Below are 61145 nucleotides of genomic sequence, written 5' to 3'. Positions count from 1 at the left end.
AATCATGTGAAATGGGAACAATCCTCAGGAGTCGTCTACCTAAGCATGCATTTCATGAGGATAAAGATAATAAACACCCATAAAATAAAATGAAAGATGTGTTGCCTAAGCATAGCTAGGTTATGAGTGACATGCCTAAAGGGTGTCTAAGTTCTGATGTGCAAACACATGCAAGCTATAGCTAAAGGTATAGGATCAAAATAAGAAAGTAAGAAAACATATCAAAAGAAATACAATAATTACACAACAAATCCTAAGACTCTAAATGATTAGCCCGAGTCCTCGGATGGTCTGATGTTCATCCAAAGAAGCCTACGTATCCCCGCCTCCACAAGAATCAAGGCAACGTAGTTATTCGCGCCTATTTTAAGCTATGATGCCTAAGACACCTAGACATCTACCTTAGACTCGATCTAAAAGACCGGACTAGTTATTAAAGCTTCTTTAACGATTATTTAAATTCCAGTTGATTGTAGATTTTAGGACACCCTATATGCCCTAACTAAATGCAGGTTAGCCCTAAGCTAATGCATATGGTTCCTACAACCTATGTGTAACTAGGCTGTGTGCCCTAAGAAAAATAATAGGATTGCTAACGCATCCTAGACCTAGTCATCAGTCGGCGATGTGAATCGCCAACTGACCGGACGGAGGCGCTCCTATAACTCTAGGACAAACCCCTAACTCTAAAACAAACACAAACAAGCACACAACAAATCCAAGACAAACTCCTAACTCTAAAACTCTCTATCTAGGACAAACTCCTAACTCTAGAGGAAGATCTTGTTGAAAATAAGGTTTTGAAGAAGAAAAAAAAAAGGTTAAAGCATTTATTTACAAAGTTTGGCTGGACTTGGGATATGTATCCCAAGCTGCACTACGTACCTCGTGGAAGAGGATCAAGCCAACGTAGTTCGAAAATCGAACTCGCCTAATACGCTTCTAAAAGAAACACTCACACTTCAGATTTTTTAAGATTTTTTATATTTTCAAATGTTTTTGATATTTTTAAAGTTTTCAAATGTTTTTGAGTTTTAAATTTCTAATGTTTTTGAATTTTAAAGCTTTTCCAATGCTTAGGACCTTTAAATGTTTTCAATCTTAAAGGGAACACGCAAGTAATACCACAAACTAGGGCAAAGCCTTAAATCTAAAGGGGAAACCCCGAACAAGCAACTAGCGTCTCAAAAAGACGAACCACAACACGTAAAGAAGTGCCCCAAGAACAGAGAAAACGGTCCAAGATCCCAAGCAAGCAAAGCTCTAACAAGACTGAGTTAGTCTCTAATCAAAGTGAAGAAAAAAGTTATCAAGTAAACTCATATTTCCATTCAATTATTATAAAAATAAATCAAGTGTTAAGCAAAGAAGAATTTTCAATTAAAAAATACACAACCTATAGCAATCATAAAATGATAAGCAACATAAATTAGTCCAGACCAGCCGCTGGATAGCCTAATAAAGCAAAAACAATATCAAACACTTCTATGCCCAACCACAAACACCACCCCAATATGAGGATGAAATCAGATGATGCTACAGTAATCATCTGATATCATAATACACATGATAATATTTCTAATCCTGCCTTGAAATCAAACAGTACTCATGTCGATAATATCGAATAGAGTAGTCATCTGATCTCCTTCTTTCCTAAAACAATTTATTTAAATAAAATTAAACAAATATGATAAGCTTCAAGATAATCTCACCTGAACAGTCCATTCATTATTGTCTTCACAACCTAACTCAATGCTTAAGATAAGAAGAGTATTAGAAATATCAAAAGATTATGATAATTCCAATTAGTAAAAATTTCAGTGCATACAGGGGACGTCAACTTGTGCAGATCCAAGTGCGAAGCGGTGAGCCACAAAACATAAAGACGGGCTCCAAGTAATCTTATCATTGCCCTCCGAAATGAAGGCCCAAAACATATTCAGCTACGAATACAGGTGAATGTCTCAAGGAAATGACATCCTCGCAATGATCAGGTATTAGAACCAATCCAAAAGGGATCAGATAACAAAGCCAGTCATGCCGGAAACATCATCTACTTAACACATGCTATTTTCAAATCAAAATATAGAAACCAAGGGTTAACTCAACCAAAGCCAGGTTCAGGAAATATATGAAAATGTCAAACTCCAGGAATCTACAAATGCTCCAGAAATAATTGAAAACAAATCCTTCCAGTAATACCCACAACATAGGGTAAAGAAATAAACATCAAGTGATACACACAAACAAACCCTCGACATGGGGTCTCCTGTGAAATCAGATAGTACTCATACCCATGACATGGAGTAGAGTAACAACCTGATTTCTTACATCAGTTAAACATACATCCGAGAGGAGAGTAATTAACGAAAATCAAGGAGAATTAGCCAATCCCAAAATCAGAGAAAATAGCAATTTAAAGAACCCAAAAGAAATCATCCTTATTAAAGCTAATTTTCTTTTAGAATATTAGCCACTGATGCAAAATCCAAGCGACACAAGCAAGAGATAGGATCTGGATAACTTTATAAAGAAGAAACGAGAAGAGTTTTACCTCCTTATCTTTGTCCTTCTTCTCCTGCTATGATTTCTCCGAGATCCGAATCGCGGGTCCACGAAATCAACTCCTTCTCCCCTTCTTGAGATCAGACCCCTAAGACCTTCAAGTATAGCTCAGACTCTAACTCAATCTCTCTTCAAACCCTGGTGGTGGTGGTGGGGGAAGAGGGAGGATGCGGCCGCCGGCAAGGAGCCTGGTGGCTGGTGGCGACAAGGGTGCTCAGAGAAGATGGGGTGAGGGCGGCTAGCCGGAGTTGGCGCTGGGGAAGACAAGCCGAGGCCGAGCCTCCCTCTCTCCCCTTTTTTCCTCCTCCCCTCGGTGGTTTCTGGCGATTTTCTCCTCCTCTCTGCAAGGATGCAGCTCCCTCTCCTCAGAGAAAAAAAATGAAGCCCTCTTCTAGCCCTAATTCGTTGGGTTATATAGGTAGGCGAAAAATTCGTGCCTTTGTTTTCCTTGGGACAACCCCCTATGCAGTTAATTAACCCCCCCTACAAAAAGAAAATGACATACTGGCCCTATTTCTCACACGAACAAACCCCTCTCAGATAATTAGCCCCTTCTTTTTATAGGGAATGATATACTTGTACCCCCTTATTCTTCCTTGGGCACTCCAACTCATTTCTAAATCATCGCCTTCCCCTAATTCGGGACAGCCCCTGCTTAACATCTTGTGACCACTCTTTTTACTTTACAAGGGCGACTCGGGCAGAACAAGGGGATAGCACTTGAGCCTTGCCTTTTGCTGCACACGAGGGTTGGTAATGGCACACCCTCCTTTCTTTAAGGAAATTACACACTTATTTGGCCTATCTTTCAAAGTAAAATTTCATCAAATTCTTCTAAAATTTTACGGACACCTACTTAGGACCTTAACCTACCCTAAAGCTGATTTAGGGACACTATTTTACTGGTTCAAAGGGATTTTTATTCAAAATCAAGGGTTTAGGTTCGATCAAAATGGGGTGTCTACATGCCCTTATGAGGCTGATGAGATACCTTTTGTGTACTCAAGAGTATGCTCAAAACTATGGTGGCCATCTACTTATCGTGGAAGAATATTATGATGAATCATGGGCTCAGAATTAAGAGACAGTAAGTCTACCAGTGGTTATGTGTTTACCCTGGGTGGAGCTGCTGCTGCGGGGAAGTCGAAGAGGTAGACTTGCCTTGCTCTGTCATCCATGGAATCAGAACTTTATGCTCTAGCTTCTGCAGGTGATGAAGCATAATGGATAAAGACTCTGATTATGAACATTCCACTGACTCGGTTAAGAATTAATTCCTTAAGTGTGTTTTGTGATAATCACGTTACAATTATGATTATGAAAAACTCACTCTTTAATGGTAAGAGGAGACATCGTAGGCTGAAACATGCCATGCTGAATTATCTCATTGAACACAGGATTATCACTTTGATTGATGTGAGATCGAAGGATAATATGGCCGATGCTCTCACAAAGAGACTGACCAAAGATCGAATCTTCAAAACTGTGGGGGAGATGTGGTTAAAGTCTGTATAGATAGGACTTAACCTACATCCATGTTATTTTGAATCTTTTAATCTCCATTTTGGCCAAGATAGGCACTTGATATGTTTCAATGATGTTTACAATTGTTGTGTGTCATTCCACATTTGATGACATGTCATTTTTGGGAAAGGTTGTACATTCCAAACTTGATGATGCAACTTAACTCAAATATGGATAAGATGACTGTAACATTCCAAAAAGAAACATGAAATGATTCTTTGCAAAAGAAACTATTTGGTCTTGTTCTTTATTGGAACTTGACAATTAGGAATGGTTCTTTGCAGAAGAAGCTATTTAGGTCTTGTTCTTTATTGAAACTTGACAATGGTGCTTATGGTGAGAGTGATACTGATATTTTTTCAGTCATTTTTTGAATTGTACTAAGTTCTTCTTCAGGTAAAACTATATACTTTCGTGAATTATGGAATTGTACTAAGTTCTTCTTCAGGTAGAACTAGATACTTTAGTGTTTTACACAAATTATTGGATTCATTTTCATGAAATTCATATTTGGTAATTCACAGGAATTGGCGAAAAATGAGGAGCTTGTCCTGATTTGGATTTTGATGAAGATGACTTACTTGATGAGTAAATATTCTAAAGTCATAAAGGCTATGCTTTCATTTCAGTATGTATAGAGTTCACTTTTTTGTGGAACTTTATTTTGGATCTCGATGAGAATCATACCTCATGAATGAATTCATCTAAGATCGGTGGGGTTCACTTATATGTGAAACTACCTTTCGTTTGAGTTTAGATTATTTCTAAAACTCTTGGTTAATCTTAAAAGTATTATTGTTTTCAGTTGGATTACAGATCTTTTTTGATATGGTGTTATGGATGATTCAATATTTGTTTGGACATCACACTATCTATCTATTGGGTTGTGCTATATGTAGAACATAGGAGGAGATTGTTGGGTATAAGATATAACCCATGTATGTTCGAATATAAGCCCAATAAGATAATGGACCGGTGTAGTGGGCCTACATGGGCTAGAGTCTATTAACCAGTCTTTAACCCTAGTGTATCTCTATATATAGGGGCTGGGGGCAACACACTTGGTATTCTAAATTAGATACCTTGGGTGTAATGCTTCAAGCAACCTCTTGCTTGACCTAATTATCTCTAACAACTCCACATGTCCCTGGCTCGATCCCAACTTTTCCTTATTCCTCTCTTTTTTTTCTTCTTCTTTTTTTGGCGTCTTCCATTTTTTTCCACCATCGATTATTTATTTTTCTTTCTTCTTCGTTTTCTTCTCTATTTTTCCATTGCATTCAACTTTTTCATCGCCACTCTTCTTTGTCTTCCTCTCTCCCTCTTTCTTCATCTTTTTCTTCTTCTTCCTCTTTCATGTTTGCAGTGTGTTGGTGCAAGGTGGATGCGAAATCAAATAAAACTCTATTCAACATGTCAATTTCAGAAATATAACGCAATTTCTTTATAAATTACCCTAAACTCTATAGAAAAAGGGTCTACATTTACTAGTACGGTACTATAAATTAGTTTAGAACTAGAGTGTAACTCTGTACAAGTGCATTTACTCGTACGGTACTATAAATTAGTTTAGAACTATAATATAACTCTGTACAAGTGGAAATTGAGGATAATACGACGCCGGTTTATATACCATGTCTTTTCAAACATGGAAGCTGAGGTTTATACCATTTTAGGCACATTTCCACTTTTTAGGCGCTTCACTTTACAAAAAATCCACCAATAGGGGCGTCCTAGGAGCTGATTTTTGCAAGGGCGCCCTTCAATCTAGCATTCCGCTCTTCTCGACGAGCTTCATATTTGCATGTCTAAACATCAACAACAATCATATTAAATCGGACAACAAGACTCTTCTACAGAGAATAGAATTATTGGTTTCTCACCATTAGGCTTATTCGCTTGAGCTTTTTTTATTGTTGTGGTCCAACCGTCCAACAAATAAACCCTTTGTATTCACGGTTTCTTTTTCTCGTTGCTCCCCCCCCCCCCCCCCCCCCAAATCTCCAATTCTTGCAATGCTTGCTAGAATCCTGAAAGTATGAAAATTTGCTAGAATTCGTAGGTGGACTAAAGGAGAGCAATAAACCACTTTGCAGGTGTGCACAAGGTTCCACCAAACATTAGAACATGGTTTGATCGAATACCCTCAAATGAAAATTCTCTACACAAAGCATGAAATGAAAGTGTAGACCCTCTTCTTCCAACTGCTTGTAGCAATCCTTATATGAAGATCAGTACCAGCAATACATTATTACAGCATATATATAACTCCCCATCATTAGTAGTATTTTTCATGTGTAAAAACAAATGATCTTCACCTTTTGTCATGAAGGCCATGTTTGCCAACCATGTTTTTTTTTCCATGGAATATTAGTTTACCATAAGTTGTGAGAGAGTAGTGGTAAGGAAGTAACAGAGGGAGATAATTAAGAGGGCATGAGTGAGGAAATGGTGCATAGTGGTTGAAAAACAGGGAAAGAAAACTCTATCTTGAGTAGAGTTTTTTCTTTTTCCTGTTTTCAGCCACTACCCACCATCTCCACACTCATACACATGCACTCTCAATTCTCTGCCTGTCTCACCTTCCATTTCCCACCACTGGACAAACTAATATTCCATGGAAAAAAAATTCTCATGTTAAGCAAATAAGCAGCTCCCAGCAAGTGTTCATTCTTGTAAACATCATGAAGACATATACAATTAAACAGTGGAAATGATATTAGCACGACCAAGTTTTGATATCTGCACTAACTCATCTTGCCTTTTTATTATTTAAAGATCTGTCTAACGTCACTACATTACCCAAAAAGCTATCACAACCCAATTAAAAAGAGAAAAGACAAACTGGGTTTGTGCAATTATTAAAAATGGCTGTGCTGATATCATTCCAATTCAAAAAACAAGAAACTGAAGCCCTCAAAAGACTGAAAAATTCCTCAAAACAAAGAACCAGAACAAGAATCTTCAATTCATCAAAGAAAGACTAAAAAATTCCTCAAGACAAAGAACAGAAACAAGAATGTTCAATTCATCAAAGAAAGACTGAAAAATTCCTCAGAACAAAGAACAGAAACAAGAATTATCATTTCATTAATGAAAACTGAAAAATTCCTCCAAACAAAGAACAGGAACAACCGTAAAAGAATCTTCAATTCATCAATGAAAGACTAAAAAATCCCTGAAAACAAAGAACATGACCAAGAATTTTCAATTCATCAATGAACACAATACAACAACAGAAGTATCAAAGCAAAACCCACTCACACTCACAAAAGAATCTTCACTGAAAAACCATTCTCACATAACAAAAAAAAAAAAAAAAAAACTCACAACCCATCATCTTTCACCATCTGTCCCACCACCGTGGGCCTCATCGCACAATCCTCCGGTGAGGCACACATCTTTCCCATCTCCACATACTTCTTAGAAGGAATCTGAAAAACCTCACCATCCATCGCAGAAGAGGAACTAAACTGCGTTGGACTCAGATGCGGGAAAGGCAAAAAGATAGTATGAACAACAATCTTCAAATTAAACATCGCATCAGGAACCTTCAAAGGCACGTAGTTAATCCGCAGCGACGGACCAGGGTTCGTCACGACTAGACTCTGACCGTGGACCAGAGTCGGAAAAGTGGTCCCCACCGGTAACTTAATCAAATCCTCATGCATCAAGAACCGATTAGGAACAATATGGAAGCGTACGTTGCTAACGTACGCATGCCCTCCAGCAAAAATAGACGCATCATCCAAAACAAAAACAGTCATGTTTTGAAGACTCAAAAGCTCAGAGGATTTCACCTTCATGGCTAAAGAGAGGACACTGTACCCCGTGTCGTGTAATTTCACCATGGCGTCTCTTAGCATCAGGCGCATGATAGCCGATGAGGAGGATAGAGATGGGTCGTTGCTAACGTACGCATGAGGTGGAGATGCGAGGATAGGGTTTTGTAATGGGGTTTTGCAGGAGGAAGAGGAGAGAGGGCCGATGAAACCCTGAAGACCGTGGATGATGACGTGGCCGTCGTCGAAGACATCAGGACGGATGATTTCTACGCCGTTGATGAAGATCTTGGTGGAGTTATCAACGGTGGGAGATGAAGATGTGATTGTGATACAATGGTTAGGGTTTAGGGTTTCGAGTTTTGTACCGAAAGAGAGGTTTTGAAGGTAAGAGAGAGAGAAATTACCGGGCACGATGTGTTCGGATAGGAGACGAGGGAGAGAACAAGATGGGCAGGTTCTGATTGAGTCATCTGAAGGGGCAAAGACTGTGGTGGGGCCAGTAAAGATTAGGGATGATGATGTGGAAGAGAGAGATGGGATGGCCATGGCTAGTTCTTGGAAGCCTAAGCTTGTTAAGATTGGGGCGAGAGGGGTTTGGTCTGAGGAAGGGGAAATGGAAACTGGGTTTTCTTGATTAGGGTTTTGTGAGTGGGGCGGATGGTAAAAAAGAGGGGGTTGGGTTTCAGTGGGTTGCGGGAGAATGGTGAAAGGGTAGGAGATTGTCTTCGAGGGGAAGACGAAGGTGAGGAGATAGATGGTGAGGAGGAAAGGAAAAAGCTCCATGGATTCAAGAAACAGAGGAGATTTGCAGAGAGAGAGAGAGAGAGAGAGAGAGAGAGAGATGAAGAGGAAATGGTTTGGAATGAAACTGAGAAGGGTTTTGGGTTTTTATTGATTGGGATTTGAAGAGGTTTAAGGCGGTTAGAGATTTTCTTGATGAAATTTGTACTTTCTTGGTTTAATATGACGAAATTGACCCTTGCTTTTTTTGTAAAGGACGGATGTGTCCATTTTCAGTTGGATGTTGAAACTGACTAACTGTACTATCTTTGTTTAATATGACTCAATTAACCCTCTTATTTCTTAAAGGACGGATGTGTCTACTTACCGTTGGGATGTGGTTCAATCCTACTGACTGAAATACCCCTAGAAAGTGCAAACAAGCAAGTGAAATTGGATTTTAAATGGGACAGAGGCCTGAGTCCTTTTAAGTCATTTCACACATCATTCCCCCTAATCTAATCCACGGGAAGAATTTGACACATGGGCTGGAGATTTTATATGACGGTTGTGTCCATTTCCCGTTGGCTGTTGAAACTGTACTTTCTTTGTTGACTATGACGAAATTAGCCCTGTTAATTCTTAAAGGACAGATGTGTCCATTTTCCGTTGAGAACTTTTACGATGGGTGGCCGTGAAAACACGTGGAGTCTAAGAAAATAGGTACGGCCCACTTTTTTTTAATGATCCAAACCGTTCATCTGTTTATACACAACGTAAATAGGTTGTGCCTCAAAAATCATTTCCACACGATAATCCTAACCCTCCGATCTGTAGAATATTTCATAAATGATTTTTGAAAATCTCCATTTTCAGATCAGTTCAGATCGGAGGGTTAGGATCATCCTATGGAAATGATTTTTGGGGTGCAACCTATTTACGTTGTGCCCAAACAGATGAACGGTTTGGATCATCAAAAAGAGTGGGCCGTACCTACATTTTTAGACTTCACGTGTTTTCACGGCCACCCATCATATAAATTCTCACTTACTTCAATCTGACTAACTGAAACACTCATAGAAAGAAGAAATAAGCAAATGAAATTGGATTTTAAAAGGAATAGGGGCCTGAGTCCTTTTAAGTCATTTTACATATTCCCCCCCTCAATGTAATAATGCAATGAAGAATTTCACACATGGACTGGAGATTTTATATGATGTAAGCCCGAATAAAAGGTGCTGTATAGGATGATCCATACCATCCATCTGATTGGCCACAATGTAGATGGGTGATCCTAACCCTGAGATGATCCTAACCCACAATGTAGATGGGTGATCCTAACCCTAAGTGCCCAAAAAAATCATTTCGATTGGATGATCCTAACCCGAAGATCTATTGAGGAGCTGCATATTATGGAAACCTCTATAGATCTAAGGGTTGAGATCATCCTATGAGAATGATTTTAGAAATGATCGTTTGGATCATCCTATGGTGTGAGTCATACAGTACTTTTTGAAAAATAATGAACCAGTGGAGCCACTCCCATTCTATCTATTCACCAAAAAAACTAATAACTCCATCACTGTAAAAGTTCAAGTTATCCTATCTTCCACAAACCCATGAACATGTAACCCATCTTAATTCAAGCTGAATCTGATCTACATTACCGGACCAAATTCCACCCACGTGAGAACCAAACGAAAATTTGCAAACATGGGTTCTATTTAAAGAGATTTTTATATGATGTGTGCGTCTGGAGTCTATTATTTTTCAAAAAGTAGTGGGGCCCATTTCATAGGATGATCCAAACTGTTCATTTGTTAGGCCACAATGTAAATAGGCTGTACCTCACAGATCATCTCCATAAGATGATCCTAACCCTCCGATTTGTACAGGGACCTCTACAAATTGGAGAGTCAGCATTTCCCTGGAGAAAATTACAAATTATAAATAAATACACAAACACAAAAATATTTCACAAGTAAACTCTTCATATCTTACATTTTTCACACACATATATATATATATATATATATATATATATATATATATATATATATATATATATATATATATATATGAGGAAACTGTTGGTGAGCTTAAGCTCACCAAACTTATGGTGAGCTTAAGCGCCCAATCACATGGGGGCCCACTTTGTTAGGATGATCCAAAGCATTCATTTTAAAGTCCCTTACATAGATAGGGGGTGTACCAAAAATCAGCTCCATAGGATCATCCTAACCCCTCCATTTGTGGAGGACAAAAATGGACAGACACAAATCTGCCCATTTTTTGTCCTCCACAAATGGAGGGGTTAGGATGATCCTATGGAGCTGATTTTTGGTACACCCCCTATCTATCATAAGGCCTTGCAAATGAATGGTTTGGATCACCACATGTGATTGGGGAGCCATGTGATTGGGGAGCTTAAGCTCACCATAAGTTTGGTGAGCTTAAGCTCACCAACAGTTTCCTCTCTCTCTCTCTCTCTCTCTCTCTCTCTCTCTCTATATATATATATATATATATATATATATATATATATATATATATACACGGTGTCAAAGGCACATATTTTTAAATAGAGTAGAGCCCCCATCATTCGATGATCCAAACCATCCATAATAATCCGATTATCCAATAGAGATGATTTTCCAGACAACATATTTTGGTTGGCCACAAGAAGTAGATCATTGAATAATATGGCCCCCACTATTTTATTTTTTTGCAAATTACCATTCAATTTTTTGGGCAATAAAATATGAATAGGTCCATCCTCGAAAATCACTGCTCTGTTTGGTTGCCAGTAAAAGTTTTATCCTAGGGAGTTTTTAATCCAAACAGTGAAGTTAATGGGATTTGCTAGGTTTTTTTTTCCTGCAATTCCTAAAATTCCCGCCAAAAGTTAGGAGTGTCATTATCAAATATGGGAAGGGAGGAGAGAGATGGAAGAGAGAGAAAGAGAGAGGACATCATTCCCTACGAAAGAAAAAGAGGGGACGAGGAGTCAATGTCACCACAGAAGCAATCATTTCCGTGCATGTAAGTAGTGACAATGGTGGATTGGTGGCTTAGTAAACTTCGTTTGAGAAAATAAATAATCTCTCTACGGGGCTCTGGTATCATTCAACATCACATTCATCTCCACCGTACACATGGCTTGTAGTGGGACTTTTATGATCCAGATTGGACACCAGTGATCCCCATTTGTTCTATGAACGATAATGGGCTCCACTAGATGTATGGTTTAAGATCATTGAATCCAGATTTCCCACTAGCGGGCCCCATTTGCTACTTTTAATCAAAGTCCAATACATGAAATGCAAACAAATCTACAACAAATGTGGCCCCACTAATGGCCAATCTGGATCCAATGATGGTAAACCATACATCTAGTGGGGCCCATTATGAATCAAAATCCAAACCAATCTACAACCGAATCCCACAAAAAAACCACCATAAAAATAAAAACACACTACCCTCGCCACCCCACGACAAAGGTGCGTAATGCGCACCCACTAGTGCCCAAGACACACTCCCCACGCATTGAGCACTCCGTCTGTATTCCTGTACACCTACTAATAAAGCCGTTTAAGGGAGATAATAAACTCGCACCCCACGTAGGATAATTCGCACCACTGCAACGCTTTCCAACGTCCATATTACAGGGGTGCGAATTATCCTACAGTGGTGCGAATTTATCATTGCTCCCTTTTTAAGTGGCGCTTTTTTACTTACCAACCTCTGATTTGATTTAAAAAGCCCTAAAAATTGGTTTTTTTTCTCAGATCAGATTCAGAGGTAGATTAAAACTAGAAAAATTTACAGATCTCTCATCTTCCAAAGGAGAGAGTGGGAGATGGGAAAAAAGATGGCTTTTTTGGTTGCAATAGCGATTTTTGTTTTGTGTTGGGGAATTGGAGTAAAATCAGATGGATCCGATCACAGATACAAGGAGGGAGATCTTGTCACTCTCTATGCAAACAAGGTTGGACCATTTCATAACCCTAGGTAATCTATTTTTCTTCTCTCTTTCCTTTTTTTTTAGGGTTTCAGAGTAGATCTTTTGTTGGATTGTTGTTTGGCCCTTTTTAATGAAAATTTGTTTGTTTTGGATTGGATCTACTGTCTCTCTGAGTGAATTTTTGCGATTTAGGACCTGTTTGGATTGCAAGAAAAACCTTTCTGGAGGAAAAAGTTTTTCTTTCCATGGTTTGGATTGAAATTATCTGAAATTGAAGGTCTTTAGGACAGGTTTAAGTTTATATCTTTTCATATGTAATAAAAAGTAGGATTTTTTTTTTAGAAATATTTTTCCTTTCCAATGTTTTCCAGAAAATTCATGGAATCCAAAATGGGCTTGAGTTCTTTTGCTGATTCGCGGGGCAGGGTACCTGTTTGGGGCTGCTAGGGTTTTATGATTTTGTTATTTTTCTCAGCGTTTTTGCAGGTTTGGGCTGAGAATTCGGATTTGTTGAGTGGTGATAGGGCTTAAGATGTTTTGAAAGTGCTTGGGAAGTACATTACGTGTTTGATACCAATTCCAATCTCATTCTGATGAGGATTACGATTGATATTTGGATTTTCTTCATCTTTAGAGTAAATTTAGTCATAATTTGAGACTCACGGGCTTTCTTTCATTTTCATTGGGTGGATTCAGGTGGTGTTTTTATTTGATGAATAGTTATTTCTATTTTTTTTTCTTCTTTAATGAGAATCTAGAGTTTACAAGATCCTTAAAATTGTGACATGGTTGGTGAAGAAGTGGGATTTTTTTTTTAAAATTGTGTAGTTAGATATTACTCGTTTGCTTTGATGTGAATAACACACTAATTTGGAAAAGTTTTGTAATTTTGGATTGTTTGGTTAGTTATGCCTTTGATTTGTGCTGGTCTGTGAAAGTTTTCATTTCTTTAAGGCTTCCTGATTCGGTGTTTGTATATGATTGCAGTGAGACATATCGGTATTTTGATCTTCCATTCTGCTCACCAGGTTCATATTGGGCATCTCATCTTTTGGGCTTCTTTAATCTTTCATTTGTTTCCCTTTTTCACGGGGTCCTCTCTCTGAAATAAAACTGCAGGTCAAATAACTGAGAAAAAAGAAGCTCTCGGCGAAGTCTTGAATGGTGATCGTTTGGTTGATGCCCCCTACAAACTCAATTTCCTAACCAAGAAAGAGTCCAAAGTTGTTTGTAAAAAGAGGTTGTCTAAGGATGAGGTAGCCCAGTTCCGGAATGCAGTCATCAAGGACTACTACTTCCAGATGTACTATGATGATTTGCCGTTATGGGGATTTTTGGGGAAGATCGATAAGGAAGGCAAAACTGATCCCATCGACTACAATTACTTTCTTTACATGCATATCCAATTTGAGATTTTTTACAATAAGGACCGTGTCATTGAGATTAATGTTCGCACTGATCCAAAATCCTTGGTGGATGTCACTGAGGACAAGGAGGTTGATGTCGAATTCATGTACAGTGTGAAATGGAAAGAAACTGATACGCCTTTTGATAAAAGGATGGAGAAGTACTCACAGTCTTCAATGATGCCGCATCACTTGGAGATCCATTGGTTCTCAATAATAAACTCGTGTGTTACGGTTCTCCTCCTGACTGGATTTCTTGCCACTATTCTCATGAGAGTGCTTAAGAATGATTTTCTAAAGTAAGGAGTATCTCCATTCTACAATTTCCTACTTTTCATATTTCCAAGTTGCTGAATCAACTTGTGCTTCATCTGTGTGAAAAACCTTTTTTTGAGTATTCATTATTTAATATTTTATACTTTAACAACCCCCATGCCCCCCCCGCCTCGCCCCATCCCCCCCCAACACACACACACACACACACACACACGTGTGGCCCCTCTTTTTAGGGTTGGCTTACACATGGCACATGTGGCCCTTCTTTTGGGTTGGTCATTACATGTGGATTTTTTAATATCAAGGAGTTTTGAACTCAGGACGTTTGCTCTGATACCGTGTGAAAACAACCAGTTGCTCCGAAAACTTAAGCTGTTGGAGAAGGCATTATTTAATCTTTTATACTTTAACAATTTGTTGTGCTTTTTTTGTGTAAAAGGTATGCCCACGACGAGGAGTCAGCTGACGACGAAGAAGAAACTGGATGGAAGTATATCCATGGTGATGTCTTTAGGTACCCAAAGCACAAGTCTTTGTTTGCCGCTGCACTTGGTTCGGGCACTCAGCTATTCACTCTGTAAGTATCTAGCCTCTTTTGTTTGATCCAATCACTCCGAAAGTACGATTACAGAAACTTCCATATATCAATATATTCATTTAATTGTTGAAATAATCAACCATTGTGTAAGTTGCATGTCATCTTTTTTGGATTCATCTAATATCTGGTTCAATGCATGTATTCAGTACAATTTTCATTTTTATACTCGCGCTAGTTGGGGTATTCTATCCATACAACCGAGGAGCTCTATTCACTGCACTGGTAGTCATTTATGCCTTAACATCTGGTATTGCGGGCTATACTGCAACATCTTTCTATTGCCAGCTTGAAGGAACAAATTGGGTATTTATTCGTCCATTAAACCTGCAAGGATTTTAATGCTGAATATATATTTGTATCTTTTTCTTCTTAAAATTGCCATTATAAAATTTCCTACTTTTTTGACAGGTAAGGAATCTGTTGTTGGCTGGTTGCCTTTTCTGTGGTCCTCTATTCCTGACCTTCTGCTTCCTCAACACCGTTGCTATAGTGTATAGTGCTACAGCAGCCTTGCCATTTGGCACAATTGTGGTGATTGTTCTCATATGGGCATTAGTCACATCACCGTTGCTCGTTTTGGGTGGGATTGCTGGGAAGAATAGCAAGGCTGAGTTCCAAGCTCCTTGTCGTACCACTAAGTATCCGAGAGAGATTCCACCATTGCCTTGGTACCGTGGGACTATTCCGCAGATGGCGATGGCTGGGTTTTTACCTTTCAGTGCCATCTACATTGAACTCTATTACATATTTGCCAGTGTCTGGGGCCATAGAACTTATACCATTTACAGCATTCTCTTCATAGTCTTCATTATTCTCCTTGTCGTCACGGCTTTCATTACTGTGGCACTGACATACTTTCAGCTTGCTGCCGAAGACCATGAATGGTGGTGGAGGTATGCTGCATCTTTTGATTCAGATATGCTTTGCACAAAGTTTCTCTTCTCAGTTTAGGCAGTTTATCTTCCCTCTGTTGTTTTTTGTGTGTTTTATTTTCAAAGGAAAAGGATCCCACCCTTCAAAGGAACATGGTTCCTCCATATAATATGAATATGCGTATCTTTAATATATCATCTTCTTAATCTATGTTTTAACATTTATATTGTTAATAACAAATGAAATAGTTATACACTTACTATAGGCAAGTATTGCAATTTATGTGGCATAATTTTTTATCAGAAAAATAATCATATGCATATAATATAGGGAGATACTGTTTGCGCTTTTCTTGTTATGGTGTCGGGCCTGTTGGCACTGTGGATTTTAAACTTCTTATTGGCTGTTGGTGGCTTGTTAGGAATTGTATAGCCAAGGGTAAAAGCATAAAATAATGAGAGGATCGACTATTTCAAAATGCGGATGTCATATTTGAAATTAATTTGCTGCTAGTAAAAATGAGCATAACCTATGAAATAATTAGTTATTTAGTCCAATATTTATATCTCTTTTTCTTACATGGCAGTCTTTGATGTGCTTGATTGAATTTTTTTTTTTTGAAAGTTTCCCCGAGTCCAAGAGAAGTTTGAAATCTTCAGAACTTTTTGAATAAAGGATATGCTAGCTTGAGCTAACAGCGGAAAGTTTTGAAAAGCTCTGCTTACATAGTTTGACTCCTGATGTGCTTGATTGAATTGAAAGTTACTTTTTTACTATGTTTTTTCACATGAATACTAATAATTAGTTATAAACATGTTTTAGAGCATAATATATACATATAGAGGAAAAGGATTGTGAGCTTGAGCTTTCAAACCTTATGGTGCGCTTGAGCTCTCAAACCCATGTGGCCCACATTGTTAGGATGATCCAAAGCATTCATTTGAAAGGCCCTTACATAGATAGGGTGTGTACAAAAAATCAGCTCCATAGGATCATCCTAACCCATCCATTTGTGGAGGTCAAAATGGACAGACCACAAATCTGCCCATTTTTGCGCTCCACTTTTGGAGGGGTTAGGATGATTCAATGGAGCTGATTTTTGGTACACACCCTATCTATGATAGGGCCTTGCAAATGAATGGTTTGTTGGATCCTCACATAAATTGTGGGACCCATGTGATTGGTGCACTCAAGCGCACCATTTGATTCCAGCGCTCAAGCGCACCAACACATTCCTCATATATATATATATATATATATATATATATATATATATATATGAGGAAACTGTTGGTGAGCTTAAGCGCACCAAACTTATGGTGCGCTTAAGCTCCCCAATCACATGGGTACCACATGTTCTGTGGTGATCCAAACCATTCATTTGCAAGGCCTTATCATAGATAGGGGGTGTACCAAAAATCAGCTCCATAGGATCATCTTAACCCCTCCATTTGTGGAGGACAAAAATGGGGCAGATTTGTGTCTGTCCATTTTTGTCCTCCACAAATGGAGGGGTTAGGATGATCCTATGGAGCTGATTTTTGGTACACCTCCCATCTATGTAAGGGACTTTCAAATGAATGCTTTGGATCATCCTAACAAAGTGGCCCCCCATGTGATTGGGCGCTTAAGCTCACCATAAGTTTGGTGAGCTTAAGCGCACCAACAGTTTCCTCTATATATATATATATATATATATATATATAGAGAGAGAGAGAGAGAGAGAGAGAGAGAGAGAGAGAGAGAGAGAGAGAGAGAGAGAGAGAACGGTTTGTACACTCAAGTGTAGATAAGTTATCTACACACTAGCTTAAAATACAGTGGAGGGCATATTGTTTGGGTAATCCAAACCATTCATTTGATGGGCCCTCACATAGATAGGGTGTGCCCAAAAATTCAGCTTCATAGGCTCATCCTAACCCTTCGAACCGTGGAGGCAAAAAATGGACAGATTTGTGAAGGTTTATACACGTCCATTTTACCTCCACAAATCGTAGGGTTGGGATGATCCTATGGAGCTGATTTTTTGTGGACACCCTATCTATGTGAGGGCCCATCAAATGAATGGTTTGGATCACCCAAACAATATGCCCTCCACTGTATTTTAAGCTAGTGTGTAGATAACTTATCTACACTAGTGTGTAGAAACCGTTCTCTCTCTCTCTCTCTATATATATGTGTGTGTGTGTGTGTGTGTGTGTGAGAGAGAGAGAGAGAGAGAGAGAGAGAGAGAGAGAGAGAGAGAGAGAGAGAGAGAGAGAGAGAGATCTACTAAAAAATATATATCATGTGTGAGACTACATTTCAAATCCACTAGTCACTGAAAACTGACTAGGTGTTTGCTTTCCTCCTCGAATTCTAAGGCATTATTTCATGCTATTTTTTATCTACTAGAAGTATTCTTAGCTCTTCAAGTATCTCATGCGAGATTTCTACATGCTGCTACAATATATCCTCTAAGAACTTAAATTTGTTCCAATTTTTTTCTTGGATTTCCATTTCCACTCAGTAGTTTATTTCTAAGGAAATCTGATACACTTAGCCTTGACCCCTCATCTTCTTGATCTGATTAGATAGATGCCCAATGTGGTTGGTTGACATCGTATCTTGTCTATGTTGCAACTTACAGAGTGCATTGAATTTACGAGGAAATATAAGTTCGAAGGTTAAAATCCTAGTGTACGGTAACATTTGTAACCTTGATTTCATCTCATGGTCAAACATTGTTTCGTAATTTGCTGTCAATATGGAAAGAATAAAAAATGCTGTATATGGTAAAAATGCTTTGGTTTGAGGTCTTGTAGTTATTGCTAATGCTAGTGTGTGGTTAGTGGCTCATCATGTCCATAGTTTTTTTGCAAGCATGTCATATATTTTCTATGATAAGGTGAATGTGTATATGCTATGTTGCATCTTGCATGGGTATACGTGTACAAGTGTGGGATTTCAACATGTGTACCGATTGTCAAATTCAGCAACCTTAGGGAAACAGATATGTGGATTTGCATACGTCCATGGGAGGAGAGTTTCACTATTTCGATAATAGGGTTACAAACCTCTTACACCCGAACCCTAATACGTGGCTCCTATATTGATGCCAATACATCAAGAATTACCGAAATACCCTTATAGCACAAAGCGGAAATTAAATTTTCCTCCCAGAGTGTTGCTCTGGAAATCCCGACTGGGGCACGTTGTGTTGCGTAGATTAGTCCTCCGGGGTGATGAATCAATACCAGAATACAAGACATCCGTACAACAAATCGTGATCAATCTTGGCTATGCATAATCATGGTTGAACAGAAAGAAGCTAGTTATATTTTTTGTTTAGGCTTTTAGGTAAAAAAAAATTGGTTGTGTCAACATTAGTTTTTCATTATACCACATTGGGCAAACAAAAATCTTCTTAAGAAGGCCTTGCATGAATCGTGGTCAATCTGGGCATTGTATGCAACTATGCATAATCACGGTTCAACAGAAAGTGACTGTTCTTTACTAGATATATTCCTTGTTCAAGCCTTTAATGTTCCAAGTGATAATCTTGCCTGGGGTAAAAGAATTGATGGTGATGAATTTTGAGTCTCTCATACCTTATTTCAATGAAGTCACTTGATTTGCGTGATCGATATGAGTTGATGCACCAAGGATTCTCAACTTCTTTTTTGTGCATTTGGAAGGTGATGGTGGTGGTGCTGTAGTATTTTTTTGGGGCGTCAAAACTGGCCTATTTAGCTTGATTTTGGTGTTTTAGAAAGGTTTTTCGATTACCTATCTAAAGAGCCTAAGATTACGCGAGTTGAACCTGATTTGGCTAAGTTATAGGCAGTGTTAGGATATGGTAAGTGTCTATTACGGGATTACTATTTTAGGATTATCTTAGTCGTATCTCTTGCTTTTATTTTGTTGCTTCAGATAGGAGATGACGAATAATTGTTAGGCAAGTATTTAGGGTTGCTATTCTTAGATTTTGACTCTCTATATTATGTAATGGCACGAGGAAAGAAAGATAGATTGAATAAGGTTTATTTTTGAGACATCTCTTGTGAAGAGAGCATTGGCTCTTTAACGCAGGTGAAGGAGCATGGCTCCTTTCACTTGTTATATTGGAGTTTTCTCCAAAGCGTGGGTACTACAAATCCATTTACAAATGGATAATACTTCGGTGGTAGTGTACACGAGGCGTTGAAGGAGCAATACCCAATTTCTTGCTCCGGATCCATTATTCATTCAATGGAACCCATTGTTGGATATTCTCTAGATAAGAGTCAGAACGTGGTTCTTATGGGTGGTTTAAGAAAATATTTACCAATTACCATCGTGAGTTATTGTTGTTCGACCAGGCTCTGAACCCTCATGAGAGACAGATAGATGGCTATCTCCTTTTCCCACCCTTGCTGAAGCTGCTCCTGAAGAAGTGAGAGAACGAGGGGAATCAGAAGAAAGTGGAATGGGTTTTCAAACCCTCACGAGATTATTTTAGTTGGTGCTTGTGTCTATCTTCATATTGGTGTTGCTACTCCACGCTCCCTGCGTGTGGGGGTGGGGGGGGGAGACAATTGTTGGAATTGCACTGTCAAAGGACTTGGCACTGAAATGTTTGGGAAGTATTGGTTGCCACCATTCCATCACTAAGAACAGTGGAGTCAGATATGAGTGACTTGTTCTATTTGGAAAATATGATTTTCCAGAGCATGATGATATGGAAAGTGGGTGATTTCTGTTATTATGGGGTTTGGGACTGAAATGATTGGGAAGTATGGATATGCCTCCAATTGATCGCTAAGGGCACTGCATGTATCCATATTGACTTATTTAGCTCAACTTGCACCATTTTGGTACCATGCAGATTTGGCTCTAAGTCGTTTTGTCCATCTTCTTTGGTGGTTGTGGCGAATAATTTATTTTCCTAGCATGCTACTTGTGGGACAATTTGTCTATCATGGCAGGGGTATTGATTCTAGATGACTTTGAAGAGAGATATTTTCTCATTCTAGCTTGAAAAGAGAACCTCCCCGCGTGTCAAAAATCAATGTGATTTGTAGAAGATATCTCACACATGGGAAGTTGCCCGTTCAGAGGACTTCACGCATGAAAGTAACTAGGGTATTTGAGTACTCAAAAACATTACATTGGTATGCATATTTCCTCCTATTATTAATCGGTAATCTGCGATTGTACGTGCCATTTCAAGGTTTTAGATACATAATTTTGCTCATCAACAAAGCATTAACTGAAGTGGAATGTGCTAAATGATCCTATAGGGAGTGGAGGCTACTTAAAGGCACTAACGAAAGGGCTCATCCTTAAATCAAAGCTTGGGCCCACCCTAACATTGAGTCATCGTGCCACGTGACTTTTTATTTTTTGGGTTTACATTTAGGTATATTATAACATTTTAACTGGTAATTGCATCAGTATGCTATTTCTGATGCTTGCCATTCCAAAAAACAAAAAAAAATTGCATCAGTATGCTGTTCAGAATCTCGCAATCATTATGTGATTTTGTTACTTTTCTAGGAAACTTGAGAATGCTCCTGTAATTATATTTTTCCCTTTAAATAGGTGCTTACCCTCATATCAGATGTCGGGTTAGTTTAATAGATCTTTTCTCAAACCATTAATATTCTGCTTGTTTAATGCAGGTCCTTTCTCTGTGGAGGATCAACTGGCATATTTATCTACACCTACTGTTTGTACTATTACCATGCTCGGTCGGATATGTCTGGGTTCATGCAAACCACATTCTTTTTCGGTTATATGGCTTGCATTTGCTACGGTTTCTTCCTCATGCTCGGCGCTGTTGGTTTCCGTGCCTCCTTACTGTTTGTCCGTCACATATACCGCTCTATCAAGTGTGAGTAGCCTATCTATTGGTCGCTTTCAAGTTTCAAGTAAGGTATTTTTCTTCCTTTTTGATTTAAAAGTTTCTTTAAAGAGAAGGGTTCAAGATGTCAGTTTGAGGTAGTTGAAAAATAGCTCTGCACTCAAAGCAGCAGGGGGTTTGAGTTGAGGCCATGTTTTCCAGAAATGGGTAGGACTTTGGAAACTCTTATTTTGGGGATGTTGCAAAAGGTTATTTATTCACGGAGGTGGTGTTATACATTCCAATATATGAGAAAGTCTTCACAGTTATGAGGAAAAAGCTTGTATCATTCATTACATGCACCTGCTATCTCTGGAAAACAGTTTTCTTTTCCTCATCTATCTCTCTTGTATCCTTTTCCTCATATATTTCTCTTGTATCAAACCCAATGTCTAATATTCGCTGGACTGAAAAATGTGTTGGGCTTGGAGTTTCAGAATATCAAGATTCATTAGTGTGCAAAATTCAATTTCTAATATGCAGATGGAATGAACTGTTGAAATTTTGAAATCTAGTGAGACATTGATTTATATGTCATGCCAAGTAGCTTACTTGTCATATCCTTCGTATCTTAGGCACCATGTCAGGTCTAGTTATGCTTGTAATGTTCCCAAGTGTCAATATACACCAATTTCAGTGTCTGCTCGGTACATTTGGTGGAGATGTATATGATGTGAGTGCTGTTTGTTGTTTGTACCATTAAAAGTGATGTGTTTCTTCATTTAATTTGCTGGAAAATTATGAGGGCGGTAATGATTTGATTGACAAAACTTAGGTAATTACTGTCTCAAACAAAACTGATAAATTAGAGTTGCCATTGTTGTTTTTTTGAGATCTATAGGAATGTTTTTAGAGGAAAAGGATTGTACGCTCAGTGTACCAAGCTTATGGTACGCTCGAGTGCCCAAGCACATGTGGGCCCACTTTGTTAGGATGATCCAAAGCATTCATTTGAAAGGCCCTTACATAGATGGGTTGTGTACCAAAAATCAGCTCCATAGGATCATCCTAACCCATCCATTTGTGGAGGTCAAAATGGACAGATACTGTTTGTCTGCAAATCTGCCCATTTTTGCCCTCCACTTTTGAAGGGATTAGGATGATTCAATGGAGCTGATTTTTGGTACACACCCTATCTATGATAGGGCCTTGCAAATGAATGCTTTGGATCCCCACAAAAATTGTGGGACCCATGTGATTGGGCACTCAAGCGTACCATAAGCTTGGTACGCTCGAGCGTACAATCCTTTTCCTCATGTTTTTATTATATATCTTGAGCCAATTACTAGAATACCTCTTTAGCGTAGTACATTATTAGCTAAGTGACATAAATGAAAAATCCTATCTAATTCTTATTTTGGATAGGTAAGCTGGGATTGAACCTCAGAGCTCAAGGTTGAAGGACAATTTCTCCATTAGAGGCTCAATCCCAATCCCATCTAATTATGTACACTTTATATACATCTAATACTGGTGTATATAAGTCGGAAGGTTCAACACTAGGAAGTGTAAATATCAAGGAAAAATTGCCAATGGAGGACATCAAAATACAAGAATTGCCAACGGGGGACACATTTTTGAAAAATTGTTAGGAGGGTTGATAACCCCCTTTTAAGAGTTTGATAACCCCAATTAGAGGGTTGATAACCCCCTTTTAGAGACTTGATAAACCCCCATTTCGTCCCTTTCTAACAATTTTTCAAAAGTGTGCCCCCCCCTCCGCTGGCAATTCTTGTATTTTGACGTCCCCCATTGGCAATTTTTCCTAATATCAACCTATGTAGGGTACGTCGGTACGAGTTGTTCCAGCCCCACTTGGGTATTTTTGTTTTATATTATGCTCTTCGAATGCCATTGGACCTTCTTTTATAAGGCAGTGTTATTAGTTCTTTCCGAGGTAGAAAGCAAACCACATTTGCATTGGACAATGGAGCCCAAGTGCCCAACCATTATTGAACCCAAATAGCTAATATCAATGTGTTTTAGTGCCGGTCCAAAATGTCTGGATTCCAATGCGTTTTCACTAAAAACGCTAGTTCTCTGAATCATTTTTCTCAAACAGGGCCTTATTAGACTTAAAATTAAACGTAAATTTGAGTCCAACAAACAGTTTTGGGCTCTAAATCAATTCTGAAAATCCAAAACAAACAGGGCTTTAGTCTTTTTAATATGATACACATTTGCACGATTTATGTTACCAATAAGTTTCTGGTGAAATTTTCTTGTGATTATGAACATAACATGCTAATATGGGTGTAAACGAGATGAGCCGAGCTTGGCCAGGCCAGGCTCGGCTCGTTAAGCTCAAAAGCTCGGTTCGGCTTGGCTCGGTCAGGCTCGCGAGTGGCTCGCGAGCCTTACCGAGCTCGGGTTATATTATGTTCACACCCCTCATCTTCCCTGGACAGCCCTATTAGTGTAATTTGACTACTTTTTGTACACTATGGGGGGTGGTCCTAGTAACAAATGGGGTTCCAAAAATGAAGTGACATATTTTGCCCCCCCTCCTTTCACTCCCTGGACAACCCTTTTAATGCATAAATTAATATATAATATATATATTTAAATATATTAAATTCTTAACGAGCCGAGCCGAGCCGAGCCTGGCCTAAATTGGGCTCGGCTCGTTAAGATTAACGAGCCTAGAGAGCCGGCTCGGCTCGGCTCGTTAAGGATTCAGAGAGCCTCCAAGCCCGAGCCAAAATTGACACCCTTACATGCTAATAATGCTGGCTTGTACTTGACATTAATAAATTTTAAACTGAGTAGACACCAATAAATCTTCATTATGTAGTGAATCTTGGGTGGTATGATGGTTTTGGTGCCCCAATCTGACCTGCCTCACTAGTGGCACCTTCTACTCACTGGCTGGGTTGAACTCTCTGATTTTTTTTTAAAACGAAAAAACATTTTTCATCTCTGAAAGAAAATTTTAATGGAAAATGAGTTAGTCAAATGCTAGTAAACTCATTTTACATGGATTTTTTTTTCTAAGATAGAATTTCTCATATCCACACTTCCTAAATGCTAGTAAACTCCGTTTTGTTGGCTCCCCTTAGAAGTGAAAAAGGATATAGATCTGTTTCATTGTGACCATTCAATCTGACCTTTTTCAGTTTCCTTTCTAGCAAGGAGAGGAAACAATTCTTAGGTCCCACACAAGGTCATATAGGTGCAAACGGGATTCTTTTTAAAGTACTAAAAAAATCAGTGAAATCCAACATGGGTCTTGATGAATCAAAGGGGGTGAATCCAAATAGTCTAAAATAAGATCTTATATGGGCCACAATTACATAGGCTGAGTGCCTTAGCATCATCCAACATGGGTCTTGTAACAATAAAATAGCAGACGATTTTTTCACCCCCTTGTAGGATTATGCGCCCCTGTTAAACTGAACTGTGGCAGACTTTAACTCTTTTTTATGTCAAATCACGTTACCAGTGGGGCGCATAATCCTAAAAAGGGGCGAAAAAATCATCTCCCAAAAAATAAACCAATTTGAGGTATAGTCGGAGCCAGGAGGCCCAGGACGCAAATAGTTGTCAGTTCAGGTCAATGGATGGTTAGGTAATTCGCAGTGGTAAGGTGCACCGAAGATGCTAACGTGCGCTGCGGGATAAGGTTCCAACCAACTCTGACCTGAGAAGAAGAAGAAGAAGAAGAAGAAGAAGATGATTACAGTGGGAGTAAAAAGCCCAATAATCCTCTTATCCTTCTCAAATCTTCAAGGCATCACCAAATTCAGAAACCCACCTCCCCTCTCTTCTTCACGCTCATTTGTAAGCTTTAAAACAACAACCCCACATAGAAACCTCCTCCTCTTCTCTTTTTTTGTCTTATCTGTTCTTTAAATTTGCAGACTATAAAGGGTCCGGGGCGTAAAGATGCTCTGGGGTTCGTGGGTTTTGTTCCTCAAGCAGCAATTTCAGGAAGAGCAGATGGTGTGCATGTTTCTCTTCTGTTTTTTTTTTTCCATTTATTTTCTGGGTTTTCTGTATTGGGTTTGTGGTGATTGATTGGTCTGTTTGGTTGGTTTGCATTTTGCAGGTAGTAATTATGACCCTGAGCTCAGGTTAGTGTTGGAACTGGCTACTGACTCTGAATTGTATGAACTCGAAAACATTCTCTTCAGCCCCAGGTTTAGTTCTACTCTCCCCTTTCGCATTTTCTGATTTATCTTTTTTCATCTGGGTTTTAGAGCAACTCTATTTTACAATTGAGGTTGAGATTTTTTTTTTGTTTGCTTGCATTCAATTGTTGGGCAGCTGTTTTATCTGTAGGCTATTTGGTCATTTGTATTGGACACAGTTCATTTGTATTGCTGATAAATTAAGGATTGCAACATTATATCTTCTTCTACAAGAATAGTGCCATTATGGTGGCGATGTTTCCTATGTCATGGTTTATGCACTCTGTAATGTTCCCTTATAAGGAATCCCTGGCCTCCCCCATCAGCCCGGGCTTTTGGGTGAAATGGTTAAGATCCTTACATTGGTATCAGAGCCAAACAACGTCAATGAGTTGAGTCTCGGGTACCTGTGATTATGACAGTGAGACAAAGGGCAGTGGGCCTGAGGCAGTGAGCCCATCACAAAGAGCCATGTGGCAGTGGGCCACCGGGCAGTGAGCCCGCCGAGTGCGTGGGGATCTGGGTGTGGGGGTTGTAATCTTCCCTTATAAGGAATCCCTGGCCTTCCCCATCAGCCCGGGCTTTTCGGCGAAATGGTTAAGATACTTAAATGCAAATTGACCACTGGGGGCACCCTTTACCCCCATTTTTGCAAGCGCGCCTGTGAATCTAGCATTCCCCATTTTTGTATACCTACTTGGGTTTTTGCTGCTTTTCATTGATACCATGGCCTATACCTATAGTTCATATAGACACTAGATTCCACCTCATGAACTCCAATCTAATTCAATCAACTCATTACTGAACACACACACACACACACACACATAATTTCCCTGTGCAGTAATAAAACACAAACTGCAAAGAGGAAACTGATATGCAAACTAGGAAGCTGTGCTTTGCATTGGTCTGTTCTCACTTCCTAGAGTCGCAGTCATGTCCTAACTGCTATTCCCAGATAAATAGACATTTATTTGGGTTGCTTATGATGCTATCATATGGCTTCCTATTTCTATTTTTTACTGTCGTGTTTCTTTTTGCGCCAACGAACCACTTCCAGATGACTTTTACTATAGCTGGTATCTTATATGTTTGGGAACTAATGGAATCAATTTTTTAAACTTCTTAACTATCCTTGCGATGTGTACTTACCTGGAAACATGTAACATCATCTAAAATTATGGGAATCCACCAGAATATCTGTTCTTAGGAGAGAGAGAGAGAGAGAGAGAGAGAGAGAGAGAGAGAGAGAGAGAGAGAGAGAGAGAGAGAGAGAGAGAGAGAGAGAGAGTTTCCTAATGTTTTTTCTTGGGTTTCCCTTGTGTACTGTCTTGGTTGAGAAGAAAGGAAGGGGTTGTAGTTTGTAGGTCTGGGGTTATAATCCATTGTAATCCTTGTATTTTTCTTTCTTGTACTGAAGATCGTATCCTCGCCCGTGTACGTAGGCATCTTGGCCGAACCACGTAAAATCTCGGTGTGCATCTTGAGGTTTGCTTCTTATTTTACTTTTCTAGTTTTCTGTTTATTTGTCCACGATTTAATTGGATTTGCCTGACGGATTTTCTCAACACATTGTATTTGCAAATTATGCATACCTCTTGCTATTATCTTTTGTAACCTAGCGCCTTTCAGCAGTTAAAAGTTGTGTCCAAATGCTGATAAAGTAATTAACCAGAAATGGTTTTTGATGATTGAGTTGGTTGTATTGAATTTTGTTGTCCTGCAGCTACTTTAGTCCCTTATTGAAATCAGTATCAAACAGACCCGATGTTGACTATATCATGCATGGAGAGGAATTCGGGGGACGAGAAGATTTCATTGAGCATCTTGAGTCACGATTCTTGTTTCTTGCAGCAGATGCACGATCTATACTGAGGTTATTATCTCACTTTGATGGGTTTTGACATTTTCCTTTTTTTTTCTTTTTTTTTGAATGTTGTTTTGACATTTTTCTTACTAAAGACTTCTATTCTCAGTAGTCTTTTAATTGGTCCCATTTAATAATGAATGGTATCTACTCCAGCATTCTTGACCTTTTAATCTTCTCAATTGTTAGATATAGTAATGCCTATTTTGATCATAGTTTATTTTAGTTCAGGAATCTCATTTATATTTATCAGGGTTTCATTTAGCCCATAACCAACTAATTTGCATTTATTCTTGGAAGGGGTTGGAGACCTTCCTACAGAAACGTCTTACTTGGGGTAAGGAGAAAATTAGGTGTTCCTTGTTCAAACAAATTGTCGACGGGAGACCTAGAGGCGGAAATTTTCCTTCACCTGTTGAGGGAATATTCAAGGTATTTGGCTATCCGCAACCCCAATTCAACAACGAGGAAAATGTTTATGTAGGACAACAGTTGATTAAAAGAACTTGCTTGATAGTGAACTTTGTTTAGTTTCTCAAATTACAATGAACCACAAGATGCTATCCTTGGTTTTTATATTTTGATCAGTGTGCCCCTCTTTACCACCCTATCAGCTATAAAGAGAACAATATGGCCTAGTTACTGAAGGAACCTAGTTCCATTATTGTCTTTCTCAATCTCTTAGAATTCAAAGCATTCTATGTATTTGTTCTCTCAATCTATAGGCTAATTTCTGCTGTTGGTTGATATAGAGGTATTTATATTTTACAAGGCAAGTTTATCTTTTGTGAATTTCCTCGCCCCTAAGCATGAAAATGCTTTTAGATATATGATAAAAAGCTCTGCTGTACTTTTTCCTAAGCTATAGTCATGGCTTTAAATTTCGGTTTCGGACTCAGCCGAAACCGAAATTTCATACAAAGATTTGAAATTTCAGTCTTGTGGGCCGAAATTTCAGAAATTTGGTAAATTTCGGGAATTTTGTTTTGGGTACATTTTGGTTTCAGTCTTGACTGAAATTTTGGATTTCGGTCGAAATTTAAAACCATGGCTATAGTACTGAATTGCTGGTATACAGGGGATTATTGTGGCATCTTTGCTATCTTAGGGCGTTATTGCAATTTTGTGAATTTTTACTATTTGTTTACTCTTCGTTATCATTCTTAAAGTTGTTTGGTTAGATTTCCACACAAGTTTGTTGTATTCTAGTCCTTTCTTTTCTTTGCTGTTGTGTATTTATTTCAATCAGGACCAATAGTTTATGGTTTATTTATCTGATGTGAAAAATGTATGGAACCTTGGAAGTTATTATGAGCCATTTCTAAAGATTACAGTCTTTAGAGTGACATCCCTTACTTGTGTGGTAGTCACATCAGAATTTAAACATACGTTTTTTTTGGTTGATCATGCAGCTTTATTTATATTCAACAAATCCCAGATTCTTCCATAATTCTGATATTTTAAAGTGGTGGATTTGTGCCTATTCTGGCATTTCTTGAAGTTTCATCTTAGATCTCCATCATCTGCATGCATTTCAATAAACTTTCGTGATTTTGTAGGATTTCCACCGAAATCTATGACCGAAACCGACACATTTTCATTTTTGTGGTGATCGAAATGCTTACCAAAACTGCCATTTAAGACCTTGGGAAATGCAATGTGATATCGAAGATTGTCGACTAGCTAGTCACGGGATGAATCACCTGAGGCTAACTTTGGAAGGGTTCCATGAGTACACCTGTTTGTATAAGTTGAGCCCCGCAGCACATCCCTCCGATGTGCTTTCTTTTTCTACAGTAGGTACATTTTAGCTTGTCTCTCTTAAAAGCTGTGTTGCTGCCCCTATTTGCTCCTCTCCTAGAGCTGCCAGTATCTTCAAATCAGATACAAGCGCTGACCACTCAAGCTTAGAGATAGCCACTCTAGGAGGCTTCACATTTGCTCTCATGCTTGCTTCCCCTCTAATGTAGTTATATACGGTCACAAGTGGCGATAGAGAATCCTTTCCTCGAACTTGAACCCTCTGGAGCTTTAGATTGGGGTTATACTTTTGCTGTCCGAAGAAACAATAATCCCCTACTAATAGTCGGTTGCATTGATCGTAGCAACCAATGCATAATCAATGGTAAGGTTCTTTAATTCCCATATCTCATAGTTGAGATCATCTTCCTTTTGTTATTTTACTTTCTTGTTGATCTATCCGTTTCGATCTACTCTCACTGAACATCTTGGCTGATTTTGGCCATTCCAAGCAAATTGATCCGTCTAGCCTAGCAATCAGGATCTGGACTCGAGCGTGGTCCATTTGAGTATTTCCTTGGGTCAGGGGGGATTTAAATGGTCACAAAATTTCCGGACGAATGCACTTTAAGACACTTTTCATGGTTAAATCTTCATATAAACATACATAAACCTGCTGATTTTATTTCTCATTTAGTTCCCCAAAATATCCTTGAAAAATAGCCCCATATTCGGTAAAAAGGCTCTTCTCATAAACTATTCTTGCACCTTTAATACTAACTGCGATAGAATCAAATCATTCCCGTTCTCTAGCCGCCAAAAAATGGAGCGGGTGTTTTTATCCCTTCGAATAATATTTTCAATACTTGGATCTAAATGAAATACCCTAGATATGACCCAATAAATTTTAGAAAACTAAAACCTGCAAAACTCCACCTATGCTATATAAAAATAATAAAAAATTCAGGAAAAAAAATCTCTATAAATACCTCAATGAGGATGCTCATCAGCTAATGGTTATTCCTTTCAGATCTAATGGTGAGGAGCCGTATGGATGATGATGTCAGTCGTATGGCCTAGGGCAAGATGCTTCCTCTTTCCATAAGCCTTCAAGATGAAACCTTAGCCTTTTTTTGGATCAAGAGTTGAATGAGGGTCTTCAGAGATCAGCTTCAAGAGCAAAGCTCTGATTCCTTGTGGTGAGACTTGTTGAAATGAAGAGAAGAGAGAAACAATAAGAGAAATAGGGAAATGAAGAGAAGAGAGGAGTTTGTGGAATTTGGGTTTTTTCCCATCCTGGGCATTCTCTTATTTTATTCACTTAAGCCATATAATGCAAAATGACAATTCTAACCTTGCCTTAAATTACATAACATCATGTGAAAATTTAACACGAGTAAACTTATCTTTCAACAATAATACTATGAGAAGACTTTCAACAACAATAACCCGTTTACAATTTTCTTTTGTTAGCTAGAGTATATTTTAAAGGGAAACCATACTAATGCTACTTCCCTATGAAATATCCGTTACAATTTTCAATTGACAGTGTAAAACTTTTTGTGTCCCATTTTCAGTGAAGAGGCAGGTGACATTCCTTTTCTGTTAGACGACGGTAAGTTTTCTAATAGCCATGGTACTTTAGAACATGGACTAGCTCAGTGGAAGGTGCACGCGCTTGCTGTTTTGAAAGTTGGGGCAGAGGAATTCCACTCAATAATTTTGAAGGTTTTTTTTATCTCACTTTAAAATTAACATCCATTTTAATTTTTTAATGATTATTTTCTCATTTTTGACCGTCTGCATATATTTCTATTAGGGTGGTGGTGTGTTAACTTTGGCAAAGATTTATCAACTGGTACGAGGAGACGAACATCCACATATGATATGAGTTTATCTGTTTTCTTTTCTCCAATTTTATGATTTATATGCTTCTTATGGTAGTTAGCAAGGAGATTATCCGGAAAGATGCTGTTGGAAGCTGCCAACTATCAAATAAAGAATGAAGTTATCAAAAAGGTGTTTATTAATGTCTGAAGTGATAGACAAATGATCTACACCAATTTTGCTTCAATATAATAAATTTGGGATGCAAGACATGGACATGTACAATGGTATCTTTTCCTATATTTCAAATCACATGACTTAATTAATCCCTTTATTCTTTCAGGGTGGGCAATTGGCAGCTATTAACTTGGAGTCAAGAGCAGCCTTGCTTGTTGCAAGACAGGTGATTGTTTCTTTTATAAAATGTTCATTATCTGATTCACTATTAGTGGTACCCATAATATGTAGTCATCTTCTTGAGTTAAATGCAATCTATGTCACAGATGTCTTTATCATGAATTTCTCGGCAAGGGAAAATCTCGGGATATATTATTATTATTTTTATTTTCTCAGGTTTATATCAGAAAAAAGGTAAAAATAAAATGGTTTAAAAATATATAAAAATATTAAATTTAAGAAAAGATATAAAATAAAAATATCGGGATAATATCACGATATTCTCAGGATATTTTATGATAAAAACGAAAATATCGCTACATTTTTAAAATCTCAGGATTAGTTTGGGTTTTGTCGTTTATCAAAATGTCGCGATAAAAACGTGATATTTTGAAAATATCAGAGGTATTTGTGAAATATAATGGAATTAATCACTTTTATCCATTACAATCAGCATTTATCAAATGTGTATTTGGACAGGGTTTAGCTTCTGCGGCATCACGATACCTTGGGCTTAGAAGCATGATGACGTTACTTGGTCCAGTGTATGTCTCTTCCACTCAACTAGTGTATTTATGGTGCAAGTGATTTGCCTAGGCAATAGTAAAGTTTGAGCTGGTGATCTACTCATTCTTGGTGTTAATGGATAGATTTTAAGCACAGATCCACAAATTATCAGCCTCTCTGCAAAGTAGGCGTAAGGCTGCGTACATCTAGCCCTCCCCAGACCCTTCAATGGCGGGAGCCTCGTGCACACTGGGCTGCCCTTTTTTTTTTAATCCACACATCTCTTTTGAAGTACCTTATAATAACTGACATGATTTTAGTTTTTAGGTGGGTTCTTTTTGTAATTCTTCGAACAAAACAGTTCTCTTTGGTTTGAAATTTGTTTCCGTGGCTAAGGAACATGTAATTTGGTATTCTTTTAATACTAGTCATTGAGTGGTTGGGGTAACATGGAAGCTCATTTGCATGCATGTTGGTAATTTTGGTAATGTGGAATGGCAAAGCTTGTGTGGAGACTAATTCTCATAAATTGTTCCATAAGTTTCATGGGCCTCCTTGTGGCTTTGATACATAGTTTTTCCAAATTTTATTGTACAATTTGTTCACTTGGGATCTGGTTTGGCATATATCTTTATTTTCTCTTGTTCTGGGACAATAACTGCATCCATTCCAAGTTTTCTATTGTTAACTTGAATTTGAACATGCGATCGGTTTCAATAATTGTAAAAATGTGAAATTTATTGGGTGGAATGATTCGGAAGGAAACCCAAGACTGGGTCAGGTTGTGTGTACGAGAAGCTCACTGTGGCAAAATTGGAAAATAATATGGAGTTGATCATGAGTTTACAGAAGCTTGACATCCATAAATCAAATAAGGACATGACCTTGAGGAAGGGCCCACCTGATGAACTCTTTGGGGCCTTCTTAATTTTAACCATTGGAAAATATTACTGGATAGCTGCATATAGGGTAGATTAGGTGGCCTTTTCCTTTATTAGTTCTATGCTAGAAGGCAGTCTCTTAATTTCCTTTGTCACTAGGGTGTATTCAGATGGGAGCTTTTGGAGGGTATAGGAAACACATTTTTGGATCTTCTCTTTACATATTTTTTGTTCTTGAAGAACCCTTCCTAAAACAATTAATCATCATATCATTCCCTTAATCATATGTCTAGTTAATTTTGTGTCATCTGGGTATTAGGTCTCGTTGATCGCCAGCACGTTCCTGGATTAGCATCCATATATGGTCATCATCATTTATGAAACGTCTTATGCTGGTCAAAATAACTGTATGTTCAATATGTCAATCTCTTAAAATTAACTGTCATAGATATTGCTTGTCAGTGTCTCATATCTGCAATTATAATTTTGAGTTTGTGAGTCTTTTATATATAGATCATTTTTAAAAAAATTTATTATTAATTTCATCTTCTAAATTAAATCTAGTGAAGTTCTATGGTATTTAATTTATTCATGTCTTGTGTCATCTCTTGATACATGATACCTGTATCATACGCCTCAACTTTATTTTGAAAAATTTCTGTCACAACTCCATTGCCATATCCTTGTCCCTATCCATATATGCCGTTTATATGTTTTGATATGTTTGCACAATTTGCCCTTTCCGAGGTTTATCTATCATCTTGTCTAACCAAATACTTGTTTTGGGTATTTTACGTAGGATGTGGGGAACATTTCTGGCAGATGTTGTCATACAAATGATCGGCACAGATTATGCCAGAATATTGCGAGCGATTTATGCATTTGCCCAGGTCACTTGTTAACTGCATACATGTATCACTGTACTATTTTTAGCGAACGTAACTGAACCTGTTGTATTTTATACAGATCCGTCTTACTCGGACATACGGATGGGCATCCGACAAGGGCTGACTCGTCAAGTATTTTTGAGATGTTGCATTATTTTCTTCTCAAAGCACGAGCCCCGAAGCTTCCTGTTAGCAGAAGGTGAGGAATTCTTCTGTAGGATGTATAAGGATTCTTCTGTAGTTCTGTAGGATGGTTATGTGCAGTTCCTACTTGACCAAAAGTATAGGTAAATGTTAATTTTCACTGTAATCCATTCTACTATTATCTTATTAAAAAAAAAAAGAACAAAACAAAAGTCATCCTAACCTGTTTTCTTTCATGTGAGATTATCTTTTCTAATGCTGGAGTTGGCATGTTTTGGCATGCTGCGTATTAGATATTTGCCATGCAAGCAAAAGGAAAGACAACCCAGAAAGAAAGAAATTTGGATTTACCTAAGGAGGCAACTCTTGTGACCCATTGACACCCCTTTAACTGCAAATAGTCAAGAGGTTGGCCGATGACAATGGGCCACTTTTGTTAGAATTTGCACTGGTCAAATGTGATCTTGTATTGCTTCAAAGATCTTGCTAAGTTCCAGTTGTTTCTCCAAGCAACCTTCAATACTATCAGATGTTGTTTTATGATTGTCAAGTTCTCTAGAGTCAGAACCCTGGCCAGTCTGCAGATTTCTGAGAGAGCTGAATGAAAACCTAGTACATAACCTTTTAGAACTTTGTAAAATCTTGCCTAAACTACCATTGTAGTTTGCTCGATGAAAGAGGAATTTTACGAGGAACAGGGGTTAATTTAGGAATTCTATGAGGAATGGAGGTTAATTTTGTGGTGCGGGCATAGTTGTCGAACACACCCAATTCGTGAAAAAATAGGAAAATTATTTCCTAAATGCATAAGAAACACATGTGAAACATGTAAGAAACTTATGTGAAATGTGTGTGAAACTTATGGCAAACGTTTTGCAACAATGACACCAAAAAAGTGTAGAAGAAACATTAAAAAGGAAAACAACAGTATGTATAATGATAAAAGATTTTATTTTGTCTTCGCCCATTTCAAAAACAATAATGATAAAAGATATATAAAAAAATTATACTAAAAATAAGGGAAATGATAAATGCGCCCCTTTTCATCACTTGGGACACCAAGCTGCATTGTACATGGCAATCATGTCACTTCATTCCTTTAAATGTGAAGTACATGAGCTCCTTAGCAGTCATAGATATACTCTAGCTGGGTGTCCCAAGTAATGAAAAGGGGCGCATTTATCATTTCCCGAAATAAAGTATATAAAGAATATAACTAATTTATGTTTGCTTCTATTTTAAATACAAATTCTGAAAGAATTATAATTGTGTGTATTTATGTAAACAAGCTTGTAGAAATTTGAAATTAACAAATTCCAAATCTATAAGAACACATTTTGTGTTTTTCATGTTTCTTATGCATTTTTCTATCATCTCAGAGACATTTCTAATGTGATTCCTAAGACGTTTGTCAATGCATTTCTCATACGATTTTCTGTCGGTTTTCTTTTCTCCTTTTCCTCTAATTTTCTCTATTTTTTTTTTGCTTTCGTTTCACATTTCCCTTTTCGAATTTGTCTCCAACCCACTAACTATATGTGTGGGTGGAATGGTGGATGACCTCCTAATACACACATTTGGTAGGAACTGGGGAGGACTACCTACCAAATGCTATTTTTTCCCTTGAAAAGCACATTTAGAACCAAAGGACTTTTGAGGGGGATGCTCATCACACTCAGTTTCTTAAAAACTAGTGCGTGGATGACCACCCAATACATTCATTTGGTAGGAACTGGGGAGGACTACCTACCAAATACTATTTTTTTTCCCTTTAAAAGCACATTTAGAACCGAAGGACCCAAATCTTCTTCCTATCGACTTCCCTATCCCTATCGCTCGCCAGCGCATTGTATCTAACCACACTGTGGCAAATCGATACAAGTAAACAGCGAGCATCCGACATCTCCGGCACGATCCACCAACAAGCCAAGGAAGAGAAAAAGAGAACCTGAATGGGAATTATCCATAGCATGACTAGTTAAAGCAATCCAATTGATTGAGACAAGCAAGCCTCAAGCTAGGGTTCCCCATGACGAATCAATTGTGTCGGGCGTAAGACTTGAGGAGGATGCTCATCACACTCATTTTCTTAAAAACTACTCAGAAACCAATAGAAAGTGTTTAATGAAGTGAGGAGTGCAAATTGCAATTATCAACAAGGGAATGTAGATACCAAAATCCAATGCCCCAATAAGTACCATCAACCAATAAAAGGGAAGGATTGAGCCTCTAGATCAATGGTAAAGGCTTTGCTCTTCAACCTAGAGGTCACTGTTCAATCCCAGCTTACCTTCCAAAAATAAAAAAAAAATAAAAAAAAATAAAAAGTAAATGATATATTTGCCCCCTTTTCTTTCTTGAGCCACCCCGTTTTAGTGCAAAAAGAGTAGTCATGAATACAGTAGATTTGGGTCTTATCTCTACACCAATGAAAGGTGATCCGACCCTGTAAAACCAAGGACATCTTTGCTTACAACTTGCACATAAAAAAGCAAAAGGAGGCCTAATTGACTAATCGGACCCAAAAAAATATGTACATTATAATCGACTAGTGCTAGAGGTACATGCCCATTCATTTGTAATAAAAGAAAAGTCCAAACCCAAGCCCATATATTATCCGTTAGGTAAGGGTGTCAATTTTGGCTCGGGCTCGGAAGCTCGCTCGAGCTCGGCTCGGCTCGGCTCGTTAAGGCTCGTTAAGAGTTTAATATATTTAAATATATATATTATATATTAATATATACATTAAAAGGGTTGTCCATGGAGTGAAAGGGAGGGGCAAAATATGTCACTTCATTTTTGGAACCCCATTTGTTACTAGGACCACCTCCCATAGTGTAAAAAAAGTAGTCAAATTACACTAGTAGGGTTGTCCAGGGAAGATGAGGGGTGTGAACATAATATAACCTGAGCTCGGTAAGGCTCGTGAGCCTGGCCGAGCCGAGCCTCACTTGTGAACTTAACGAGCCGAGCCGAGCCTGGCCAAGCTCGGCTCGGCTCGGCTCATTTACACCCCTACCGTCAGGACGTACAAAAAAGAAAATTTTGAAAAATAATATTTTCAATCAAAAAATAGTCCATGGAAAAGAGAATTCAAGGGTCTAGTAGGCTTACAATTATCCTTGAAAATAGTAGTGGGCCCTAGTCAAAACTGGGCCCATTACTATTAGTGAAGGCAAGATGGGACCCAATTAAATCATCAGCCTTTCTTCTTTGTGCTCTTATTAGTTCGATCCATTTTACTAATGTGGAACAATACAATGAAGTGAATGAACTACAGGGGAAGTGATATATTCGCCCTTTTTTTAGAACTCGGTACAGCCTGCTCTAGTGTAAATACACTAGAGGGGGCTGTCCCAAGTAAAAATGGGGCGAATATATCATTTCCTTTCCGCAGTGACTTTCCTAAGAATTTGTCCACCAAAGTGGTCCCAATTGAATTATAGCTGGGCCACATGTGTGCGTTGTAAACTTAGCCATTTGACAGGGAGTAAAGGATAAGCTTTACACTTAAAAAGCAGAGAGAATCATGAATAGTGTTTTGTGATAGTGAATATAGAGAGGCCATGATTGAGTTTCATTTCACATCCCACTTTCAAACCTTAGAATTGCCTTCTCCCATCAACAGGTCCAAGTCCCACAGCTCAAAAACATTTAAAAACTCGACTTGACTCGAAAGTGGGTCAAGTCGAGTCAACTGGAACGAGTCTTTGATGACTCAATGAATACTCATGTAAAATTCTAAATTAAAATATTGACATTTCAAACATATTTTTTATATTGTTGGTGCTTAACACATGAGAACATTAGGGGTGCACCTCAGGTTGATTTTTGGGAATTTTGGTTCATCTTTTACCATGAAATCGGGTCGGGTTCGAGTTGATTCCAATTAATTTTTTAGTAAAAGCTCCGACCTGACCCGATTCAAATTGCACCCCTAAGGAGCATAAGTCATAGTGATTTTGACCCGGGTTTTCAGTTTTTCAAGGCCATTGGGTTGTTAGCGAGGCAACTCGTTTAACTAGCGAGTCAAGTAAACTCAGACGAGTTTTGTGCTCATTAACGATTTTTACTACTTTCTTACTGCTTAATGTACTACAACAACAAAAAACTATTCCTTTTGCAAAAGAGAAAAAAAATCCCACTTTGTCAACTCAAAAAGGTACCAAATTTCCAAGATTAACACAAAAGAATCCTTATCTATCCAGGCCTAATTAGAAGACAATGACCCCTATTATTGTACAACACTATCTTGAAGCTTGAAACATTGAATCAATAAACCGGCGGTAATTAAGGCATGCTTGTCTTTCAAGTTTCAAAGTGTAGATTTCTTGCCAAAATATCAAGAGTTGAAGAAGAAGAAGAAGAAGAAGAGAGAGAAAAAAGGTTGAAAATTTCTTGTTTTATTCTCAATCATTGGATTCTGAAAACATACCTCAGTGGGTAGTGATCTTGTGGGTCACTTGGCGTGCTTAAAAACTAAGTATATTGAAGTGTCTGGTGATCTGGTCGTCGTGTGTGCATGAAAAGTCCCACCCCATTACATTAGAAAAATGTTAAAAGAAGTATAAAAACAGTTGCTACTCATTGCACTTTGGCTGTGCTTTGTCTCCACCATGTTCCCATTGTCTTTTTTCAGTTAGATATAGAGAAATGATATATTCATCCCCCTTTTTCGCTCGGGACAGGCCTATTTAGTGTAAAAGAGTAGTCTTAAATACAATAGAGGGGGTTGTCCCAAGTATGAAAAGGGGGTGAATATATCACTTCCCTAGATAAAATAATGAAAAGAAAAGCATGTGTAGATGATTTGGGGAGATTGTTGTATTGGCCTTCAATGGGAAAGCAACTCCAACGAGGTTACATCACCATCGCCTTGGACTTCAGTGTTTAACAATTTAAAGCACTAGAGCCTATATTACATTTCAATCCCCTTATGCACTTAGGCCATGTTTATTTTGGCTTTTGAGAACCGATTGTCAGTCCAAAACTGATTATTAGACTCAAGGTTTTGGATTCACAATCAGTTCTCAAGATCCAAAACATGGTCACTTTTTATTGAGGTTATACATCATTATTCCATGTATAGCCTATAAAAAAGAAGGTTTTAAATGTCCGATTTCGATGAGGAACTCTCTCTCTCTCTCTCTCTCTTTTTTTTTATAGAAAAAAGATGAATAGATAGGGCCGTGATACATTCCGGAATGTTGTGTAAAGGTAAATAGACTCTTTTTGTCTCCTTTTCTCGCATCCGAAGTAACTATGTTAATTGTGTATGGTACAATAAACGAATGCAATTTGTGTATGTGCTCGCATCCGAAATTGGGACGGGTACGCCCTCCTTTAGACAGTGAGAGCACTAGATGACTCGTCTGTATCGTACCGATCAACAACTGAACAGCCGCACATACTCTATTCACGTTTTGTTTTGAACCCAATCCAGAGGAATTTGTCGGGCGTATTACAGATGATCATATGAAGATGTTTTTTTTTTGGCAAACCCTATCTATGTCATGGCCATCAAATGAATTGTTTGCATCACCCAAACAATGTGGTCCTCACTTTTTTTCAAGCTCTTTGCTAGGGACCGTCGCAGAAGGCATTTCACAGACCGGCTTTTGCATGAGAGAGCAGCCACCTCATATGAATTAAATTAATGAGATAAAGTCTGAGCCTATGTGGGAATTTTAGGAATTTTCCTGGCATATCAGTCAATATATCAATATATGTTAGAATATATATATGTGAGATCCACTCCCAATCCAACAGTTGGATCTCACATATTCTAACAATATAAGAGACGTTCCGATACAGCTGATACATCTGGACCTCCAAACCTTGATTGAACCATAGTTGGTCAGATGTCAATGAATTTCTTTAGCTTTTATCTTTTGGGAAGAAAATACGGGCATATAAATTGAAAATTTGGCCGATTTGCATAGTTCCCTGTCGTCCCTTCTTGATTATCCACAAGGACTTAGTAATTTTGAATTTTTATCAGCTGATATGACCGATAAATCCAACATATATAGACAGATATCTAGACTTTGTGGCATATATCAGCCGAAAAACTTTTTGGGTGGATTGGTCCCTAGAGTTTTATTTAAATGATTGTTGAGGGTATTCATGTGAAGTGAGTTGCTAGGGAAAATAAAGGTGTCGCACTTAGGGAAAATAAAGTGATACTAAAATGATAAAGCCACTATAGCTAAGACATTAAAGCGGTCAAATCCCAATGGAAAAAATGAGGGGGACTCGTTTTCAACTGACTCGACTTCCTCTTTTGTAGCTGATGGAAAATGACAAGGATTGCTTTGCTGAAAGTAGAGAATGATAATAATTTGATATCACTATCCGCGTGGCAATCTCACTTTATCCAAAGTGGATGAACCAATGCTTCACTTTCAAATGAAGGTGGGTAATAATCTCTTTTGGCTAACTGAGCAGATGATTTATTTAGAAATATAGTATGTAATATTTAGATAAGTTTTACAAAGAGTTGTAGTAGATGGGCCAACCCACATGATGGATGGTTTGGATTATGCTGATGTCCTGTGGGTCCCATAGTATAATTCTCCATTTTATTTATAAACACTACTGCTATCAGCACGACCATGTTTTGATAATGGGACGACCTCACTTTGTTCTACACTATCTGATTGGCCGCAGAGCTTTTTGGGAATTGTAAATTTAAAAGAAGACGAGTTCGTCCCATTATCAAAACATGGTCGTGTGGATATTAGTATCCTTTTAAAAATAAGTAGGAAAGAAAGCTGGAAAAAGTTCAAGTTTCATTCCTAAGAAGGTGAAAACTCAATCTATCTTGAAAAAGACAAGTTTTTTGGAATCTTTGATCTCCGTCAATCGCTTTACTCATGCTTTATATTCTTCTAGCATCTTTCAAATTGATTATTTTAAGTGTCATGTTCATTCACTGGAATCATGCTTTAATAGTGGTCAACTTAAGAATATGTAATTATCTTCAACTAAGGAAAAATAAAAAATAAAATGAAGTTAATGGCAACCTTAACATACTCTTTGCTTAATACATTGAAGATAATTTTACAGAGATGAACTTAAAATACTCAGGATCATTAACTTAAAGATGACAAAGAACGCATCTTGATTTATACTTAGGATGATTAGCTTGAAAGTGAACTGTGTGTAGGGATTTGCCTGTTGCATGAGAGAGCAGCCACCTCAGACGAATTAAATGTATAAGACAAAATCTGTATACCGTTCCGTGAAATGCCTTCTACAATGGTCCCTAACAAATTTTTAGATCTGCAAGAAAGTTGAAAGTATCCTCGATCGCCATAAATTTTTTAATTCTAGGCTTGATGTTCTTATAATGCTACTTAAGGAAAATGCCCAATGTTATACGAAACCCTTCGAGAGCCCCGCATCGCAATCGTAACTAGAGCGGTATAAGAATATCAAGACATAAATATAATAATGTCTCACCATATATTGATGGAGGTAAAGAAATATGGGGAGATAGTGGATTCAATCTATGGAACCGAATTGGATTTTCTTTAACTGGATCAGCCGACATATTAGGCGATTACCCAAAAAAGAAAAAGAAGAAAATGATAATTCAAACCTTATGATTGATTGATTTGAGAGGGATGCCGTTGCTCACTCCATAGAGGGATTCCTACCGGTCAAAACCTCAATACATTCTTCGGTGGGAGTGCCAAAAGAATGCCGCACTGTAAAAATGACTTCTATACTTAGATTATGCACTTATTTGAAATCCTAAACTCATTGATTTAGCTTTTAGATATTTCAAATGTGATCATATGCCAATCCTCTCTGAACAGTGGAGCTAAAAGGCAATCGAGTGGGAGAGAGAGGTTGAAGTGATGGTTACTTTTCAACTATTGGTCTTAGCCATAGGGCAGGGAAAGGGATAAGCAACCACAATTTATCAAGGTTCATAGAGATTTGAACCATGGCCACAAGGTTGACACAGAGGATGTCCAATAGAGATACAGGCTTGAACTGTAAACCTGGTCCCACTGTGGGTTGTTGATGCAGGTGCATCTTAGCCGATCGAGGGCTAGATAATAGTAATTGGATTGATCGGGATTTAAGTATTTGTGTTATCACGTGTCTAGTTGTGAACTTGTGATCTTGGGTTGGACTGTGACATGACCCTTTAGGTGTACTGCTCCAAACCTTTTGCTCCTATGCTTAGAATAAGGGTAGTACTTGGTGGGTTCAATCCCCACATGCCACCCTAATAAAAAAGAAAAGAAAAGAAACTTCGTGGGACCAAATAGGCCATCATCACTTCCAATGGATGAGAGAGAGAGAGAGAGAGAGAGAGAGAGAGAGAGAGAGATGATTTCATTTTGGGTGGGCAACATAAGAACCTAAGCAAGCATTGGAATAAAGTCATTCATTTCGCCTATGAATTTTGCCACATGGGTCATCATCCATGCGACTTCTTCTTTGTTTATTTTATCTCTATATTTACACCACTTAGTATAGGAATATCTTTACTCTTCTCTGTCTATTATATCATAAAAATGGCTATGTATCGTCACAGACAAGTAATAAATGGTGTTTGAGAGTACTTGCACATATTTTTCAAAAAGTGCAGTGGAGCCCACATTGTTGGATCATCCAAACATTTTATCTACTTAGGATGATCCTAACCCTCTGATCTGAAGAGGTTTCTGTAAAGTGCCATCCCTCAGCATATCAGAGGGTTAGGATCATTTATGGGGATGATGTTTAGTCATGACATATGCTTATTTAAGTTGGGGCCGAATAAATTAATGAATGGTTTGTACGTACAACACTATAGGATGATCCAAACCGTCCATGTGAAGGGCCACAACGTAAATAGGATGTGCACCAAAAATCATTTCCATAGGATGATTCTAGCTCTACGATCAATAGAGGTTTGCATTAGTCCTCTATTGATCGGAGAGCCAGGATCATCCTATAGAAATAATTTTTTGGGCACAAGTCTCAGCCTATTTATGTCGTGGCCTATCACATGGACGGTTTAGGTCATCCTATAGTTTGGCCCGTACATTACTTTTTGAAAAATAAGGGACTATAAGGGCTCACACCGTGTAAAAACTCGGCTTGGATAATACAGCCATGTGGGCCCGCTACATTTTGAAAAAAACATACGTGCAAGTATATGAGGACAATGTAAAAAACTCAAATGAGGCTAAAAAAATGACGGGGCCCTTCCTACTTTGTGTCTCTAACGTGCCATCACACGTGCCAGCAATATAGTATAGACCTTTCCTTTATTTTTAGGAAGGAATTATGGGAAGTGATATATCTGCATCCTTTTCTTCCCTGGGACACCCCCTCCTTCGTATTTATGACTGTACCATGACACTACAAGGGGCTGTTCCAAGGAAGATAAAGGGGCCAATATATCATTTCCCATTAGATTTAGGTCCAAGGTGACAGAATACGGCCATTTGGTAACCCTTGTTTTCTTTTTAGGCCCAAGAAAACCCCCTCACAATCTTTTGATCATCTATGTCGGATCCTTCTCTTTTGACCAAAAGTCAACACCTCTTTCCCTACTCAAAATCCCACATAAGTACCATCCCACCACTCCCACCTCTCTCTCTTTCTCTCTCCTTAATCTCTTTTTTTTTTCTATACTCTCATTTCTATAGCCTTTCTCCCACTTTGCCACCAAATTCTCATCATAAGTAGCACTCCTTTGCTACCTCCCACCTTTCCCTTTCCCCTTACCTCTCCCCTCTCTCTCCCACATTTCTTCATCTCTTATCTCTAATGGCCAAATCCTTGCTCCTACTTTTCGGTCTTTTACTTCTTCTAATCTCATTTACTTCGGCTTCGCTCGATCAACCCGTTCTCTGGACGGCCAAAACTGACGGAGAAGCTCTACTTCTCTTCAAAAAGACGATCGACAAAGACCCAGATGGAGTGTTATCAAATTGGAAGCTCAACAAAAACCCTTGCGAATGGTATGGAGTCACTTGCACACAAGGAAGAGCAACCCAACTCGATTTAAGCCATTCCCATCTTGTTGGTACCATCTCTTTTTATCCTCTCTCGTCTCTCGACATGCTCTCTATTCTCAATCTCTCCACCAACTTTTTCTCTACAAACACTTCCACTTCATTGCTCCAACTCCCACCGGGCCTAAAACAGCTTGATCTCTCCTCCACCGGACTCTCCGGTCCCATACCCGATTACTTCCTCTCCAAATATCCCAACATTGTTTATGTCAATCTTGCTCATAATAATCTAACCGGCTTCGTACCCGAAAATCTTCTACTTAGTTCGGACAATCTACAGATCCTTGATCTCTCATTTAACAACCTATCCGGATCCATTTCGGGCATAAAGATCGAAAATTCTTGCAAGAGTTTGCTCCATTTTGATCTATCCGGAAACCATTTTTCGGACTTTATACCTTCCCTTTTATCCAATTGCACCAACCTTAGAAACCTAAACCTTTCTTTCAATGAATTTAGTAGTGAATTACCGCGTTCTTTCGGCGAATTCACCACTTTACAATCCTTAGATCTTTCTAATAACCATTTATCAGGTTCGATACCAACGGAGTTCGGTAACGGATGCAAATCGCTTCTACAACTTAAGATCTCTACTAACAATATTTCGGGTCCGATACCGTCCTCATTGTCATCATGTTCTTCACTTCAAGTCCTCGATTTGGCGAACAATAACATATCTGGTTCCTTTCCAAATTTCATTCTTCAAAATTTGGGTTCTTTGGAGAGATTGTTAATGAGCAATAATTTTATCTCGGGAACATTCCCTTCTTCAATATCCAATTTGAAAAATTTGAAAATCTTAGATTTCAGTTCCAATAGGCTCTCCGGTGTTATACCGCCTGATTTATGCTCCGGTGCGGCGTCCCTCGAAGAGTTACGAATTCCCGATAATCTAATTACCGGTGAGATTCCGGCGAGTTTGTCGTCATGTTCTCAGTTGAAGACTATTGATGTGAGCATCAATTATCTCTCAGGTGTCATTCCACCAGAATTAGGCCGACTCACGAATCTCGAGCATCTAATGGCGTGGTTTAATTCACTCCATGGGAGGATTCCTGCAGAATTAGGGCAATGCAGAAGGCTAAAGAATCTCATTCTCAATAACAATTTCTTAAGCGGTGAAATCCCAATTCATCTTTTCAATTGCAGTAATCTTGAATGGATATCTCTCACCAGTAATGGAATTACAGGTAAAATACTTTTTTTTGATAGATAAGAGGGAATTTGGTAGACCCTGTACAAGTTTATAAAAAAAAAAAAAGGGAAAATTACATTTACACCCCACTAGTTTGTGACACATCCACTTCTACTCCTATAGTTTAAAACGTGACAACTACACCCCATGTGGTTTCAATTTGTGTAAGGTAGACCCCCTCAGTTGACGGTTCATCCACAGACTGAAGGGTTAGGATGATCTGATGGAGCTGATTTTCTAGGCACACCCTATCTATGTCAGGGCCCATGAAATGAACGCTTTGGATCATCCAAACAATGTGGGCCCACTGTGTTTTTGGTAGTGTTTGGATTCGGGTATGGGCCCACATTGTTTGGATGATCCACAACGTTCATTTGATGGGCCCTGACATAGATAGGGTGTGGAAAAAAAATCAGCTCCATCGGATCATCCTAACCCTTCAGTCTGTGGACGAACCGTCAATTGAGGGGGCCTACCTCATACAAATTGAAACTACAGGGGTGTAGTTGTCACGTTTTAAACTATAGGGGTAGAAGTGGGAAACTAGAGGCGGGGGTAAATGTAATTTTCCCTTTTTTTTTTTTTTGAATGGCTATATACACCCTAACTTCCAGGCCCTGCAAACCATGTTGGCTGTATCTTCACCATGCCATGTAACAGCTCAGCACTGACACAGAGCAAGCAAAGACGGGATTTGGTAGACCCTATACAAGTTTATAAAAATAATAATTACATTCTAGTATAAGAAGTCTCATGACTATCCAATATTACAGGTAAAATCCCACCGGAATTCGGCGAATTGTCGAGATTGGCTGTTCTTCAACTTGCAAATAATAGCTTGATTGGCCCTATACCTAGAGAGATGGGGAATTGTAGTAGTTTGGTGTGGTTGGATTTGAATAGTAACAAACTTTCCGGCGAGATTCCGCCACGACTAGGCCGACAAATTGGTGCAAAAGCGCTAAGCGGAATTCTCTCCGGTAACACATTGGCGTTCGTTCGGAACGTCGGGAATTCTTGTAAAGGTGTTGGGGGATTACTCGAATTCGCCGGAATCCGGCCGGAGAGATTACTACAAGTACCCACATTGAAAACTTGCGATTTTACGCGAATGTATTCGGGTGCGGCATTGAGTGATTGGACCCATTATCAAACACTAGAGTATCTAGATTTGTCTTACAATGATCTAAGGGGAGAAATTCCAGCCGAGTTTGGTGATATGATGGTGTTACAAGTGTTAGGATTATCTCATAATAAGATCTCTGGCGAGATTCCGGCGTCGCTAGGAAAATTGCGGAATCTTGGGGTGTTTGATGCATCATACAACAGATTGCAAGGGAGGATTCCGGACTCATTCTCTAATCTATCTTTTTTGGTAGAGATTGATCTTTCGAATAATGAGTTAACTGGGCCGATTCCATCTCTGGGTCAACTCAGTACACTCCCACCGAGTCAGTATGCGAATAATTCAGGCCTATGTGGGGTCCCATTACCGCCATGCCAGCAAGGAAATGATGTTCCCACAGCAATTCCGGTGGAAAAAGGAGGAGGAAAGAAAAGAACAGCCTCTTGGGCTAATAGTATAATTTTGGGTGTTCTAGTTTCCATGGCTTTTATTTGTATCTTGACCGTGTGGGCCATTGCGATGAGGGCTAGGCGAAAGGAAGCAAAGGAGGTTCGTTGGATATTTTCAAAATATTTTATTTTTGAAATTTGAAAAATGAGTTTTTCCAAAGACACACTTCGTGGGAGATTTATATGATGTGTGGCTCTAAATACTCATATTTTTTGAAATTTTGAAAAATGACCATAGGATGATATAAACCGTCCATTTGTTGGGCCAAAACGTCAATTGGTTGTGCCCCAAAAATCATTTTCATAGGATGATCCTAACCCTCATAGATGGACTGCACATTATGGAAACTTCTATAGATCGGAGGGTTAGGTTCATCTCATGGAAATGATTTTTTTGGGCAAAACCTATTTACGTGGCCCAACAAATGGACGGTTTGGATCATCCTATGGTCTTGGCCATACCATATTTTTGAAAAAATGCAGGTTTATACGACCGCACATCATATAAAATCTCGAAATGGTATTTCCATTCACAAGACATGCGCTTGTTGTGAAAAGGCTTCATTTCAAAGGCGAGGGTAATTTCATTTGAAGTGTACTAGGTAGACTTGTTGTCTTGAACTCAAGGTGTAAATAGCCTTTGTTCTTGGCATAGGCATTGTACCTCGGTACTTATTTCCTGTCACTTGCATAAGTGGGGAAATTAAAGTCTATAAGAGAGAGCTTTGGTTTGCCTCGCCTCCCTCCCATTTTTTAAACCTTCTTTATGATTTCACTTTGTGTTTCTTAATTTGATTATTTGCATCTCCACCATTTCATCATCCCAACAGGTTCGAATGTTGAGCAGTCTACAAGCTTCCCACGCGGCCACAACATGGAAACTTGGCAAAGAAAAGGAGCCTCTAAGCATTAATGTCGCCACATTTCAGCGGCAACTAAGAAAGCTCACCTTCTCCGTGCTCATCGAAGCCACCAATGGCTTCTCCGCCGATAGCCTAATCGGGTGCGGCGGATTCGGGGAGGTCTTTAAGGCAACCCTAAAAGATGGGTCTAGTGTTGCCATTAAAAAGCTTATAAGACTAAGCTGCCAAGGAGATCGCGAATTCATGGCTGAGATGGAGACACTTGGCAAGATCAAACACAGAAACCTAGTCCCACTTTTAGGATATTGCAAGGTTGGTGAAGAAAGGCTTTTAGTGTACGAGTATATGCAATTCGGGAGTCTCGAAGATATGCTGCACGGGAAGAGAAAAGAGACACGTGGCGGGATCTTAACGTGGGAAGAGAGGAAGAAGATCGCACGAGGTGCGGCCAAAGGGTTGTGTTTTTTGCACCATAATTGTATCCCACATATCATACACCGGGACATGAAATCAAGCAATGTGCTTTTGGATCATGAGATGGAAGCTAGGGTTTCGGATTTTGGTATGGCTAGATTGATAAGTGCACTCGACACGCATTTAAGCGTTAGTACTCTAGCGGGTACGCCCGGGTATGTACCACCAGAGTATTATCAGAGCTTCCGTTGCACCGCGAAAGGGGATGTGTACTCTTTTGGGGTGGTTCTTTTGGAACTATTGACTGGTAAAAGGCCTACGGATAAAGAGGATTTTGGTGACACAAATTTGGTGGGGTGGGTTAAGATGAAGGTGAGAGAAGGAAAGGGAAAAGAAGTGATTGATTTTGAGTTGCAAAGCAAAGCAGAGGAAGATGAAGAGAAAGAGATGATGAGGTATTTGGAGATTACAATGCAATGTGTGGAGGATTTTCCTTCTAAGAGACCTAGTATGTTACAAGTTGTGGCTATGTTGAGGGAACTTGTGCCTGTGGGTGGTACTTCTGTTGTGGAGGGAAATGGGGCTTGAAGGGTTTGATTTCTCAAGCCTATGTTTTTTCTTCTTCTATTGTTATGTTGCTTATGATGTGATTATTATTTTAACTTTTTAGATGATTAAAATGTAAAGAAGATATGGATGGTTGAGTTGTTACTGTAGAGGGGAATGTTTTTCTTGTTCTGTTTTTGGTTGTGGTTTGTTTTTTTTTCTTCCTATCAATATATATAGGGAAATGATATTTTCCCCCGTTACACACGGGTAAAATCCCCCCTTTAACGGTTTCTGTGGGAATGGTTCATTGCTTGAGGATAAATTCACCCCCTTTAACGTTTTTCTTTGCCTTTAAAACTTAACGAATAATGTTAAAGTGGGGAATTTTATCAGACGGATAAAACCCCCCCCTCCTAACAGTTTCGGTGGGAATGGTTCATTGCTTGAGGATAAATTTGTTGGGTATATATAATATAACCCATGTATGTTCTAATATAAGCCCAATAGGTAATGGACCAGGTGTAGTGGGCCCATTTGGGCTGGAGCCCATTAACCTCTCATAACCCTAGTGTATCTCTATATATAGGGGCTGGAGGCAACAAACTTGGTCTTCCAAACTAGATACCTTGGGTGTAATGCTTTAAGCATCCTTGCTTAAACCCTAATTACCCTAACAATCTTAAAGCATCAACGAACCCTAATTTCAATGGTTTTTGTGGTGGTTCTCTTCTCCTAATTTTTCCATCGTTGTTTGGACGGGGGTTAAGTCCAGTCGTCGGAATCAAGAAGAGGGTTGAGATTCGGCTGTGTTTTTCTTGTTTCACACGCCAGTGGAGGTCCTTCTCTTTTCGATTTTAGATTTTTACTACTTTGTGTGATTATCTTCCCAACGAACCACAAAAATCCTCGTTTCATTTTCAAGGTGTTTTGGGGATCTCGTCACTCTGTAGAGAGAGATCTCAGACCCTTTCCATTGTGTTTTTGGTTTAGCCCAATTTGAATAAATCGACAACAACAGAGGCTCGGTGGGTGATTACTTTTAAAGCTGACTCATCTTTTGGGGCAAAAACCCTTGTGTGCAATTTGATTTTCATCTTGGTGGCTGAAATAAACCAGTTGCACCTTCTCCCACCAAGCAACCTTGGGTTTTGGGCAACTTGCAGATAAGGAACCGAGCATCCCTCTCCATCCTTTGTTTGGCAACATGCTATTATACACCGAGCAACCCTCTCCATCTTGGGTTATTTCCATCAATTAAAGCCCACCCACTCCGTTTTGCTAAAGTTTCACACAGAAACACATCGTTTTGGGCGTAGGTTCCAAAGATCGTTTTGACGTGGGTTTTTGACTCTTGAAGTGGGTTTTGAGCCAAATACAAGTGGCTGCCTTTTTTGGTGATTTTTTGGGTGTGATTTACAGCCTACTCACAATCGATTTGGGGTTCCTCTCCTCTTCTTGGGAGAGTTCCTGAAACTGTTCTTGGTTAGGCTCTTGAAACGGTTCCTGGCACGATTCTTGGATTGGGTTCTCGCAATTTGCCAATCAGGTGCAATCTTTTCACTTTTTATTTCATATAAATAATACAATGGAAAAGAATGGTATGCCTTTTGAAATGGTCAAACTTCAATCATTTGGTGGACCTGAGTTTAACTAATGGAAGCGAAAGACTCAATTCAGTCTAAAATATATGAATTGTTTTTACACTGTTTTGAGTACCTTTGCTGAGACGGATGAAGAAGTTGATGAATCTCAATGGCTTAGAGATGAGGATTTCTGCAAAGACTACTTGTTAAATTGTCATTCAGATCGTCTTGCAGAAACCTATAGTAAATTTAACACTGCTAAAGCAATATGGAACAACTTAGATGCTCAATTCAAGAAGGAGGAGGAATTGTCCAAGACCCATCTTGTGGACAAATTCATGGATTTCAAGTTTCAAGAAGACAAGGAAATCACTCCTCAAGTAAATGATCAAGAGAATTTGAGATCTAAGTTGCATAATGAAAAAATAGTTGTCTGTGATTCTTTTCTTGTGGGTGCTATTATATACAAGTCACCATCTACATGGCACTCTTTCAAAACCGAGATGTATCGAAAAAAGGTGCAAGTGAGACTGGATGATCTCAAACGATTCATTCGAATCGAAGATGAGAATCGAGCTAGGAATAACTTGGAGATGGTTAGACAGCAACAATCTGCTGCTAACGCGGTAATATATCCCAAGAAATTTTCTCGGAAATCCAACTCACCTAAAAGTGACCATCCCAAGTTGGAGGCCAAAAAGACTATCTTTCAGAAAAAGAAGGGCAAGTGCCACAACTGTGGGAAATGGGGTCACTTTGCTGCAGAGTGTAAACAACCTAAGAAGGCTAAATCTGACACACCACAAAAGGAAGTCATATGATGGTGGGCAGTGCTGCGCCTAAGAGTTTTATTGTCATGTTAGGCAATGGTAAGGCCAGTACTTCTTCAGACTGGTGGTTAGATACAGGAGCCACCTGCCATGTTTGCAACTCGAAGAAACTACTTACGGATGCTGTTAGCGTGAGAGAGACCGTTACAGTGGCTAGTGGAGCTGAGGCAGAGGTGACTCACACTGGAACTGCGAACCTGGTCCTTTCTTCAGGTAAAATACTAACTTTAAAAAATGTTAAAGTAGTTCCTGCTATTCAAAAGAATTTAATTTCTATTAGTCTTTTAGACAATGCTGGCATGTGTTCATCTTTTTTGGGTGGTAGAGTAACTTTAACTGTTAACTCTTATTATTTTGGCTGTGCTTTCTTAATCGATGGAATGTATAGACTGAGTTTAGCAAATGAAACCGTTAGTCAGGTTAGTTCCACTTTGATTGATCCTAAGTTGTTGCACACTAGATTGGGACATGTGAACTATAGGAAAATGGTCAAACTTGCTAAAACTTATAATATACCTTTAGATACATCGATTAGATTTGATAGGTGTGAAGTGTGTGCACAAACCAAGATCACTAGAAAACCTTTTCGTTCGGTTTCTAGGAGCACACAACTTCTTGAGTTAATACATTCTGACCTCTGTGACTTTAAAAGTTTCACTACTCGAGGTGGTCGGAAGTATTTAATCACATTTATAGACGATTTTTCTAGATATTTTCATATTTATCTCCTAAAATCGAAAGATGAAGCTTTTGATAAATTCAAACTTTTCAAGAATCGTGTTGAAAATCAATTGAACTTGAAAATTAAGCGATTTAGGAGTGATAGAGGAGGAAAATACACTTTGACAGAGTTTAAGGAATTCTGTGCCTCTCAGGGCATAATACTTGAAACGACTGCTCTTTACTCACCTCAATCTAATGGCATAGCTGAACGTAAGAACCGGACGTTAACTGAAATGTTAAAATATATGTTATTGACAGCTGGCATGCCTACTAGCTATTGGGGAGAAGCAGTTTTAACTGCAAATCACATCCTGAATAGAGTACACCACTCTAAGTTGACCACTACTCCTTATGAGTTATGGCATAAACATCCTTGTAGATATGACACTCTTAAGACTTGGGGCTGTATTGCTTATGTGAGAATACAAGACCCTAGGAGACCTAAGGTAGGACCTAGAACAAACACTTGTGTTTATCTAGGTGGTGCAGAAGATAGTGCTGCTGATCGGTTTTTGGATCTATCTACCAATTTGGTTATAGAATCTAGAGATGCAGTATTATTTGAGAATAAATTTCTCAGAGATCATGGTTTGAACCTACCTGGAGATACTGAAATGGTTACAGAATCGCATTTAGAGTTTGAACAGAATACTTCTGACACCTGTCCTACACTGATTTCTACATCAGAACCTTTAAGATTTTCTACAAGAGATAGAGTACCCAAGAACTTTGGTGAGGACTTTGTGACCTACCATGTAGAGAATGATCCATCAACCTATAAGGAAGCGATGAGATCTAGGGACTCTTTGTTGTGGGCATAAGCCATTGATGATGAAATGAGCTCTCTGCTACAAAATCAAACTTGGGAGCTAGTCGATTTGCCAAAAGGGGCTAAGACTGTGGGTTGTAAGTGGATTTTGAAGAAGAAACTTAAATCCTGATGGATCCATAGCTCGGTATAAAGCACGTTTAGTAGCTAAGGGCTATACTCAAGTCAGTGGGATAGACTACTTTGATGTTTACTCACCGGTCTGTCATTTGGCAACGATAAGAATTCTTCTTGCTTTGGCTTCTATTGAGAAGTATGTTGTGCATCAAATGGATGTAAAAACGGCTTTCCTTAATGGAGACCTCACAGAGGAAATCTACATGAACCAACCTGAAGGGTTTGTCATGGAAAGTTTCGAGAACAGAGTTTGTAAGTTACACAAATCTTTGTATGGTCTTAAACAAGCACCTAAATTGTGGCATCAAAAATTTGACAAGGTAGTAAAGAGTTTTGGTTTTCAGATCAGTTACTCAGATAAATGCCTTTACTATCGTTCTGTGTCGAATAAGGTTGCGATTATTTGTTTGTATGTAGACGATATGTTGATTCTTGGTTCCGATCTCTCTGTAGTGAGTGACGTGAAAACCACTTTGGCTCAAGAATTCGACATGAAAGATCTTGGTGTGGTTGAAACCATTCTTGGTATGAAAGTAAATTTTGAAAGGCAAGGGATTACTCTTAGCTAAGCCCATTATATTGAAAAACTACTTTCTACATGGGGATACAGTGCGTGTAAACCGATTGAGACACCATTTGATTATACCAAGAAGCTGATCTCTAATGAAGGAGACAATGTGAATCAGTTAGATTATTCTAAACTGATTGGTAGTCTCATGTATGCTATGAGTTGCACTAGACCAGACATAGCCTTTACAGTTGGCATGCTGAGTCGTTTCACTAGTAATCCTGGCCATGAGCACTGGGATGCCCTTCTGAGGCTGATGAGATACCTTAAGGGTACTCAAGGATATGCTCTATGTTATACTGGCCATCCTCCTATCCTGGAAGGGTATTCTGATGCATCATGGGGCTCAGAATTAGGAGACAGTAAATCTACCAGTGGTTATGTTTTTACACTGGGTGGAGCCGCTGTTGCATGGAAGTCAAAGAGACAGACTTGTATTGCTCTGTCATCTATGGAATCAGAACTTTATGCTTTAGCTTCTACAGGAGATGAAGCAGAGTGGATAAGAGATCAGATCTTGGACATTCCATTGACCCATTTAAAGATTAACTCTTTAAGTTTGTTCTGTGATAATCAAGCTACAATTACGATTGTGAAAAACTTACTCTTTAATGGTAAGAGGAGACATGTCAGGCTGAAACATGCCACGCTGAATTATCTTCTAGAACAAGGTATTATCACTTTGGTTGATGTGCGATCGAAGGATAATATGGCCGACGCTCTTACGAAGGGACTGAACAAAGATCGAATATTCAAAACTGTGGGGGAGATGGGGTTAAAGACTGTGTAGACGTGTCTTAACCTACATTCCTATTATTTTGAATTTTTTCGAATCTCCCTATCTTGGCCAAGATAAGCACTTGATATGTTTCAATGATGTTTACAGTTATCTTTATGTCATTCCACATTTGATGACATGTCCTTCTTGGAAAAGGTTGTTTCATTCCAAACTTGATGATACAGCTTAACTCAATTTGGATATGATGCCTGTAACATTCCAAATGGAAACATGGAATGGTTCTTTGTAAAAGAAACTATTTAGGTCTTGTTCTTAATTGAAACTTGACATTGATGCTTATTGATATTAATATTTGTTTTTCAGCCATTATGAAATTGTACTAAGTTCTTCTGGTAGAACTAGATACTTTTAGTAAAATACACAAATGATTGGATTCATTTTTTAATGAAATTCATATTTGATAATTTACAGGAATTGGCGAAAATGGAGGAGATTGCCTCAATTTGGATCTTGATGAGGATGACTTACTTGATGAGTGAATTCTTATAGCGCAGTGGGAACTATTATTTTCTTTTTCGTTGATTAAATAGTTCACCTACATATGAAACTGCTTATGTTTGAGTTTAGATTATTTCTAAAACTTTTGGTTATTCTTTAAAGTATTTTGTTTTCAATTGGATTACAAATCTTTATTGATATGGTGATATGAGTGCTTCAATAATTTTGTTTGGACATCACATTATCTATCTATTGGATTGTGCTATATGTAGAACATAGGAGGAGATTGTTGGGTATATATAATATAACCCATGTATGTTCTAATATAAGCCCAATAGGTAATGGACCAGGTGTAGTGGGCCCATTTGGGCTGGAGCCCATTAACCTCTCATAACCCTAGTGTATCTCTATATATAGGGGCTGGAGGCAACAAACTTGGTATTTCAAACTAGATACCTTGGGTGTAATGCTTTAAGCATCCTTGCTTAAACCCTAATTACCCTAACAAAATTCACCCCCTTTAACGTTTTCTTTGCCTTTAAAACTTAACAAATAATGTTAAAGGAGGGATTTTATCCGTCAGAGAGTGGGTGGGGGGGAATATCATTCCCCTATATATATAGACGAGGTGTGACTTCTTAGCTTACTCGTGAACGTTTAGAGTAAGATAACAAGTCAAAATAGTTTTTGGACAAATTTGCTCACATATTTTGATTAGGGAAATGACATTTCGACTGTCTTCACCCATCAATTGGAAGGCAACCCGTCCAAAGGTTAAGATTGTAGTTTGGACCTGTTGTCCATCCATAGAAGGGACTAGTGGACGTTTCATATCAACTAAGGCACTGTTTGTTTTGGATTTTGAAAACCGATAGGGGTGGCAACGGGGCGGGGCGGGGCCGGATGTTGCATTCCCCGTCCCTGCCTTGGGGAAAATTCCCCATCCCCGCCCCCTGTCCCTGCACACTATGGTGAAACGTGTTTGATGGATTTTTTAATTGAAAAATTCTACTGAAACTGCATTTGAAAATGATATTAGGAAAAATTTAAGAATACCAAAGGAAATTTGTTCAATGGCAAGTGCGGCTACCCAAATTAAAAGCGGCAAACCCAAATTTATTAGCGGAAAATTCAATTTTGTATTGGGATAACGGGGCGGGGCGGGGCGGGGGCAGAGTGGAGCAACCCCATCCCCGCCCCAGTCAGGCGGGGTGGGGAGGATCCCCTCTTTCGCCATTTCAATTGCCAGCCGTAAAAACCGATTGTGAGTCACAAACTGATTATTGGACTCAAATTCCAAAGGCCCTTTTTGTTTTTAATTTCCTTCGAATTTTGAGAATTGACCGTGAGTCCAAAAATGATAATTGGGCTCAAAATTATGTTTATTTTTTTAGTCCAATAATCAGTTTGGATTCACAATCGTTTCTCAAAATTCAAGCCAAACAGGGCCGAAACAAAGGACCCCAAGAAACCATCTAAACATGTCTAACCATTTGCTATCGAAGATAGGGTTGCAACTCGGGTCGGGTTGGACTTGGTTGAGGCCAACCCTAACCCAACCCGAGATAGCATTTTGCTCAACCCTAACCCAACCCAACCCAATCCTAACCTCAGGTTGAGGATGGTAAACCCTAACCCAACCCGCCTCTAAATCTATCAACCCTAACCCAAAATTGGCTTGAACCTGTCGGGTTCGGTTTGAGCCCAAGTGCCCGACCCAAGTTGCACCCCTAATCTAAGGCATTGCTCAAAGCAGCCACTATAAAAAGCGGTTTGACAAAAAGAAAAATGCTAAAACGACGGTGGCTATTATCCTCTTAATTAACCAGCAATCACCTTTTGGGCCCCATGTGCAACATGGATTTGGTCAGGTCCATTGACCCGCGAGGACAAATCGGGCCCATTTTTCATTGGCTACACCTTGATCCGTCAACCCTAGTTCGCGTAATCACGTTTTACCAAGAAAAGCTAAACCGTTAATTTTCCTAGGACTCGCCAATGGGATGTCTCATCGCCTTGGGACCAAGATCATGTTGGCCGTGGTTTCCCAATGGTAGTTTCCCTGCAAGTTTTTACGACCACCGATAAATGTAGGTGGTAAAACTCAACTTTCCTACAGTGTCTGCAATATCAACGGTCCCGATCACATGTACGTGTCCATTTGCGGGATCCAAAGTATGTTTGTTGTGATTGTGAAGATCAACAGTCCTGAACTCAACTTCGAGTCATGTCTGAGTGTTTGCACTATGGTTGAGAAGCCATGTTGTGCTATTCACATGCATTAGATGATACTAATTCAGTAAGTGAAGTACAAATATGGACAGTTAAGACAAGAAATTATTAAGCACCTGTGGACCCAAGTTCAAATTTTGACTGGAGGTCCTATAGGCCGGCTCTCTCAGTTACTATTATCGTTGGTGAGGAACAAAGAATGTCTTCTTAGACAAAAGACTGCCCGGGTTAATGTCCAAACACAATGTCCTATGTGAGGCCGGTTGATTTTAACTCTTTAACAACATATGCCAAGAACTACATAAACAATATAGAACTCGGTCCGAGATCCATCCGAAGTAGATCTTCTTGACGACTGAAATTTTATAACATGGGCCGGCACATTAAAATTCATCACAATTTTACCTTAGGTGAACCCATGTTTGCGTCCGGCCAACCGCCACCGTACTCATGTGTAAATGATTTGGGGTTTAGGGTTTAGACAATCACAACCATTATTAGATCAAGTTCCTAGTCATCCATTGAGCAGCCTAAAAATGGATGATTATAACAAAAACAACTAAGATGTCTTCTGGTTTAGGGTGCAACTTGGATTGGGTCGGGTTGAGCTTCTGCTAAAAAAATGAATTGGAATCAACCCGAATTCTCAAAAATAGATCTGAGTTGCATCCCTTCTTCTGATTGCATTCACCCTGCATCAACTAAGGTGCCTAGCCATGAATTATTAACTCAAAAGATTGCCTTAAATCTTAATTAATCAAATACCAATCAGCATGGAAGTAGATTGAAAAGAAAAAATAATTTAGCTCACAATGTGTACTAATCTATGCTTATGTTACTCATCACTTTTTGATCAACGACCCAGCATTGGAGATGGGTCGGACCCACCATTTGGTGATGGACCCCACTTATCTCAATAAGGTTGCGATATCATTTTTATACCCCTAATTTATCTAGCAACCTGAAATCTTATTGATAGAATGAAAGAAATAGGGGGACATACTACCTTACTTCAAAACCAAAATAAAAGGCAAATTAGTTACAATGAATACCACGGATGTCCAAAGTGTCACATCTTAAAGTGCCCCTAGCCCTTCTTGGAAGGTCCTACTAGGGCCGGATCTTTCTTCCTACAAATTCTACAAGATTTAAATAAATATACGTCTTCAATTCCAAGAAGCACAAAACAAAAACATGGTTGAGGCCAAAACAACGACGAGACCGAGATAAGAAGCTTGATCCAATAGACTTATAAAAGACAGTAGTAAAAGAGATCGAGAAGGGGAAAAGAGCTATTAGAGATTGAAGTACAATGGCTAATTCTAAGGCATTGGCTATCTCCACCCTTGTTCTAAGGCTCCTTGCTTTGATACTTATAGCTGTTTCAGTCTTCCTTCTCGTTACTGATAAGGTTACAGTAACGGATGAGAATGGCAAGCCTGAGAAGACCACTTTCCGGGACATCATCGGATATCAGTAAGCATGAAACCACTCCCAATACTTTGTTAATTACTATTTAGTATTTTGGTGCAATGTTCACTTTCAAACCTTTTGTAACAAATTAACCATGGCCATGTTTTGATTCTTGTTATTGTGGTAATTAAATTTCAGATATGCAGTAGCTACCGGTGTCTTTGGGTTCGTCTATTTGTTGATTCAGATACCCTTTGCAGCATACCATGTGTGTACCGGAAAGAGAATGATAAGGAATGGGTGTCTGCCGGAGTTTGATTTCTATGGTGACAAGGTCTTGCAATCTTGCTTTATTCTCTTTAAACCTAGTTTTTTTTTTTATCGGCAAGCTGGGGTTAGGCGGACCCCTACCGGTATATTAATTAAAGAAAGATGATACAAAAAGAGGAACAAGACCACTCCCCAATGCTTAGAACAATGACTTAGGAAAGGGGCAGAACAACCAAGTACATGATGCCATTGAAATCAAAACTTAAAACAAGCAAGAAAAGAAGGAATACACATGAATTCTAGAGCTAGACTCCATACTCATGTGATTAAGCCCCTTGTGATCCATGACTTCTTTCATCTTTTGGCTAAATTTCCTTGCTCTCATGATCTTCCTCAATTTCTAAAACTTTGTGGGTTCAGTTTTCCTTTGATGCCATATTTCTTTTTTCTTCTGTTGGGGGTGTTCTTTTTCACCATCTTCCTGTTACGACTCGTTTTTTTGGAGGAGTACTCGGATGCAGAGTTTTCAGCTAGAGAGTCTTGGACTTCGGCTTCCTTGGCGGGAGAGTCAGGAGGTTCACCCAAATCCTTATCATCACTTGGCCGGATCCGTGATATAATCTTCGATATCATCAGAATTTTCCTGGCTATGGAGGATGGAATATTTGTTTTGGAGAGAAATTAACTGAGCTTTACTTGTCTCTCCCTCGCTAGCCCTAGGGCTTTCCCTTTGCTTAACCCTAGTTTTAATGAAGCTTCTTCTGTTTATTACCATCTCTTTTGCCGTTATTGAAATTGCAGAAAATTGCTCTTTATAATCAAAATATATGGGTTCTATGCATTCTTGCTTTTTGTTTAATTACACTTTTGTTCATGAAATTTTTGTCAATTAAGAAAAAATTATTTTTGATTTTGATAGAGTGGGGTTTGACAGTTTTTGCCCAAGCATAGCAGGACTGGGGGCCACCATTTTACACTTGAGCTGACTGGCCTACCATCTCTACCCAAACCCATGCATATGGCGGGACCCACTATTTTACACCTCATATTATGATGGCTGGAGTCCAACATTTTATAACAATGCCTAGGGTGGGTGGCGTCTGTTGTGCAATTGGGGCTTAAATCAGCCCTCCGCGGTGACACGTTAATGATTTGAACACGAAAGTGTATTTCTGGATTTACGTGTTAACAATACACAACGTTTTTGAAGTAAATTTGCAAGAACAAAATAAAGTGAAGCGCAAGCCAAATCACAAATAAAGCACACAAGAACACCAAGATTTAACGTGGTTCACCACACGATGTGTGTGGCTACGTGCACGGGAGAAGAATAATTGGGTTATAAGAAGCACTCACCGGATTACAAAAGTTCAAAGCTTTCTCCGGATTACAAAAGAATTAATCTCTACGTCGTCTAGGATCCAAGCGCCTTCGCTCCCTAGAATAGCCTTGCTTCTTCTTCTTCTTCTTCAAGCCCGAGAGAAAAAAAAAATCCCTCTCCTTTTTATCCTCTAGCCCCCACACAAGAGAGCAACCTTTTGACGTTTTTCCTTTTCTCCCGGTTCATGAGTTCAAGAAGTTTTGCTCGTCAAAACGTTTATTTTTCGTCCAAGTCCAAGTTCTATGGACCACACTCTTCCTTATTTGATTGGTATTCAAACTACCCAAGAATCCCATACGAGTTTCACTTCTTGAGATTTATCCTTCCAATATCTAAATGCAAGAGTCCCATGCGAATACAACTTTCCTTTTAACCAATTCTTTATGAATTGTCGAACCAGCAATCTCGGCAAAAATTCGAGGCAACTACAACATTCTCCACCTTGGCTTGGATTTTATCCATCCACAAGCTGTAAATATCTTTCATCACAAAGTCTTCTCCACCACACCTCGAAGGGTGCTAGTTCGACCCTACTTGTCGAATGTTAATTAAGTCTAAGAATGCTTGAAATTCTTCGTCGTCACAAGCTTAGTCAACATATCTGCGGCATAGTTCCTTGTATCGACCTTTTCTAAAGAAATTTCATCTCCGCTAATGACATCTCGAATGAAATGGTACCTGACGTCTATATGTTTTGTCCTCGCGTGAAAAACTTGATTCCTTGCCAAGTCCAAAGCACTCTGGCTGTCACAATACACACAAGTGCTTCCTTGCTCTACCCCAAGTTCACTTACAAGTCCCCTTAGCCATATAGCTTCTTTCACTGCTTCTGTTGCTGCCATATACTTTGCCTCTGTAGTAGACAAAGCTATAGTCGTCTGTAAAGTGGACCTCTAACTGACAGGTCCCCCAGCAAGCGTAAAAGCATAAGCTGTAGTGGACCTTCTCTTGTCCAAATCTCCAGCGTAATCAGAATCCACATAACCCATGATATTTCCTTTTCTAACATTGCTCTTGTCAAATAAAATCCCAAGGGATGACGTACCCTTCAAATACCAAAGTATCCATTTGACTGCTTGCCAGTGTTCTTTTCTTGGGTCTGCCATGTACCTACTAACAACACCCACTGTCTGTGCAATATCTTGTCTAGTACAGACCATAGCATACGTCATGCTGCCAACAATAGTAGCATATGGAACTCGAGACATGTACCTTCTTTCTTCATCTGTTGTAGGTGACAGCTTAGAGGAAAGTTTAAAATGAGCAACAAGTCGGGTAGCTACTGGCTTTGCTTTATCCATCTCATACCTTAAGAGCATCTTCTCAATATACTTCTTTTGAGATAGCCACAACTTTCTCCTTTCCCTGTCTCGACAAATCTCCATACC

The 61145-nt window shown here is 38.8% G+C and overlaps 4 protein-coding genes across 6 annotated transcripts; 3 read left to right on the top strand and 1 right to left on the bottom strand.

Moving 5' to 3' along the window:
- Nucleotides 1-7215: 7215 nt before the first annotated feature.
- Nucleotides 7216-8704, bottom strand: LOC143863796 (putative fasciclin-like arabinogalactan protein 20). Its single transcript, XM_077374561.1, has one exon. It carries the CDS (start codon nucleotides 8655-8657, stop codon nucleotides 7416-7418), a length of 1242 nt encoding a protein of 413 aa, XP_077230676.1. The 5' UTR covers nucleotides 8658-8704; the 3' UTR covers nucleotides 7216-7415.
- A 3657-nt stretch (nucleotides 8705-12361) lies between these two features.
- On the top strand, nucleotides 12362-22052 carry LOC143863686 (transmembrane 9 superfamily member 2). Its single transcript, XM_077374437.1, has 7 exons — nucleotides 12362-12605; nucleotides 13546-13586; nucleotides 13678-14263; nucleotides 14680-14817; nucleotides 14985-15141; nucleotides 15247-15731; nucleotides 21354-22052. Exons 1-7 carry the CDS (start codon nucleotides 12454-12456, stop codon nucleotides 21571-21573), a joined length of 1779 nt encoding a protein of 592 aa, XP_077230552.1. The 5' UTR covers nucleotides 12362-12453; the 3' UTR covers nucleotides 21574-22052.
- Nucleotides 22053-25052: 3000 nt separating this feature from the next.
- LOC143863609 (uncharacterized) lies at nucleotides 25053-34194 on the top strand. 3 transcript variants are annotated; one of them, XM_077374327.1, is made up of 12 exons: nucleotides 25056-25354; nucleotides 25435-25516; nucleotides 25623-25713; nucleotides 27431-27580; nucleotides 27872-28003; nucleotides 30889-31039; nucleotides 31131-31169; nucleotides 31256-31330; nucleotides 31482-31541; nucleotides 33722-33812; nucleotides 33889-34032; nucleotides 34064-34194. In XM_077374327.1, exons 1-12 carry the CDS (start codon nucleotides 25247-25249, stop codon nucleotides 34105-34107), a joined length of 1167 nt encoding a protein of 388 aa, XP_077230442.1. In that variant the 5' UTR covers nucleotides 25056-25246; the 3' UTR covers nucleotides 34108-34194. The 3 variants fall into 3 exon arrangements, with proteins under 3 accessions (XP_077230444.1, XP_077230442.1, XP_077230443.1); XM_077374328.1 differs by lacking the exon at nucleotides 34064-34194 and adding an exon at nucleotides 32015-32079 and having other exon boundaries at nucleotides 25060-25354; nucleotides 33889-34044; XM_077374329.1 differs by lacking the exon at nucleotides 27872-28003 and having other exon boundaries at nucleotides 25053-25354.
- A 9381-nt stretch (nucleotides 34195-43575) lies between these two features.
- On the top strand, nucleotides 43576-48741 carry BRL2 (BRI1-like 2). Its single transcript, XM_077374488.1, has 3 exons — nucleotides 43576-45168; nucleotides 45947-46848; nucleotides 47579-48741. The coding sequence occupies exons 1-3, from the start codon at nucleotides 43731-43733 to the stop codon at nucleotides 48611-48613; spliced, it is 3375 nt and encodes a 1124-aa protein (XP_077230603.1). The 5' UTR covers nucleotides 43576-43730; the 3' UTR covers nucleotides 48614-48741.
- Nucleotides 48742-61145: the final 12404 nt, after the last annotated feature.

Source organism: Tasmannia lanceolata, unplaced genomic scaffold (assembly GCF_043159265.1).
Source record: "Tasmannia lanceolata isolate RefF3 unplaced genomic scaffold, GAP_Taslan_0.1 ptg000044l, whole genome shotgun sequence".
NCBI lineage: Eukaryota > Viridiplantae > Streptophyta > Magnoliopsida > Canellales > Winteraceae > Tasmannia > Tasmannia lanceolata.
The sequence above is the reverse complement of the archived record's forward strand: the minus strand, read 5'-3'. Positions and strand labels throughout refer to the sequence as shown.

Bases quoted from the DNA above. Each gene is read 5' to 3' on its own strand.
- LOC143863796 (XM_077374561.1), bottom strand. From the start codon at position 8,657: ATGGAGCTTTTTCCTTTCCTCCTCACCATCTATCTCCTCACCTTCGTC.
- LOC143863686 (XM_077374437.1), top strand. From the start codon at position 12,454: ATGGGAAAAAAGATGGCTTTTTTGGTTGCAATAGCGATTTTTGTTTTG. The intron at 13,587-13,677 runs GTTCATATTGGG...ATAAAACTGCAG, and splicing joins TCTTCCATTCTGCTCACCAG to GTCAAATAACTGAGAAAAAA. The intron at 14,264-14,679 runs GTAAGGAGTATC...TTTGTGTAAAAG, and splicing joins CTTAAGAATGATTTTCTAAA to GTATGCCCACGACGAGGAGT.
- LOC143863609 (XM_077374327.1), top strand. From the start codon at position 25,247: ATGATTACAGTGGGAGTAAAAAGCCCAATAATCCTCTTATCCTTCTCA. The intron at 31,331-31,481 runs GTGTTTATTAAT...TTATTCTTTCAG, and splicing joins AGAATGAAGTTATCAAAAAG to GGTGGGCAATTGGCAGCTAT. The intron at 33,813-33,888 runs GTCACTTGTTAA...TATTTTATACAG, and splicing joins CGATTTATGCATTTGCCCAG to ATCCGTCTTACTCGGACATA.
- BRL2 (XM_077374488.1), top strand. From the start codon at position 43,731: ATGGCCAAATCCTTGCTCCTACTTTTCGGTCTTTTACTTCTTCTAATC. The intron at 45,169-45,946 runs GTAAAATACTTT...CCAATATTACAG, and splicing joins CACCAGTAATGGAATTACAG to GTAAAATCCCACCGGAATTC. The intron at 46,849-47,578 runs GTTCGTTGGATA...TCATCCCAACAG, and splicing joins GGCGAAAGGAAGCAAAGGAG to GTTCGAATGTTGAGCAGTCT.